At 41.1% G+C, this 72,089-nt stretch overlaps 1 protein-coding gene across 4 annotated transcripts; it reads right to left on the bottom strand.

The window, feature by feature from the left end:
• Nucleotides 1-11,458: 11,458 nt before the first annotated feature.
• LOC124863712 (serine/threonine-protein kinase N2-like) lies at nt 11,459-70,749 on the bottom strand. Of its 4 annotated transcripts, none has more exons than XM_047358163.1 (22): nt 70,351-70,749; nt 34,883-35,183; nt 34,195-34,340; nt 32,898-33,018; nt 26,714-26,859; nt 25,562-25,775; nt 25,278-25,472; nt 23,766-23,875; nt 23,484-23,627; nt 23,325-23,400; nt 20,577-20,718; nt 20,330-20,420; nt 18,491-18,582; nt 16,874-16,946; nt 16,529-16,620; nt 16,241-16,417; nt 16,069-16,131; nt 15,896-15,972; nt 15,310-15,452; nt 13,560-13,667; nt 12,896-12,976; nt 11,459-12,482 (listed from the first exon to the last, which is right to left on the bottom strand). In XM_047358163.1, the coding sequence occupies exons 1-22, from the start codon at nt 70,375-70,377 to the stop codon at nt 12,279-12,281; spliced, it is 2,823 nt and encodes a 940-aa protein (XP_047214119.1). In that variant the 5' UTR covers nt 70,378-70,749; the 3' UTR covers nt 11,459-12,278. The 4 variants fall into 4 exon arrangements, with proteins under 4 accessions (XP_047214119.1, XP_047214117.1, XP_047214116.1 ...); XM_047358161.1 differs by lacking the exon at nt 70,351-70,749 and adding an exon at nt 45,484-45,586; XM_047358160.1 differs by lacking the exon at nt 70,351-70,749 and adding an exon at nt 43,792-44,078.
• Between the last annotated feature and the right edge of the window lie 1,340 nt (nt 70,750-72,089).

The raw sequence follows: 72,089 nt of genomic DNA, 5'->3' as shown, positions 1-72,089 counted from the left end.
TCTAAACCACTGGCAGTAAAAGTTAGTGCACCCCTAAGTGAAAATGTGCAAATTGTGCCCAATTAACCATTTTCCTTCCCCTGTGTCATGTGACGTGTTAGTGTCAAAGGTCTCAAGTGTGAATGGGGAGCAGGTGTGTTACATTTGGTGTTATTGTTCTCTCATACTGGTCACTGGAAGTTCAACGTGGCACCTCGTGGCAAAGAAGGATCTAAAAAAAAGAAATTGTTGCTCTATATAAAGATGGCCGAGGCTACAAGAAAATTGCCGACAACCTGAAACTGAGCTGCACCATGGTGGCCAGGACAGGTTCCACTCACAGCAGGTCTAGCCATGGTTGACCAAAGAAGATGCCTGCACCTGCTCAATGTCATGTCCAGAGGTTGTCTTTTGAAACTAGACATATGAGTGCTGCCAGAATTACTGCAGAAGTGGTGCTGGGTCAACCTGTCAGTGCTCAGAGCATACAACACCCGCTGCATCACACTGGTCTGCATGGTTGTCGTCCTAGAAGGAAGCCTCTTCTAGAGATGATGCACCAGAAAGCCTGCAAGCAGTTTGATGAAGGCAAGCAGACTAAGGACATGGAATACTGGAACCATGTCCTGTGGTCTGATGAGACCAAGATAAAGTTATTTGGTTCAGATGGTCTCAAGCTGGCCAAGCATGACTCACAGATCTAATCCCTACTGTGCATCTGTGGGGCACCCACATGCTGAAGGTGGAGGAGCACAAGGTCTCTAACATACATCACCTCCATGATGTCGTCATGAAGAAGTGGAAGAGGATTCCACTGGCAACCTGTTAAGACCTAGTGAACTCCACATGCAAGAGAATTAAGGCTGTGCTGGGAAATAATGGTAAATACACAGTTTGAGCAAATTTATACATGTATACAGCTGTATACTGACTACTTTACATTGTATCAAAGTGTCATATTTCAATCCTATCCCATGAAGTGTGACATGCCTTTTTCAAACTACTTTTTAGGCTGGCAACAAACAATGAAATGGTTCATGTCATAGCATCTCCATTTGTTAAATTGACCTACTCAAAGTCCAGACCTACACAGAGTTAAAGATTTGTGCCGAGACTTGCAAACTGAAGTTCACAGATGCTCTCCATCCAGTTCGACTGAGTTTGAGCTATTTCAAAAATGAGGAAAATGTTTGTCTCTAGATGTGCAGAAACTGGTAGAGACATACTTTGAAAGACTTGCAGCTGTGTTTGCTGTTTCTACAAATTGTTGACCTAGAAAGGCTGAGTGCAAATAAAAATGCAAACCGCACTTTTCAAATTTTCTTTCCTCGTCACAATTATTCAGTGCTTTTGTTTAAATAATAAAAATCCAATAAATAACACAGAGGTTTGTTGTTGTAATATAACAAAATGTAACAAAACGTTTAAGAGGCATAAATGCTCCATGATGCATAAATGCTCTATGTTCAATACTGTTCTGTGGATAAAAACAACACAAATTAGTTTCAGGACGCACAATTTCTGTCCTATGTACTGATGCTTTGCTATACAAATCCACCAATTTGTCTCTAACACTCTGATTAAAGACAGAAGACACAGGAGAACATCCTATCAGACACATTATTCTTACCTTTCAGTCTTTCCCAGATGAAAACAAAGCAGAAAATCCACCACCCAAAGTTTGGCAGCGATGACATTGTGGATTCAGCGTCTGACAACAACCTATAGGTAATGTTACATTGAGGGCAGTCACATTCATACAATCAAAAAGTGTAGTTAAGTGATTGAATAAATCACCTTTAGCAGAAATTATAAGTTTTCCAATTATTTTCATCAAATTCATTGATTACTTGTAGATAAAGGAAAATGGATAAATATTCCAAAAATCCCCAAAGTAATACTTCAAAACTCTTTTAAAAGTTATTTATTTCATATACACTCTGGTCCAACAACTTTTATAGATTATATTTAAATATCAGTCTTATCAGGCCTTTTCTGGCTATCTGTTGATATTTTCTCTCATCAATGAAGATGAAACAATGCAAAATAAACTAACCTGGAAGAACAACCTTCGCCCATTGCATCAATTCCTGTTTACATTGCATGATTCCATTTATAATATCAAAGTTCTTCCCATTCATGTCTAGCAGAAATTTTTAGGCAACTATGAAAGATTTTAATCTATAATTGTTGCAATCAGTGAAGCTATCTGTCCTCAGTCGTGTTTAGAGTCAAGATGAAATGAAATGTCAGACTCACCTGTGGTTCTGCACAGAGGAAAAGGCTGGCTGATGATCCAAGTGTTGTTTGAAGCTGTGAGGACGCCTCTCCCAACTCTACGCACGCCCCCCTCAATTACTAAACACAACCACACACACACCATAAACTAGGCAAAAATATACTTTCCAATCTCAGCTGTGCTCCACTTGTGAGAAAAATGTACCAAAAGAAACTGATTACAAACACCCAGAAGGAGTAAAGTGGATGTAAAGACACATTTAAAGAGGCAATGGGAGGGCTTAGGGCATGGTGTGACAGTGGAGAGAGATATAGTAAGGAGAGGTATAATAGGCTTTGGAAATGTCTCCAAACCCTGATGGCAACAGGAAGGAGGACCAGAGAAGGAGAGAGGAGGGGAAAAGAGAGAGGAGGAGTTTGACTGAGAGAAAAGCACATATGAACAAAAACAAAATCTCAAATGTCTAAAGCAGTGAACACCTACTGGTGTTTACTGCAATTCTTCAATGACAGGCTTTTAGCCAATTATATTTTTTCCTGACTGAAGGATCAAGGATCCACTTTCTTGCAGATATTTTGTTTTTACTTTTTTACTACCCATATTGTTCCAGATTCTCAAACAAATTTTCATATGAAACAAAGATAAACTCAGTAAAACACAATGCAGTTTCCAAATGATAATTTCATTTATAAAGGGAAAAAGCTATTGAAACGTACCTGGCTGTGTGTGAAAATGTAATTCCCTCCTTGTTAAATCATGAATTACCAGATGAACCACGTTTTTGGTTCAACCTTCACTAGCCACACTCAGGCTGAGACTGAGAGATTACTGCTAGATGTGTAGAATCAAGAAACCACACATAAAAAACCTGTCTAGAAACTTTAAGTGGGCTAAACATTCTAAACAAATGGCAACACATCATGTCTCTATCTACAGAAATTCCTGGACCACAGTAAGAGCTTTTATCCACAAATTAAGAAAATATACCAGAGTTATAAAACTTCCCAGGAACATTTGGCCTAATAAATTTACTCCAAGAGCACATCAACAGCTCATCCAGGAGGTTACAAAGGAACCCAGAAAAAAGTCTAAAGTACTGAAGGCCTCGCTTTCTTCAGTTAAGGTCAGAGTTCAGGATTCAACTTAAAGAGACTGTGCAAAATGACATCAAAGAGAGAGCTCCAAGATGAAAAATCCATTGCTGACCAAAAAGAACACAGAGGCCCCTCTCACATTTGCCAGAAAATGGCTTGATCTCTGTGGCTTTAGGAAAAATATTCAGCGGACTGATGGGACAACAGTGAAACCTTTATGTAAGGTGTGTGTCCCCTTACATCATAAAACAATCATAAAACCAGTAGTTAAACAAGTTTGACTACTGGTGGTAGTAGAGTGCTGGTGCTTCAGGACCTGAACGACTTGCAGTGATTGATAGAACCATGAATTGTGCTCTCTCTGATCTCTGTGACCTTAATCTTAAGATGTCTGGGTTATGCAGCCTGGTAAATGATGCAAAGCATACCAGCAAACAGCTCTGAATAAAAAAATGAAGGTTTTAGAATGGCCTACTCAAAGTCCCTACTTAAATCTGATTGTGGCATGACCCTAAGTGCTGTTTGTGCTCAAAAGTCTTTCAATATGGCTGATTTAAAATTGTTTTACATAGAAGAGTTGGCCAAAATTTCTCCAGAGTGATCATTGCCAGCTGTTGCTGCTATGGGTGGCACAACCAGTTTTTAGGTTTAGGGATCAATTACTTTTTCACATAGGGTCATGCTGGTTTTGATAGCTTTTATCCCTAAGAAACAGGTTGACTTTGTCAAATATTTGTTTGATGACCTGAACCATTTCAGTGTGACAAACACTGTAAGCTGTTCATGATGTGATAAACGCTGATAGCTCATCTCTAACCTGAATTTTTCCTGTCCGGGTCCTCCCCCAGTTGACTGTGGTGGAATTCACCCACTGATTTTAAAGACTCCATTTATTGGGTTGAAATATTGTAGCTTTGGATACAGGATCACAGGAACCGTGTGCAAATCTGAAGGAGAGAAAGGTGAGTGAATGACTGAGATATGGCAGATTTGCACAATCTTGTTCAGATTGGGATTGACCAACCTGTCGGGGTTAATTCCAGATGTGAGGGGAAAACAACTCAGGGAAGACCCATGAGTAGATGAAACTCAGGAGCCTGTAGAGCAACCAATAAACTTTTGCAGATGAGGGCAGGCAGTGAGGAGCTATATGTCATCTGTATGAAGCTTCAGAAAATCTGGCACCTGTACTCTGACTGGAAGGAGATTTTGTCCTGGAGATACTGAGACAGGCACAGGAGAGCATAGTTAAGTGATTTAGTGCAGTGAGATAAGGAAAATCGTTCACAGAAACAGTCGAGTCTGGAAAACAGTCCAGAAACATGAATCATGGCACTCCTCTGCCCACTTTTTGATTTCAGATTTAATATCTGTCTCCAACATGACATAATATGACAATACACCAGATTTCCATATTTTTCTTTCTTTTGGGTTAGTGCTGAGTTTTTCCAAGGAGCCCATTGTGCTTCTCCAGGTCAACATTTTGAAAGCTCTGACTGAACCCTTCTCGGGGGCCCAAATTACTGCATGTGCCCCTGCTCCATAATTCCTGATATAAACGGTTTGATTTTCGTGTCTGGCTGCTCACTATGTTCAGGACTGAAGTGAAATGAGCAATTTTCAAACTGGTAAACACCTGAAAGCACGGAGGACACTGGACCTCATGGACCGGAACGTTCTGTCTGGTTTGAATGAAGAATGACGTCAATATGGATATATAAAACACCATAATGTGTGTTTCTATGTCCCCAGTGACACCCAGTACTGGCTTTTCTGTCGTAGCTGGAGTTTCTGTTTTATGTTTTTGTCTGTGTTTTTTGACTCCAAGTAAGCGCTAGTGCTCAGCAGTAGTAGAGACAGGTGTTTTCCATCTCGGTAATTGACTCCTGGAGTACTTAAGCAGGAAGCAGCCAGCATCTCGTCGCTCAAGTATTAGCCTCTGTGGTAGCTACTCAGCCAGCCTCGTATTAATTAAGTTTATGTGTACTTTGCCTTCGACAACGTTTAACTTGTTCTTTGTTCTTCTTAGTGAACTGAACGGGCGACTACCTGGAGGTTACCCAGGCTGGCCCTGGTGGCTTTGTTCAAACACTAACTACGTTTTCAAGGACCTTCCAAGGATTATACCGGCGACTACCTGGAGGTTACCCAGGCTGGCCCCGGTGGCTTCGTTTCGCACTAGCCTCGCTCCTAGGATCTCCCCAGGAAGGATCTTCCACACACACCTACCCAACGCCGAACTCTGGAACTTCCCCAGCTGGCTGCTTCCGGACCCAGATTCTCCAAAGACCATTCAACCCAACCTGTCCATCCTCCACCTCTCCCTCTGACACTTCGCCTGCACTCCAAGCTCTAACCCAAGTAACTGAGAAATCATCGGACTTACCTTTGTCTCCATATTCACTTCTTCTCCAGTCCGAATCCCTCTCCTCCTGGCGGATTGCCTACTCCCTCCTAGTAAGACATTTCACATTTAAGTACCGGTTTCGTTTACTGTGCCACTTACCTGTCGTTTTTCCTTACAGTTTTTCTGCGCACCATACTGATCCATTCTCCTTAAATAAACCTTTTTCAAACTTGTACCCATTTCCCTTGAGCGTGATTCTGCATGTGGGTCAGAGCCATACGTAACACTATGACATTTTCTTGTGTTCTTCTGTTTGGGTGACTGTGGTTGAGTTGAATTTGTTGTTATGTTGGTCATAGCATATTTAGGATCTTTAACTGCCTTGGTTCTTGGTTTCCATTTCACACTATTTTAGTTCTCAACTAGTTGTATGAACAATGTACAGTAATCATACAAAGCATGTATGACATAAAAAAAGCTTTAAAACAAACGTTTGGTTTAAGTATAAAATGAATTATTAAAAATTCATGTTTGGACTTTTTAAATTAGTGCATTTTTTGTTGATCCACATGACCAAATGTAGTATGGTCATTTGTGGCATTTGAAGACTTTAAAATGTACTACAGATGTTTGTACATTTAACCTGATTTAAAGATGGAAAGGAGCAAATACACTTATTACACTAGTATTGGGTCACCCCTTGACATGTTTAAAATAAGCTGTTCCAATCATTACCATGGCCACATGTGTTCAAACATCCAACATCTCGACATACAGACTGTTTCCACAAACAACTGGGAAATAATGGGTTGCTATCGGGAGCCCAGAGAATACCAGGGTACCATGATGGGATGCCACCCGTCCAGCTGAGAACACTAAATATTGCGTAGTCAGCTGTTTATTTTAACATAGTGATGTGTGGCAGTGGTGGCATCTTGTTTGGAGTGATAAATCATGCCTGGGTTTGGCAGACTGTGTTCTGTCAAGTGAAAAGTTTGGTGTAGATGCAGATTATGTTGTGGGGCTGTTCAGGAGTTACGTTTGGTCCCAAACTTACAGTGAAAGGAACTCTCAATGCTTGAGCACAACAAAACCGTTCGACCACTTTCATGCTCCCTAGCTTGTGGGAACAATTTGGGAATGACTCCTTCTTGTTCCAACATGGCTGCATACCAGCGCAATCTGACCCCTGAGATGATTAAGAGCAGATACTGCATGCCAGGCCTTCTCATCCAAAATCAGTGTCTGACCACACAAATGCTCTTTGGAATAATGGTCAGAAATTCCCATGATCCAAACGCAAAATACAGGCTGTGGATTAGGAATGGGATGTCACTGAAGCTCAAGTGTGTGTGTAAAGACGAGTGACCCAATGCTAATGAATGTCAATACAAAATTCTGGATGTATGTCAGCTACATGCATATCACACCAATATTCTCTAGCAGTACAGCAAAAGGTTAATTCAGCCTGAGTGAATTCGGTATTTTGTTCTTAATTGCTCTGTGGGATTATTTTTACAGTGTGTGTTTGTGTGTTAGTGTGTGTATGAACTTCTTCTATACTCGTTTTGATTTCTAATACTCCCAGGAATGTTCTTGGTCATGTTCTTTTCAGCACGCCATTAATAACAACAGCTGGGACCCTCGGTTGCATTGACATTTTTAGAGATTATTGCATTTTACCATCCTTCTTAGGTCCACAAAATCCATCCTGAGTTTTAGGGGGGTTTGGAGAATTGGTTATGGTGATTAATTGTTTGTGATGTCAGTTGGACCAGAAAAACAGACACCTTCGCAAACATGTTCAAACACCTTGAACTTCTTCTCATTTTGTTACAAAACAGCCACAACTTCAACATATTTATTAGGATTTTATGTTAGAACATCACTAAATAATGCACAATTATGAAGTGGAAGCAGAATGATAAATGTTTTATTTTTACATTTTTAGAAATAAAATATAAAGTGTGAGGTGTATTTGTAATTACAGCTGAGAGTATTTTGAGGTTTGCTTAGTCACTCTGGATGGTGAACCTTTAATTACATGTCTTGCCACAGATTCTCATTTGGATTAAGGTCTGGACTTTGACTGGGCCATTTTAACACATGATTATGCTTTGATCTAAACCAGGGGTCAGCAATCTTTAAAGTCTATAGGGCTGTTTTTTCCTCTTCTCCCGCTAGATGAAATCTGTCTAGAGCCGTAAAACCTACTGGGCCTGTGGAGAAGACATAACTCTACAGGCCCAATAAATAAATGTTATTTAATATTTATTTCCTATATGAAAATGTGTTTTTTTATTATGAGTATTAAAAAGCACATTTTGGTGGAAAGAATAGCTTGAAAGTTTTAAATTATCAGAACAAATGTTTTTTTGGTAAATCCTTTCATATTTACAAAAATGAATAAAAGTGTTACCAACCAAAGAAAATACATCATTTGTAGCCTATTGAAAGAGCTCAGGGAAAAAAACATAATCCTTGAACCCATAGTGTCAATCTGTTTTAAACAACCTAAGAAACTGCAGAAAAACAGATAACTGTTAAAAGCAGCCATCCTGTTGCATGTATATTTATAAGCATCAGTTGTAGTCATAGTCACCAAAAGGTATTATGAAGGGGCCAACGAGCAGAAGGTTGCAGAACCCTGATCTAAACCATCCTATTGTATCTCTAGCTGTATGTTTAGGGTTGTTATCCTGCTGGAAGGTGAACCTCTGCTCCAGTCTCAAGTCTTTCAAGGATTGCTCTGGAATAAGTTCCAAAGATCTTTCCATCAACTCTGACCAGCTTCCCTGCTCCAACTGAAGAATACCTTCTCCACATCATGATGCTGCCACCCCTTATTTTTATCATGGGGATAGTGTGTTCAGGGTGCAGTTTTTGTATTTTTGATAAAAGTTTGATCTCATCTGACCAGAGCACCTCCTTTCACCAGTTTCTTGCGTCCCATACAGTACATGATTTGTGGCAAACCCTTAACAAGACTTGTTTTCTATCAGTAGCGTCTTTGTCTGTGCCACACTTCCATTAAAACCAGTTTTATGAAGAGAATACTAACAGTAATTGAGCTGTGGATCTCTGCAGCTCATCCAGAATCCATATGGGCCTCTTGGCTGCACTCAGATAAATGCTTTCTTTATCTATTTTGATGTAGTAAATCAATGATAAAAAGCAAAAAGTGCTTTATCTGATAATACATTTTTCTTTTAGATAATAGAATTAAGAATAACGTCTGCAGTTCAAGGATTTTTCCATGCTCAATTTAGCCACTAGTTGAGTCACCCATTCCCTTAGGTTGCAGCAGTAATGACCTTATGGGATTCTTTATTAAAAAAATTTATTCTATTTAAAATATCATTGGCACCTTCCCGAACATGGTTACTTCATCCTCAGTAAGTGAGACAGCATTGGAGGTAACTGTATTAACTGATCTGTATTTGGACTGTTTTGATCTTTGAGCTTTCTGAGTCCCAACCAAATAATTTAAGGTGAAGTTTTCCTTTTGATTACCAGACCCATTCTAGATTTGATTAATCTATCCTTAGTAAATGGATATGTACCACAGTCTTTTAAGATAGCTGTAATTGAACCTTTACTTAAGAAACCTTCTCTTGATCAAGATGACTTAATACATCCCAGAACTATATTTAATCTTCATTTCCTATATAAAATCCTTGAGAAAATAGTTGCTAGTCAAGTGTGTGAAAATTTACACAATAATGATTCAGTTGAAGAGTTTCAGTCAGATTTCAGAGCTCATCATAGCACTAAAACTGGTGAAAGTCACTAATAATATTCTCATGGCCTCAGATAATGGACTTGTGTCTGTACTTGTCCTGATAGATCTCAGTGCTGCATTTGATACAGTCGATCACAATATTATCTTAGAAAGGCTGGAATATACTGTAGGGATCAGGGGAACAGCACCAGGCTGGTTTAAATCTTATTTGTCTGACAGATTCCAGTTTGTTCATATAAATGATAAATCATCTTTAAACTCCAGGGTTAATTGTGGAGTACCACAGGGTTCAGTACTTGGGCCAATTCTCTTTACTATATATATGCTTCCAATAGATAGAGTTATCAGGCAGCATAGGATAAATTTCCATCGCTATGCTGATGATACTCAGCCTTATTTATCTATAAATTCTACAGAATCCAACCAGTTAAGACTACAGGCAAGTCTTTAAGACATAAAAAACTGGATGACTTTAAACACACTTTTAAATACAGGCAAGATGGAAGTTGTCGTCTTTGGACCAGAGTCTTTAAAAAAGAAACTGCTTAGTCAATCACTTAACCTGGATGGCATTAAATTGACCTCCGGTAATAAAGTAAAAAACCTCGGTGTTATTTTTGACCAGGACATGTCATTTAAATCCCATATTAAACAGGTTTCTAGGATTTCCTTCTTTCATCTCCAAAATTAGAAATATCCTGTCCAGGAGTGACGCTAAAAAACTAGTCCATGCATTTGTTACTTCAAGGCTGGACTATTGTAATTCTTTCCTATCAGGATGTCCACAAAATGCAGTTAAAAGCCTTCAGCTGATTCAAAATGCTGCAGCAAGAGTTGTGATGAAAATTAAAAAGAGAGATCATATTTCTCCTATTTTAGCTTCCCTTCATTGGCTCCTTGTTAAGTCCAGAATAGAATTTAAAATTCTCCTCCTCACATATAAAGTCCTTAATGATCTAGCTCCATCATACATCAGAGATCTGATTGTTCCATATGTTCCTAACAGAGCACTTCGTTGACTGCAGGTTTACTGGTGGTTCCTAGAGTCTCTAGAAGTAGAATGGGAGGCAGATCTTTTAGTTATCAGGCTCCTCTCCTGTGGAACCAGCTCCCAGTTTTAGTCCGTGAGGCAGACACCCTGTCTACTTTTAAGGCTAGGCTTAAAACTTTCCTTTTTGATGAAGCTTATAGAGTGGCTCAGGTTATCCTGAGGTATCTTTGTCGTCATGATGCTTTAGATAATACACTTGGCCCTTTCATTCAGTGTTTAACCCGGTCTCTCCTAGACATAGCTACTGGCTGAACTTCCACTGTGACTAACTGTATGTGCTGTCTTTCATACTCTATAGATTTAAGACTCAGAATTTATCTGCTAGCTTTTTGATGAAGAGACTAAAGGAGCTACTACTCACATTACCTTTTACTATCTGTTCACATTACTTTTTGTTCACATTGGAAGTACTCCTGGATCAGTGCTTCTGTGTTCTTTTGTGTGTATGCTCTGTCTTCTCAAACCCCCCAGTCAGTCATGACCATTGACACGAGACTAGTTCTGCTGGAGGTTTCTTCCTGTTAAAGGCGAGTTTTCCTTTCTACTATTGCTACATGCATGCTCACAATGAGGGATTGCTGCAAAGTCAATGAGTAATGCGAGCGACTCTCCACTGTCACTACATTCTCACCCAGGAGGAGTGAATGCTGCAAGTCACCAAGTAACCAATTTGAATAATAAACTGAATTTGACTGCATTGTTTGGCAACTAGGATCAATTTGAATGTATGTACTTGATTTGGAATCAGTCTGCATGGTCTGATTAAATTTATTTTGTTGCCATGAGATGGCATGTTTTGTGAATTTGTGCTATATAAATAAACTGAATTGGATTTAGTTTAATCCATCACTATACAGAGTTGGAAAATGATATGAAATTTTTACTTCTCCAGACTGTGTATGAACCCGGAACTCCTGGCTGGGTGGATGGATGTTATCCATAAACAAAAATCAGAGAACTTTCCAAGCTCCCATCAGCCTACAAATTCCCCACACAGGAACATACATTCACAGTTGGTTTCACATCTTTACTGGATCACAGCTGCTACAAGTTATATCAGCAAATGACAAAGGAAGAAGAAACACAGACAGAGATAAATGTTTATCACAAAAAATAAAAAAAAACCTTCTGAGAAAAGCTACGCTTTAAAAAATCTGTTATGTACCGAAAAATAGCAGGAAGAAACGATTGTGAAGGAGGGTGATTAAGCAGACACGCAAATAGCAGCTCATCCCTTGAAAACTTCCACTTGTGGTTCCTTTCTTTGGCAAAACAAATCACCATAAAACAGCAATTTCTCTTTCTACTACGTCCTCTGACGCCCACAAGTGGCGGTTTACGGGTAGTGCATGACTGAGGCAGAGGGGCCACGGTTCACATTTAAACACGCAGTTACCAGCGACAAACAGCAGGGATAAAAACAAGAGCTTGGGGCAATTCCAGAGTGAAGACGAGGAAAAAATAGTTTCCTGTCTCATCAGGATCCATCAAAAGATTTGTCCATTTCTTACATAATCTGGATAAACGTCTGTTATCATCACAGCTTCCCTCCTCTTTGAAAGCCACATCTGGAAGCCCATCTGTGGCCCAGAACTTGTGCGTGACACGCTGTTGGGTTTGGTGTTCACACACATTCAGTTCAGCTGTCCTATTCATCTCACACACACTCACACAAAGAAAGAGGTCAGAGTTAAAAGGATCCTCTCCTCATTTCTCCGTCATGTTCTACGGTGCCTGTGCAGCACAGCAGTCAGCCTTCCCTTGTCAATCTCCTATCAGAGTCTATGGCTGATGGTGGGCAGATAACCCCTCCATGACTCCAGGCCCTAGCAGAGGTCGGAGACGTAATCGAATTCCTTGAAGTAGTCCTGCTCCTTCCGCGAGAGGGCGCGGGGCTCTCGGGGAGGTGTGAGCGCAGGAGCCTCGGCGGTGAACTCCATGTCGAAGTTGCTGACGTCTTCTTTCCCTGCAATGGTCGGGACGAAGGGAGGGGCGACTTTCCTCTGAAGAAGGGCATCCCAGTCCATGCTCTGAAAGGTTGTTTTTAATCAGTTAGTGAGGCAGCTACATTTTTCTTCTATACAGACAGAGTTCTAAGACTCATAAAACCTACACATTTCTGTTTAAGATCTTAAAAAGTCTGAAATCATTCAACATTAGTCCATTCCGTCTTGTAATATTTTTTTTTGAGACATTTGCTGGTGCCTTTACTTTGTTTAACTTGTTTTAGATGTGGATAAGGGATTCACAATGTAAAGTTGTTTTCAGGCTTTTAAAGCTTAGCATCATTTAGTATTTCTTTATTCTGTTATTTTATGTAATTCATGAAGGTCTTGAATTTAAATATTTAAAACGTCTAAAAGTGAACTCTGAGAAACTTGAAGAAACCTTGTTAGAAACATTCGACTATGTCTCAGAAAAGCTTCAGAAATCAGAGACTTACTCTGAAAAATGGTTGTTTCTTGACATCTTCTGCATCCTTCTCTCCAGAGCCCAGGCGCCTCTCAGGATTTCTTCTCAACAACTGATGAGGGAAACCAACAGAACTCTTAGTGACAACTTCCTTGAAACACAAGGATATACGGAGCGTTGCACAAGGATTCATACCCCTTTAACTGCTCTGTGTGCACATATATTCTGACTTAAAGAAAACATCAAATGGGACTTCTTATGGCTTTCTTATAACAATGCATTTCTTCTTCCTATTCTTTTATAAAGACCAGATGTTTGGCTAATAGTAATGTATAGCTGCAGGTTTGCAGTTCACAGAGATTCACAGAACAGCTTTATTTATTCTGACATCTGAAGGTCACTAGATTATATTTAGGTGTGCCAGAGTAAAGAGGTCTAAAGACATTTGTACTCCACACTTTTCAGATTAATATTTGAAAGAAAATTGTGCAAAACTATGGATGGTTTTAGACTGGTCTATCACATAACATTTAAATAAATTCCATTGAAATTTGTGGTTGTAAAGAAAAAACCCATAAAAAAGGGTCATGGATATGAATATTTTTGCAAGGCACTGTGTCTAATACTTCAGCTTTCTTCTTAAATATATGAAAAAAGCAAAGGAAACCAGCAGGAGAAAGTAATATCAGTCTAACCCTTCTCATGATGCCGATGGCCTCGGTGGAGAGGAAACGCGGGTAGCGCACCTCGTCATTCACTATACTGTCAAACACCTCCTCTTCATCATCACCTGGAAACGGAGACTGAACAAACAAGGGTGAAAAAAATGAGACACTTTTCATTTTGACCCTCTGTGATTCTCACTGGTCTGTTGTTTGAGAGTTAATTAGTTTTTCTCATTCAGTTGGGCAGAGATAAACATCCAGACCAATTATGTGTCTTTAAAAGAAAAATAAATACTTTTTAGATGTTTATCATGTAGTTTTGATCTCATGTCCTTACATTTCCTGTTTTCTTGTTGTTGGTTGATTGAAACTCAGACAGACATGGTCATGGCACTATTAGACCAGCAGATGGCAGTGTAAACAAGCTATGTGCCACAACGCTGACATCTGTATGCTAACATTTTGCCCAACGTCTTCCAACTCATAAACAGGCATACTAATAAAGCTTGTTTCATAAAACAAAATCAGTTTTATGAAAACTGATTTTGTTTTTTCTAGTAATCACTGCTACTAAAGAAGCTACTGAAGAATCATATTTACACATTGTGTCTGAAAACAACCTCGGGGTCTTGTTTGTGTTGTCTAAGGACCCTCAGTGGGGCCTCCACCCCAACTTTAGGAACCACTAATTTAAAACCGTTGCTGCTAATTTTTCGGCTGCGTTGATTTCGACGATCTTCAGCAACATTTGTTTTGGATTTTGAACTCCTAAATGCTTAAATGTGTGCAGCTGTCTATAGTCCTTCAGACACCCTCTCTTCTTTAAGTAAGGACAAATAAAAGTAAGGATTAGCCTAAGTCATGTTTAAATTACAAAGTTTTAACCCTTTCTTTTCCCCCTTAAAGGAACAGTAATCTTAATCCCAAATCATTCACTTCTTAATAGAGATATTAATCAGGTCCCACTGTAAAAATCCTGGGTCTTAAAAGTTTATAAATATTCATTATCAGCGTGAAATAATATTCATTTTGGGCTTTTAATGATTTATCTGAATTGCTGTTTTTCCAACAAGCTTCTGGCCAACTTTGATAGACTGAAATTTTAAGCAAAGTCCAAAAATATATACTGTGACTGTGGTCATTGGAGAAAGCTTAACGTAACCCTTCTGTGTCCATTCCAAAACCAGTTCTGGTGTGTTTTTTGGTCATAGTCCTGTTGGAAAATTCAAAGGAGTCCATCTTTCAACCATCTAACTATGGACTCGATGTAAAGTTGAAGGATTAGGAGGTACTCCTTTTCCTTCCCTTCACTTTCCTCTAAGTACCTACACCACTGGGAGTGAAACAGGCCCAAAGCATGACGCTGCCACCACCAGGGTTGATAGCTGGAGCCTAGAAATAGTTATACAGCTTTAAACACAACTTCAGTAGCAGAAAAGATACATAAAATGATACATCTTTTTTTTTCTGATTAGTCAGATTGAGATGAGCGCTGTCCAAATGTTCACTGTATTTCCAGCTTCTTGGTGGCTTTATTAACACCACAGTAAGCTTGTTAGAAGAACATGGCATATCAAAAGACTATACTACAAAAACTAAATTGATGAAGTTATTGATATTAGCTGTTTTATCTAGACAGCTACAGTATTATGTTCCGATGAGACACTAGTAGGCAAGATTTGACACAAACTTCTATTTAAGTTTTTGCATAATCCTTATGTTCCTCCCTGCAGATTCCACGGATCTCTCTGACACTGAAGAACAGCCCCAGTGTACTCACCTCGCCGACCAACATCTCATAGATGAGTACCCCGAGCCCCCACCAGTCGACTGCTCTGGTATACGACGTGTCCGTCAGAACCTCGGGGGCCAGAAACTCGGGAGTACCACAAAATGTACTGGTTCTGTCTCCATAACCCATGCCTTGGGAAGGAAAAACCGTTGTTAAAGGTGAGCAATAGGACATTAAAGAGGGGATAACAAAGAGGAGTATAAAGCTGCAGCAGGTGTAGTGTTGTGGATACAGTCGGTTTGAAAAGTATTCATCCCCCTGGATTTTTTTTCCACAGTTTGTCACCTAAAGTTTGAAGGAAGCATTGAAAAAGACACAGGTGACTTCTCAAGTCAGTTGTTTGCACAGTGTTTTTAGGGGTATCAGAGTAAAACGGGCAGGATGCATGCCACACCTCAGATTTTTATTTGATAAAAAGAAATCCATAAATAATTTTTCTTGTACATCACCTTTGTGCCTCTAGGTTGTGTTTGAGTAGAAAATAACATCCCAAGAAATTACACTAAAGGTTTCGGGTTGTAAAGTGACAAAGTGTGAAAACGTTAAAGGTGAAATATTGATCCTAAGCACCAACCTTCTTTACAGAGCCCAAAGTCAGCTATCTTCACAAAACCCTCCGTATCAAGGAGCAGATTGTCCAGTTTCAGATCCCTAATAAAGAGCAGGGAGTGGGATTATAGCTAGTGTTGATAAATCAGTAAACTCATATTACCACCAATGCAAGCAGTGTGTAAGCCAAGTACTCACCGATATACAATCTTATGGTCATGAAGGAACTGCAGACCCAGGACTACACAGGCTGAGTAGAACCTGTATATTAGACAAAGACAGGGAGAGCTTTGTAACCAAACCAAACCCAGCTACAGCATGAACCACTCCATTTAATTCTTCCACTTATCCAGCAAGAAGCAGAACTCACACAGCCCGTGGCTCGGAGAAGACGTCGGCGTGTATGTGCATCATGAGGTCTCCTCCGGCCGTGTACTCCATGACAAAACACACGTGTTCTGAGGTCTGGAAACACGCAAACAGGTTGACCAGGAAGGGGTGGTGGGAGCTGTTGACGGTCTCAAAGATCCGTTTCTCACACATCAGACTGGAGACGGACAGAGGTGTGGAGGGGGTGGAAGGCGAGGTGAATGGGGTGTGTTTATACAGCTGTAATACGGTGTGAGTCAAGTGCTTGAGTGTGGTAGAACATAGTTACCTCTCTACCTCGTCCCTAGCTACAATATCTCCTTTCTTCAGGGCTTTGATGGCGTACTGGCTGCCGGTCTTTTTATACTCTGACAGCAACACCTGAGAGTACATAAAGATAACTTTAATCAGATGCAGCATAAAAGAATTTAGTGTTGCACAAGGTTACATTTTAATAGGCTGCATTAGATTTTATTTAGGGGTATCAGAGTAAAAGGGGGAGAATACTACAGCTTTTTAACAAAAGTTAAAAAGGCCCTGTACATAATAAGTGGGTAGGTTTAGGTTTTAGAAGCTTCAGTGAGCTAAATAGTTGCACATTTTGAAGAAACAGATGTAGGATAGGGGGCCGAACCTTCCCAAAGTGGCCCCTGCCGAGAACTGCGATCAGTTTGAAGTCCTGCAGACACAGAGGACCTCTGCTGGCTCTGAGAGAAACACAACATGAAACAGAGTTAATCATGTTTACAGAAACTGTTCCCAGGGTTCTCACATATCTCACATCAAAAATCTGAACTAGGCCAGAGTAGTCAGACCCTTTATCCGATTTTTAAAGTAGGAACACTAAAGTTCCCTGTGAACTGGAAATTGTTCTGGAAATATAAAATCTGATAATTATATAAATACTTTTCCGTTCTCCATTTTAATCTACCACATTTAATCAGACCTGAAAAATACTGAAGTCTAATTTCCAGAGAAACGCTGTTTCACTCCTAAACAGATTACTTGGAGTTTAACAATAGATAGATGGAGAAAACCTTTAGAGAACTGGATAAGGAATAAAATCTGGAAATATTTTTCCTTGCTCCAATTTAATACTAAAATATATCCCTAAACCAATCTTCAGTGACTTTATTAAAGAGGGAAAATCTCATATTGCTGCATATTTTTCAGCAGTCACGCCCAGTTGCACACCCTGTTGCTTTAGCATAATAGCACAATGATGACAGATGCATCTCTGACTCATTAAACAGCATGATCTGTAAACAGGTTCAGTCTTTACTATAAGGGCGACATGCAGATGCATCTGGCTTAATAACCATGGCATCACTGTGCTGATTGGCCACAGCAGACTCACTGATCTGAACTTCATGGAGAATCTTTGCAGAGACACCAGAGATAATAATGCAGATAGGCTGAGGGTAGCTATCAAACCCATCCTTAACACCTCAGCACAGCACGCCACATTGATGCAGTAATTCATGCAAAACGAGCCCCATCCAATTACTGAGTGCATATACTGAACAATACATGGTCATAAGTTTCAGTAGGCCAACATTTCTGCATTAAAAATCTGTTTTTATCGGTCCTATGTAATGAAATTGTTTTGAAGAAAATGAATTTCAGAGTTTGCATCAGCTGTGTGGCATTATCAGTCAAATTGACTAATTAATTAATTCTTGAATTATATCTCTCTGTAGGTAAAGAGTCTACTTAATATATGAATTTGGCTTTTTAAAAAGGGATTCATAAAATAAATTCTATTTTTTATAATATTCTGATTTATTGATATGCACCTGAACGTTTCCAGCTCACGTCTCTTTTGCCTTTAAATCAATTTTGTGTCATAGAAGTACTTTTATAGAAGCAGAGGGGAAAAAACTTTCGGATTATCAACAGGTACAACACAGGTAGGACATAAACAGACTTTTGGGTTATTTTCTTGCTGCATACCTGCTGGAGACTCCAGCACCTTTTTGATTGGAAGTAAATGTCCTGCAAGGAGCTTCTGTTGTATAAATAATAAATTACTGCCCTGTCCGTAGGCAGTGGGCTGCAGCCCTACCTACTTATTAACAGGTGTTGCAGCCTAACACAGGCTCATACTGTGTAGGTGGGCGTTTTCCTGATCTCACATTGAGGCGGCCATATTGCGAAGTGTCATGAGGAGTGTGTTTGGATCATGTGTGCATTGTAGGTGAGAAAGACACAGGAAGAGAGGACGGTGGGAGGTCCTTTCGTGTCTCTGCACCTGCGTAAAGAGCTCTGGGACAGCGACCTGGTTTGCCGGTCCTGAGCGGGGACATCAGGCGTTGGCAGGGGCTCAATGACAGGCGTCTGCTCCTGTTCAGATGAAAAAGAGAGCAGGGTGAAAGTGAAACAAAGGTAAAATAAAGAAACAGACTGCATAGAGGAGAAACACAGCTTTCCCCCCTTCCTGTCCCCCCCACTCCTGGTTAATTATCAGTCTAAAAACATCAGCGTAATTAATGCCATAATGTTTCAGCCCCACTGAACGCACCATCTGTCACAGGCCCTCAGACTCTGCTTGAGCCCCTCTCATTCAGTCTCTCTGGTGTTTCAAATAAATGCAGTTTCTTCATTAGCAGAGGCCTAGGACTACCGTGTGTCCAAGCATACATGCTAGGACAATGTTAGAGTTTAGGAACAAAGTCAGTGAAAAGGAAAAGAAATTCATGCAAAGAATTTGATTTTATATTTAGATTGTTACTCACTAAAACGGTTTGTTTGCATCAGCTTCAGAAGAAGCAGGATCACAGTGAGAAATGATGGATTTTCTCTAGTCCTCACAGGATCAGAATATACATACAGCCTCAAGTATATTTATGAATATTTGGTTAGATGTCCTAAGAGAGGTACACCTCAAACATATGCTTTTTGTAGCCATCAAAAAAACTCTGGCATGATTATGGCTGGATATTTGATTACTCATCTTATTAGAAATGGTAGATCTTATTTTTGTTGGTTTCCTGGCAAGAACTTAGCTGGTAAAACTTATCCACTAATTTTCAATGTGTAAAGTTGGGGCCATTCCAGAAAGTTCAGCTAGCCTGATTTATTCATTCCAAATCGTTTTTGATGCGTGTTTGGGATCATCGTTCAGTTGGAAGACCTCATTGTATTACAACCATCTACAGTAGCTGCTGAGTTGAGGCCTGCTGCTTAAATATTCAACCCACTTGGTGCAATGCAACAGCAGAACTGGCAACAAAACAGACCCTCAGCATGATGCTGCCATCGCCTTGCTTCAAAGTTGTTACAGTATTAAGTTTAAAAAGCTCCAAAGGAAACATTCTTGTCAACAGCTCAATCTTTTTTTATCTGACAGTAAAACATTTATTCAGAAAAAGAAACTGGCTCATTCATCTTGGCGGCTACAAAGTTCAGTCGACCTTGAATGTGTTACGTTTTTCTCATTACAGAAAGTTATTAAATTTATTGTGTCAGATTTGTCAATTAGCCAGAAAGCCCCGATGTTCAGTTCTCATATCTGTGTGATTTTTCTTTGTTTAAAAAATAAAACATCTGACATCTGATTCTAAAATTTTCAAAAGTAATGTTTTTCCTTAAGTGAATAAAAAAGTTACAGAACATACATAGTATTCAACTTTGCTAACCTAAAATTGTTTTGTTAGGGATTTATTTTCTCACTTAAACAAATCTTAAGTGGTGGGTCTAGCATATTGCTGATTTATCTTTAAGTTTTAAACCTTTATGCTCTATCCCTACTTTAGTTTTTGTCTTTGTGCTTCTCCTCATGCTGAGTTCCTCATATGGAGGAACACAAATTGATTTGCACTTGATAAAATTAAACCCCTCTACAATCAGATTAACTCTGGCTAAAGGTGCCTCAGATTTCAACCCTCAGATATTCATCCTGTTCTGTCTCTTTCCTCTCTGGGCCTCTCTTAGGTTCCCTTGCAGCCTCTGTGACTGGAGCACTGTCTCCAGAACAAAGGTGGCAGGTTGGAGGTGAACAGCGAGGTAAGATGATACCCTTCAAGATGTCCCATGCCTGAAAATCCTAAGGCTGCTTCCTTTCATGCTTGTTGCCATTCGTATAACTCACCAAGGGTGCAGGGGCGTCCACCACGTCTTTCTGGGTCTCAGCTTTCGGAGGAGAATCACTGTCCAAATTCAACTTCTCCACAGAGATTTCTCTGCACAAAACAACAAAGAATATGGGTGTGGCACAGTTACTGTTACTTTTTGAAAGTCATACACAACAAATTTTTCAAGGGTTGTTAACTATTTTGACTTTGAATGTAACATTCTTCAGATTAACTGACCAATTTTCAGGTAAATCATTTTCATACCCCGTGGTGTGTGTGAGCGTATTGCTGGCGAAGCTGGGTGTATACGCGGGCGTGTTGCTTCCACTGGGGATGGCGTTTCTCAGCAGGCGGACCCAGGTGGCAATGTCTACATTCATCTGACGGGCACGTAGGAAAGCTTTGCCTGAAACACAACACAAAACTTGTCAAAAACAGGCAAATGTCATCAGCGTACAGTGAGATGGGCCTCTGGCAGCTTGAAAGAGGTGACGCCAGATAAGGCTGCTGTGTTTCCTGCATCTGCTTTTTTTTAGAAATGTTCATGATCTCTGAGAGAAAACACCCATAAAATGAAAATTTTATGAGTAAGGCAAGTTTATTTATATAGCACATTTCAGTAGCAAGACAATTCAAAGTGCTGTACATGAAAAAAAAGAAAAAGAGACATAATAGGAAAAGTACATTATAGTGGCATAAAGGTAATGAAATAATTAACTAACACAAATTATTAGGAGAATAAAAATTAATAATTAAAATGATTAAAAAAAGATTAAAATTATTGAAAAAGTATGATAAAATTATTGATAAGAAAATGGAAGGAAGGTTGGACTGAAAACTTAACTAATAATGTTTAGATGGCCCAGTCAAAGGCCCCTCTAAACAAATACGTTTTAATCTTGATTTAAAGCAACTTAGGGTTTCTGTGCTTTTACAGTTTTCTGGGAGTTTATTCCAGATTAGTGGAGCATAAGAACTAAAAGCTGCTTCTCCATGTTTAGTTCTGGTTTTGGGTATGCAGAGTAGATTTGAGCCAGAAAACCTGAGAGGTCTGGGTGGTTGATACACTGACAACAAGTCTGTAATGTATTTTGGTGCTAAGCCATTCAGTGATTTATAGACTAACAGAAGTATTTTAAACTCTATTCTCTGAGCTACATGGAGCCAGTGTAGGGACTTTAGAACCGGGGTGATGTGCTCCACTTTCTTAGTTCTAGTGAGGACGCGGGCAGCAGCGTTCTGGATCAACTGCAGCTGTCTGATTAACTTTTTAGGCAGACCTGTGAAGACACCGTTGCAGTAATCAATTTTGCTAAAGATTGTCTTTCGTCGTCGTCTTCCGCTTCATCCTGGACTGGGTCGCTGGGGCGGCAGACTCAGTAGAGACACCCAGACGTCCCTCACCCCAGACACCTCCTCCAGCTCCTCCGGGGGGTGCCCAAGGCGTTCCGAGAGACATAGTCCCCCGGGCCTCCTCCTGGTGGGATGTGCCTGGAACACCTCCCGAGGAAGGCGTCCAGGAGGCATCTGGTATAGATGCCTGAGCCACCTCAACTGGCTCCTCTCAATGTGGAGGAGCAGTGGCTCTACTCCGAGCCCCTCCCGGATGGCCGAGCTCCTCACTCTATCTCTAAGGGAGTGCCTCGCCACCCTACGGAGGAAGCTCATTTCAGCCGCTTGTATCCGGAATCTCGTTCTTTTGGTCATGACCCAAAGTTCATGGCCATAGATGAGAGTAGGAACGTAGATCGAGAGCTTCGATTTTCGGCTCAGCTCTCTCTTCACCACAACGGACCGGCACAGCGCCCCCATTACTGCGGCAGCCGCAATGATCCGTCGATCTCCTGCTCCATTCTCCCGTCACTCGTGAACAAGACCCAAGATACTTGAACTCCTCCACATGAGGCAGGAACTCCCCAAGTGGAGGAGTTCAAGTACAATCTACTAAAGATGAAGCCATAAATTAGTTTTTCAAGGTCCTGCTCAGACATTAGTCCTTTAATCCTGGAGATGATCTTTAGATAATAGGCCGACCTTTTTACTGTCTTTATGGGCCTCTGAAGGTCCAGGTCAGGTAGTGTTTTTACTCAGACCCTTCTGGACTATTAAACCTTTAAATTAAACAGAGCTGCTAACCAGCTCTACAGAAGACTGGACAGATTTAAAATAAAACTTGTAACAGATAACTTCATTTTCACCTGGACAATATAAGCTTTTGTTAGGCTTCTAACAAACTAGATTGTACTGATATGCCCATGAAAACTGGTCTTAAGGTCTGAACTTCCTGATTACTTATCATATTGATCATGCAAATCATATTTATATAATTCCAGATCCTTTCATGTGTACTAGTCATACTGTTATTATCACAGTGATAACAATAATGTTATAATATTCCTGTTGCAATTCTGACTCAGGCTGAACAAGTGATTGACGGCAGCTTGAACGTTAAAAAACACTTTAGAATAAAATGTGGGTTGTTTCTATCTGCCAGTACATTACAAATAAGTTAATAACTCATCACACTATCACCACTGTCTCCATGTTTTTTACACTCAAACTCAAATTACTGTAACAGCGCAACTGAAAAAAAAAATGAAACCTTTAATACTGAATCATATAAAGCCATCTTTGGGTTTCGGCTTATGCTTTCTGGCATTGTTTGTGACCTAAAACACATAATGAGGGTAATAAATAGATGTAGCCATAAATCATGTCTACATTAGGTCAAATGTGTATTTTCAAGGTTAAAGTCAGGTCTACTCCTCTGACTGTTGAATATTCATCTGGTTTGAGCCTGGTGCCACACTGCACACCAGAAGGTGAACTGTGTCCAGAACGAACAGGAGTGGAGTGGCTGCTGAAACCTAAAAAACACACCAGTCTGACTAGAATCAACTTGTTTAGTGGGAATCCTGGTGTTTTCTTCCACAGTAAGTCTATGGACCATTTCATTGTTCATGAGTGAAAACACTGTCAGTGAGCAGTTTGGATGTGCACACATGAACTCACCGTGCTGTTTAGAAAATACTTTCTTCTGTCTCTGCAGTCGTCGACCTCGCTCTATGACTGGGTTGAAGAAGGTAACCTGGAGACATTTACATATTTAAGCAAGTTAAACCCGATGTTGCTCCACAGTATTTGGTCATGTGATGCTGAGTTGAGCCACACCTCAGCCAGAAGCAGCCCCTGTGGCTCCAGTTCCAGCTGGACCTGGTGTCTCTGGTTGTCCAGGAACTCTTCCAGCTTCAGGTACTTCAGGGCGCACAGGGAGCGATAATCTCTCCAGTACACGGCTATCTCCATCTCCCGGGACTAAAGCCAGGACATGACACTGTGTAACTTTTTCTTTAATCACCTAGCAACAGCTTTAAAACAACTTATAATTACATATTTACAGCACATTTCTAATAAATTGTATTCTAAACACAACAAATGTTTGGAAAGTCTTACTCTCTCCAGTTCTACGATGAAGGTGTGGTCCCAGGCCTGCTCTCCCACTGTTCTCCAAGGAGTCTGTCCCACCACAGTGTTCTCCAGCTTCAGCACTGCGCTCACCTCCGCTGTAAATTTGTTTAATGGTTTAATCAAACACGTGTCCAAGTTAACACAACCTTTAAGAAGAGCTTATTTGAAATCTTATTTCATTTTTGGCAAATAGTGAAGATTCTGTCTCTTCAGTTTTTTTCAACTGTACTTGTTTCTTCCCAGCTGTACACACCTCTTTGTTACAGTGCTATTTATTGGTACCCCCTGGAATGATGGATAAAAAGCCTTAAAAAAAACTCACTGTAAAAATTTGAAAAATCCAACCTTTAGTTTGAGTACATTTATTTAATGGGGGGAAAAGCCCATGTTTTGAAATAATTGGTTTCAATAAATCACTGGCGGCCTGGTTTTCGGTATACCTATCAATCTCTTTAAAATAAATTTAGCATTTATACTTCATTTTTTAAAGTAGATTTTAAAGTGGATAAATAGGATCTTCTCATTAGTGATCAATACTTTCTGTTTTCCTGGGGAATCAATATGATGTGACAAAGAGGCCTGTTTGTTTTAGCCATTGGCGCTAAGCTGAACATAGACCCATATTTATCGGACCACCACGCACAGTGAGCAGAATGGTAAGGGAGTAATGCCAGGAAAAGCATTCTCTGTCCTACCATCACAATTTAAACATGTAGAGTTTGATCAATTCTGGGACTGTAACTGTGTGCTGTTGTCAGATGAGACTAGACTGAGAGTTTTACAGCAAACACTGGGCGGGTTTGGCATGAAACATAAATATGTTGAAAAACATGTCTCCTGTTCAGCATGATAGAGGATCTGTGATGGTCTGGGCCTGATTCTCTTCAAAAGGCCTTGAGAACTTTTCAAAATACAGGCAGATTTTAAATAAAAGTCTGTAAAACAAAAAGAAGAAAAAACAACAACAGTGAACTTAAAATAGGTCGTCATGGATATTACAGTACCCAGATCTAAATGTTACAGAAAAGCTGTGAGGTGAGCTGAAGAGAAGACAGTATTAGAGATGAATCTGGACCATGTGGAGTGATTGTGCGAACAGAAACGGTCAAAGATCCCTATTACTGTCATAGGAGAACATGTGCTTTTCTATTGGCAAAGGGAGGCTGTACAGAGAACTGACAACGGTGGTACCAGAAATTGTGACATCTGTAACTCTTACTAGGAACCTGGAACAAGAAACAACTGAATTTATTTCAGGGCTTTTTACACATCTTAACCAAAAGTGCCAATAAATGTAATTGTATGCTTTTCTGTCATCTATAGTTCTGGTTTTGTTTGATTAATGCCTGGTCATCTTACTTTAAAGTTACTTTTCTGCAAGTCTAAAGCTAAAGTTATCTTTATTTGTTGGGTTGTCCTATCTGTGTGTGCATATAAAGACCTGTTTGTACCTGAGCTAAAGCAAATCTAACAGTAAAGTAGAGTTGGGATCCTTACAGGAGAGCTCGTCATTCTTGCTGGGGAGCTTGAGGCTCATGCTGCTGGTGCTGCGGCTATAGAGGCCAATCAATTTAAATGAGGAGCGCCCATCGGTCTGAGAAAAAGAAGGAAGGACCACTTGGGTCCCCCTGATCCGTCCTGGAACAACGTCCAGCAGCCCCACACAGCCGAGAAGATGAACCTGAAGAGTGCCTGAAAAGAGAAGAACACTTCATAAACACCTCCACTTACAGAACATTAAGGCCCGAACCGAGACGTCTGTTAGTGTCTGCTGCATCTACCTGTGAGTGGCGACGGTTTGCTCAGCGTGCTATACTGGTTGTGCACATATGGGTTGCTATGCTGGGAGCTGAACGCTGAGGAAGAGGCCAGCACCAGCTCCTCCTTGATGAGACAGGCCTTGGGATGATCTTCTGGGAGCACCTGGAGCCGTTGCTCCAGGGAGCACCGGAGGAGGTCCAGACGCTGAGACGACTCGCTCAGACCACACTGGGCCTGCAGGGCACAGAGGGGCAAGAGATCAATCAGTAAAATGATCTCACTGTTTGACCTTGGAGGAGTAGTGCCAATAAACATAACGGTGAGCTGGTTCAAGTCTGTGGTTAGGATGACAAAGCCCAAACCATGATACCACCTCCACTTAATATCAATTCAACTCCTGGAACTAAATAACTGAATAAAAAGGCTCTCACATATATTGCCTTTAAAAAGTATTCACACCTCTGGGGACTTTTTATTATAACTACACACCTCAATGTATTTTATTAGGATTTTATTTGATAGACCAAAAGGAATAGCCCAGAACTGGGATGAGGAGAACTTTAACTCGGTCCTTTCTGGTTGCAACCACCGGGCCAAGGGTCGGTACTGGTAATTCAGTGATTAAATAACGTGCCAAGAAAAAAATCGATAAGTCGTTTTATTTCAGTTTTACTGACAACCGCAACTTAAAGATATTTTGTTCACAAAAAAAACGGATCCTCCTAATGACGTCTGTCCATATATTATTTTCCTCCCCTCAACATTAGGCACCACTTTGTGTCGGTCTATCACATGAAATTAGAGTAAAAACATCCTGAAGTTTGTGATTACTACATACTTTCACAAGGCACTTTAACCTTTTGAGTTTTCTTTGATAAACACATGGGAAAAGATAATTTTTTTTCCATTTTTGATTGTCTTTATGCATCTACTTTGAAGACAAAAGCAGCTCATTTAATTTACCCTGAACAATTCCTTATGTAGAAAAGGTTTTACTAACTGGCATTAGAAACTGAATTTATATAACTTTATTTCAATCTGTCACTATGATTGAATTGATTTCCATCCATAGTAATGTTTAGCTGTTTGTCTCGTAAAATCCCAAAAGTTATTTGTTCGACTGAACTGATCTTCACATTTAAAGCTGTCTCAGGCGGGCTTTGTTCTCTGACCTCAGCGATGGCCTTCTTATCCTGGACCTTTCCAGCACCCAGCAGTCTCAGCATGTTCTTGGCTCCCTCAGCCATGGCATGCTCCACGCGATAGTGATGCCAAAGTTCCTCCACACGCAGCTCCGCCCCACACAGGTCCGGCTTACCTGGGAGACAGGGGTTAGGGCATATGGTCAACATTACACACAGATACGTGCGGCCGGGAATCATGTCAGCAGAAACTGCAGAAATAGGAACTAAGAAGAAAAACATTTTGCTTCACACTTTAATTTAAATACTGAAGGTTTGCCGAAAAAAATGATAAAATGCATTTACTTGGTTGCAATTTGTATTTTTTGCAGCTAGATGACACTAATTTCTAGATTACTAACATAAGCGGCATTTTACAGTTAATATATCTGACATATTTTAAGCAACCAGCATTAATCTGACAAATACGAACAATTTTTGCAACATTTAAGCAAACGTCAAAAATCCATCACCAGTTCAACAAGCAGAAGGCATCTTTCACCAGCTTTGTGTCTGTGGGATGTGCCAGAGCAGGAAGATCTACTGATTGATCCCCAAAACAAGGATGGTATGTTGGAACAGGATAAAATTCAACACAAGCTATAAAGCTGTGCAGATCACCACGTCATGTTGCAAAAATATGAAAAAGGAACTTTTCAATGAAAAAATTATAAATACTGAATATGGCATAAATACAGCTTAGAAATCAGCTTTGCAAGATCCCAAGCACAAACTAAAAGAAGCATGTAACCAAATAAAAGTTTTAAAGACCAAGTAACTTTGTGTCTGGATAGATCAGAATTATATACAGGTCCTTCTCAAAATATTAGCATATTGTGATAAAGTTAATTATTTTCCATAATGTCATGATGAACATTTAACATTCATATATTTTAGATTCATTGCACAATAACTGAAATATTTCAGGTCTTTTATTGTCTTAATACGGATGATTTTGGCATACAGCTCATGAAAACCCAAAATTCCTATCTCACAAAATTAGCATATCATTAAAAGGGTCTCTAAACGAGCTATGAACCTAATCATCTGAATCAACGAGTTAACTCTAAACACCTGCAAAAGATTCCTGAGGCCTTTAAAACTCCCAGCCTGGTTCATCACTCAAAACCCTAATCATGGGTAAGACTGCCGACCTGACTGCTGTCCAGAAGGCCACTATTGACACCCTCAAGCAAGAGGGTAAGACACAGAAAGAAATTTCTGAACAAATAGGCTGTTCCCAGAGTGCTGTATCAAGGCACCTCAGTGGGAAGGAAAAAGTGTGGCAGAAAACGCTGCACAACGAGAAGAGGTGACCGGACCCTGAGGAAGATTGTGGAGAAGGGCCGATTCCAGACCTTTGGGGACCTGCGGAAGCAGTGGACTGAGTCTGGAGTAGAAACATCCAGAGCCACCGTGCACAGGCGTGTGCAGGAAATGGGCTACAGGTGCCGCATTCCCCAGGTCAAGCCACTTTTGAACCAGAAACAGCGGCAGAAGCACCTGACCTGGGCTACAGAGAAGCAGCACTGGACTGTTGCTCAGTGGTCCAAAGTACTTTTTTTGGATGAAAGCAAATTCTGCATGTCATTCGGAAATCAAGGTGCCAGAGTCTGGAGGAAGACTGGGGAGAAGGAAATGCCAAAATGCCAGAAGTCCAGTGTCAAGTACCCACAGTCAGTGATGGTCTGGGGTGCCGTGTCAGCTGCTGGTGTTGGTCCACTGTGTTTTATCAAGGGCAGGGTCAATGCAGCTAGCTATCAGGAGATTTTGGAGCACTTCATGCTTCCATCTGCTGAAAAGCTTAATGGAGATGAAGATTTCATTTTTCAGCACCACCTGGCACCTGCTCACAGTGCCAAAACCACTGGTAAATGGTTTACTGACCATGGTATCACTGTGCTCAATTGGCCTGCCAACTCTCCTGACCTGAACCCCATAGAGAATCTGTGGGATATTGTGAAGAGAACGTTGAGAGACTCAAGACCCAACACTCTGGATGAGCTAAAGGCCGCTATCGAAGCATCCTGGGCCTCCATAAGACCTCAGCAGTGCCACAGGCTGATTGCCTCCATGCCACGCCACATTGAAGCAGTTATTTCTGTAAAAGGATTCCCGACCAAGTATTGAGTGCATAACTGTACATGATTATTTGAAGGTTGACGTTTTTTGTGGCTGCACGGTGGCGCAGTTGGTAGCACTGTTGCCTTGCAGCAAGAAGGTCCTGGGTTCAATTCCCAACCTGGGGTCTTTCTGCATGGAGTTTGCATGTTCTCCCCGTGCATGCGTGGGTTCTCACCGGGTACTCCGGCTTCCTCCCAGTCCAAAGACATGCCTGATAGGTTAATTGGTAACTCTAAATTGCCCTTAGGTGTGTGCATGGTTGTATGTGTGTTGCCCTGCGATGGACTGGCGACCTGTCCAGGGTGTACCCTGCCTCTCGCCCATAGACTGCTGGAGATAGGCACCAGCTCCCCCGCAACCCACTATGGAATAAGCGGTAGAAAATGACTGACTGACTGACGTTTTTTGTATTAAAAACACTTTTCTTTTATTGGTCGGATGAAATATGCTAATTTTGTGAGATAGGAATTTTGGGTTTTCATGAGCTGTATGCCAAAATCATCCGTATTAAGACAATAAAAGACCTGAAATATTTCAGTTAGTGTGCAATGAATCTAAAATATATGAATGTTAAATTTTCATCATGACATTATGTAAAATACTGAACTTTATCACAATATGCTAATATTTTGAGAAGGACCTGTAAAAGGACTTGAAACATCCCCATGCATGATATTAGCAAAACATACAATTCCGATATAATTGCTGAATTTTGCGATGATGGCATTTACTTAAATGTCTTCCTTTATGGTCCTATCATGAGCTTTAAGGCATTTTTCACTTAAATTTATATCAGATTTAGTCAACAAGGACAGTGAACGTCAGGCCAGCTGGACAAATAAATTGTCAACATCCAGAGAGTGAATGCGTGGCATTTAAAACACAGAAGTTCACTAAATATTGCAGAACTTTATGATTGTAATAATTGAAGCTGATATTGCGAGGACAATTATGTACATGTCGTTTTTTGGAGCAGAAGTACAGTGGTTGGACAATGAAACTGAAACACCTGGTTTTAGACCACAATAATTCATTAGTATGGTTTAGGGCCTCCTTTTGCGGCCAATACAGCGTCAATTCGTCTTGGGAATGACATATACAAGTCCTGCACAATGGTCAGAGGGATTTTAAGCCATTCTTCTTGCAGGATAGTGGCCAGGTCACTATGTGATACTGGTGGAGGAAAACGTTTCCTGACTCGCTCCTCCAAAACACCCCAAAGTGGCTCAATAATATTTAGATCTGGTGACTGTGCAGGCCATGGAGATGTTCAACTTCACTTTCATGTTCATCAAACCAATCTTTCACCAGTCTTGCTGTGTGTATTGGTGCATTGTCAGCCTGATACACAGCACCACCTTCAGGATACAATGTTTGAACCATTGGATGCACATGGTCCTCAAGAATGGTTCGGTAGTCCTTGGCAGTGACGCGCCCATCTAGCACAAGTATTGGGCCAAGGGAATGCCATGATATGGCAGCCCAAACCATCACTGATCCACCCCCATGCTTCACTCTGGGCATGCAACAGTCTGGGTGGTACGCTTCTGTAGGGCTTCTCCACACCGTAACTCTCCTGGATGTGGGGAAAACAGTAAAGATGGACTCATCAGAGAACAATACATGTTTCACATTGTCCACAGCCCAAGATTTGCGCTCCTTGCACCATTGAAACCGACGTTTGGCATTGGCATGAGTGACCAAAGGTTTGGCTATAGCAGCCCAGCCGTGTATATTGACTCTGTGGAGCTCCCGACGGACAGTTCTGGTGGAAACAGGAGAGTTGAGGTGCACATTTAATTCTGCCGTGATTTGGGCAGCCGTGGTTTTATGTTTTTTGGATACAATCCGGGTTAGCACCCGAACATCCCTTTCAGACAGCTTCCTCTTGCGTCCACAGTTAATCCTGTTGGATGTGGTTCGTCCTTCTTGGTGGTATGCTGACATTACCCTGGATACCGTGGCTCTTGATACATCACAAAGACTTGCTGTCTTGGTCACAGATGCGCCAGCAAGACGTGGACCAACAATTTGTCCTCTTTTGAACTCTGGTATGTCACCCATAATGTTGTGTACATTTCAATATTTTGAGCAAAACTGTGCTCTTATCCTGCTAATTGAACCTTCACACTCTGCTCTTACTGGTGCAATGTGCAATCAATGAAGACTGGCTACCAGGCTGGTCCAATTTAGACATGAAACCTCCCACACTAAAATGACAAGTGTTTCAGTTTCATTGTCCAACCCCTGTAGATGTAAAAACTATTTCAGATTTCAAAGTTCACAAGTTTAGATGTTTTCTGAATGTAAATTTGATTTCCTGGGTATAAACTGAGAAATCATCTGGTGACCAGAACCGAACAATTTTAAATTGTTTGGTTCTGACCACAAAACCGGTTTGTTGAAAAAAATCCCCCCCCTCCACATCAATGAACACGCTCCTCGCAATGTTTCTACTGCTGAGAAACCGACAAACAGATGTTTTCAGTAATAACGAGGTGTTTAAAGCTGAAGTTAGAGGAAGCATAAACAAGGAAACTATATTTTCTATGAAGTGATGTCATTCAGGCTGCTACAGCAGAGAGCTAGATTTCAGCAGTTGCTGGTCATTTCATACCTGATCTGTTAAGGTATGAAATGGATCTGCCAGACATAATTCATACCTGGATGGGGATGCAGCGACAAAGAGACAAACTGAAACAGAAGCTCTTTCAACAGAGTCCAGAAAGGCTGGAGGGAGTAGTTGCTCTGTTTTTTTCTTTAAGTTTTAAACCCCGGTGTGTTCAAGAACATGCATCTACATTCTCTTGGGAACACACAGGGAGGCTGCCATTTACATTGAAGTAGTTTTAACCACACTATTAGTACATGAACTCCCTAATCATTGTGTTTCTGTTTGCAAGTAGTCTAGCCCTGTTTTACAGCGACTGCTCTCTCACACACAGTGTAACACATCGTTTGGTCCTGTTTTAATTGGAATTAATGAACGCCCACACTTTAAACCACTGGTATTTTAAAAGAGAAATCAGAATTTGCAACAACTTGGACCAGAAGGTCATTGCTTTACAGAAACTGGTTCGGAAATGTTGATCATTGCATCTCTAAGTTGATTTTTTCTCTTGTTTTGAAGGATTACCTGATATTTGCTCCATATTGCTTTGACTTTTCCACCATGTCTTCTACCAACAAGCTTTGTTTCTCTCACCCGTCCAATTTTAATCTTTGAACTGGTCCTATTTTGAAATCCATCACCAAACTGGTTCTGCACACCCCGTATTGAGATATCCACCAATGGGGCCATTTTTTTGGTTTCATCTCACAAATCTGGAGCCACAGTTCTTGTAGCTGGAAAAGTTTGCAAACATAACCTCATCTGCAGCTTTTGGAGAATGAAAGAACATATATTGAAAATGTAAATCCCAAAGCCACAACGTTAGACTGTTAAAACTGTTGTGAGTCATATCTGTATTCTGCATGAATATAACCTAAGGGGCTGCTGTCAGATGGCGCAAGCTTACTTCCTGAGATTGTTTCACAAATATATGTTCAAATGCTGGATGACATGCTGAAAATCCAAATATCCCACAATAACACTTTGAAAGTGCCTTCTCTGTTTCCTCTCTCCTTCATCCTTCTCTGCAGCCATCTGTGAGTCAGTCTCCCTTCCTGGCACCCTGCGTCTGCCCTGCCTCCTCTCTAACCTCAGCTAAATGAGGCATGGCTTTTAGTTGTTGGGCAACATCAAGGGGATGGAGGAACATCAATAAGGCTTTAACCTGAGAGGGATGTAATGGACAATGTGAATATATATATGTATATATATATATATATATATATATATACATACATACATACACAATATGTATGTATGTATGTGTGTGTGTGTGTGTGTGTGTTTTACACTGAACAATGTAAAGATCTGAAGCAAGGACTGATCGATTACCACTCGTGTCATAAAATATGCAGAGTTCCCGTGTCTAAAGGGTGACAGGTGGGATGAAAGAGAGGCTAAAGCTTAAAAGAGAATCTAAATAAAAACCAAAGCGGGTACTTTGGTTGTCGTCGGACTGCTCGGTGGCCTGCATGGCCTTTCGGATCTGCATGCGGATGATATCGATTTTTGTTTTGCTGTCCTGCAGCATCTGCTGAGCTGTCTGGAGAAGCTTCTTGTCCTGCAAAGGATCATAAAAACACCAGCACAGATTAGGTGTTAGAACAGCCAGGTGATTCTGATATACAGAGATGTGAAAAAGTATGTGCATCTATACAGATTTATTTTGCTCTTGCTTTTTTGTTACCAATAATCAAACTGAATTTTATATAGCAAATGCAGTTTCCAAATGATGATTTTATTTCATTTCATATCAAAAAGTTTTTCAACCCCTCTTGACCAGATGTGGAAAATTGGCTCCCTAAACCAACTGCCATCAAGTGTTTGCAGTAACTGGCGATGAGTCTTTTAAATAACTGCAGAGGAATCTTGGCTCACTCTGCTTTTTGCTTCAATTCAGCCACACTGGAGGGTTTAGAGCATGAGCGCCCACACCTTCTCAATCAGAAGTCCCACCTTGGACTAGACCACTCTAAAACCTTCTTCTTTGAGCCATCAGAGTTAGGCTTGCTGGTGTGCATCATTGTCCTGTTGCTTGACCTAAGTGCTCTTGAGTATAAGGTCACAAATTGATGGTCTAAGTTTCTCCCACAGGATTTTCTTGTGGAGCAGAATTTTTTCAATCAATCTCAGCAAGTTGTACAGGTCCTGACCCAGACCACCACGCTACCACCACCGTGTTTGTCTGGAACTGTTTTACCCCAGATATAACAGGCAAATGTGTTTTTTGACAAATATTAAATGGTTATTTGTGTTCTTTTGGTTCTGCAGTGGTTTTGACCCTTGGATCTCTCCCATAGAATAGATGTTTGATTAGGCCGGCCGTTCCCGGGAAGGTTTACCAGTGTACCATGTTTTCTCCATTTTGTTGATAGTTGCTCTCAATGTGGTTCTATGGACCCCAAAGCCTTAGAAATGGCTTTGTAACCTTTTCTTGTGTTTCTTTAGATCAGGGCACGACATGTTCCTTTTTAAGATCTTTGAGCCTACTTCATGCTGTCAGACAGGTTCTATTCAAGTGATTATCTACATCTGGCAAAAATCAGGCTAGTCGCAAGTGAAAATTATCATTTGAGAACAGCTTTTTGTATTTACTCAGCTCATTTTGTCTGATACTAAAAATTAAAACATGTAAGTTTAAAAAAAAAAGTAAAAACACAAGGAATTTGCGAGGAAAAATATATTTTCACAGCACTGTAGATGTGAAAATGGACAGAAGGTTAAGTCATGTGTGTACCTTGGTACCCCCACTGGCGTATATTGGGATCATGTTCTCTGCTCCCTGCTTGACCTTCAACTCAATATTTAGCTGCCGTTCCAAAGCTGCAATCCGGTGCTGATTGGTCGAGGTCCGGTTGACTGAGCCCGGAGAATTCGTGGTATCTGGGAAGAAGAACAGACACATGGTCAGGTTACTAGACCAGTTCAGGTTCTGATCTGTTACAGAAACTGGACTTAATGAATGGAATTTATGCATACTTGAGCTAATGAAAAATAATTAACATAATACCTACAACTTGAGTAAAAATAAAATTTTAACATTGATTTTCCCTCATAAAACAGTCACTTATGAATTCATATATTCAGTGTAAAATGTGAGGCCACAGCTAAATGGCCTTAAATGTGAGTACCTGTGATGACCAGCAGGGGCAACAATTACTACCTGCTGGGATAACCTGTTTGGCTTTTAATAGTTAGAAATGTGCTGAAAACAATGTCTTCCAAAAACACATTGAAAATAAAGTTAAATCATGCTTTTAAACCTATCTGGTAAAGTTAAAGGAAAAGATAGATCTAGAGGAGCATGTGATGGATTCTTTTTTATAATACTTAGCAGTACTTTCAGTAAATACAGAATCTAATAACAAAGTGAGTCACAGGTGTTGTGTCAGCCCACAGTGGGATCGCCCTGGTATTTACTGCACCTTTGTTGTCATCTGGGCCCTTGACAACAATGTGTGCATCCAGCTCCTGCAGCTGAGCCTGGAGGGTCTCCAGCTTGCGCTTGGAGCTGCGGAGCTGCGAGTCCACCTGCTGGGCTTTTTTCTTGTCCGTGATGGCCCTGCGCAGATTCTCCCCGCCCTCCTTGATCTTCAGCTCCTTGCGGATTTCCCTACGGATCCTCTCGCGGTGCTCATCCAGGCACTGCTGCACGCTGGTGTCCGAGAAGTCCGATTTTTGGTCCAGGCCGAGCTGCTGGAGCACCGACAGGCCATCTGGGTCGGTCTGGAGAAGAATGAAACAATGGCATGAAGATGCTGGAGCTGAAGCACAAAATTTTGCCACACCATCAACACCATGTATGAGGGCAATTTTTCAATTTGAAAAAAAGTACAAATTAGTTCAAAGGAGAACATCTCCAGCTGATAGATGGTGGACTGAGGATGAGTCGGGCTAAGCTGGTAACCGTGCATGTTCTTACACACTGAAACAGTGAGCTGAAAGGAAGGGGAAAACAGAAACTCTGTGAGTGAATTGTCATCCTGTGAAACCTACAAAGCTGACACTTTGGGGCAGTATCAAAGCTGAGGTCCCATTTAAGTGCATAAAGAGCTGAGTGCTCACATCAGCTGTCCTGGTGACCAGCCCTAACACGATTACAGCAGATTAGAACAGCATTAATACAGAGCAGAATCAATTAGGATCCCCGTCTGCCTCTGCTTGGGTCATACTGGAAGCATATACAGGGGTTGGACAATGAAACTGAAACACCTGTCATTTTAGTGTGGGACGTTTCATGGCTAACTCATGGATTAACTGTGGACGCAAGAGGAAGCTGTCTGAAAGGGATGTTCGGGTTCTAACCCGGATTGTATCCAAAAAACATAAAACCACGGCTGCCCAAATCACGGCAGAATTAAATGTGCACCTCAACTCTCCTGTTTCCACCAGAACTGTCCGTCGGGAGCTCCACAGGGTCAATATACACGGCCGGGCTGCTATAGCCAAACCTTTGGTCACTCATGCCAATGCCAAACGTCGGTTTCAATGGTGCAAGGAGCACAAATCTCGGGCTGTGGACAATGTGAAACATGTATTGTTCTCTGATGAGTCCACCTTTACTGTTTTCCCCACATCCAGGAGAGTTACGGTGTGGAGAAGCCCCAAAGAAGCGTACCACCCAGACTGTTGCATGCCCAGAGTGAAGCATGGGGGTGGATCAATGATGGTTTGGGCTGCCATATCATGGCATTCTCTTGGCCCAATACTTGTGCTAGATGGGCGCGTCACTGCCAAGGACTACCGAACCATTCTTGAGGACCATGTGCATCCAATGGTTCAAACATTGTATCCTGAAGACGGTGCCGTGTATCAGGATGACAATGCACCAATACACACAGCAAGACTGGTGAAAGATTGGTTTGATGAACATGAAAGTGAAGTTGAACATCTCCCATGGCCTGCACAATCACCAGATCTAAATATTATTGAGTCACTTTGGGGTGTTTTGGAGGAGCGAGTCAAGAAACGTTTTCCTCCACCAGTATCACATAGTGACCTGGCCACTATCCTGCAAGAAGAATGGCTTAAAATCCCTCTGACCACTGTGCAGGACTTGTATATGTCATTCCCAAGACGAATTGACGCTGTATTGGCCGCAAAAGGAGGCCCTACACCATACTAATAAATTATTGTGGTCTAAAACCAGGTGTTTCAGTTTCATTGTCCAACCCCTGTATGTGTAAATATAATATAAACTGAATAAAAAAAGATAACAACACTATTCATTGACATAAATATGTCTCAATACTGCCTGTACAGAGAGTATAAACCCAAGATTGTTAGTTAATATCTACAGCAACCAGTGCCGAAGTTAACTCTCTCAACACAACATGGCAAGTCAGAAACTACTTCCTTTCTTACTTCAAAATAAGAGTCGGACACTTGGAGACAACAGAGTATCATATCTCATTGCACTCCTAAGTAGAGTTCCTATATTTCATTTGATTTTGTTCTAACTTTGTCTTGTTTGGGGTAAATCAAACTTTTTTTGAGATATTGGCATCATCAAAAGAAAAGAGTCATGAACTCCAATTATCATTATGTTTGCCATCAGGCAGTAACAGTGAAAATAACCTCTGACTGTCTTAACTTCACAGAACAAGATTGTTACATCCTGCGGGTAAAACACTGAACAGCCCTAGCTTCTCACAAGAACCCCCTTTTCAAAAACAAAAAAAATACTTTGCAATGTCACAGTAAACAGAAAAATGTACATCCCCTGTACTTACTATACTAATTAATATATCCTTGTTTAAAATAAAAGAACTTTTAAGATAAATGCTTTATGAATCTAACTTTGTAAATTACTGAATGATTATTATGTACTAAAAACCATAATCACGAAAAAGGCCCAAACTCATCTTTGGGTTTACAAATGATCCAGTTGAGTCAGTATTTTGCAAATTAAACTACCCATATGTTGGCTGGTTACTGGTTTCAACAATTTTTTTCATTTTGTTAAGGTTTTTGTGGCAGTAGTGGCCTTTATTTGCAGTATTCTGAAAGGAATTGAGCGGACCGAAAGGGAGAAGACATACAGCAAAAGTCCCAAGGTAAGGAATCAAACCCGAGACGGGTGCGTCAAGGACTAATAGCTTCTGTATATTGGGCGCATGCTCTGCCTCGGTACCACACGCCACCCCATAATTTAAAAACCTTAAACATGTTCCATCACACCATTCCAACAGTTCTTTTCTGGAGATGCCGCAAAAAATGTCTGGAGTTATCTGTGCTTGTATGGAGTAGAGGAGCACAGCGCTTTCCCCCTCCAACCTGTTTGCTGCACACTGACGTTCAGCTGGCCAAAAAAAGCCTTCCACACTGTCCAGGAACTCACATAAAGGAGAAATTAGGCTGTTTGTGAATAATTCTGGTTAAGAATAACACAAATACTCCAGGTGTGGATATTAAAGGAACCACTGACCATCCACATCATTAACATAATTATGTTTTAAAAGTACAGTTGGCAGACTGTGAGATGCATATCTGTATAAACAGCTAATATCATTTTATCATACCCCAGGTACTCTATTAAGAACATAACAGCAACAAGGTATAATACTCTGCAGAATATGTTTACTTGAAAACCTTTAAAACATTCAGCATGTGTAATCACAGTTAAGTATGAACCCACATAACAAATGTAGGATCAAGATAACATTGTTTAAACTGTAACTATTGATGTTAGATTCTTTTTACAGCAGAAGGGATATTTATTACCTTTCTATTTCAAATAAAAGCGTTAAGATCAACAGTGTCCAAAGGGTGGCCCGTGGGCACTTTTTGGTCTTCTGAAAGATTTTGTGCGTCCAGTAATCGTAGTTTTAGAATGTTAACAACTTTGAACCTCTAACACAGGTGCTTGATTCAGATTGACACCCCTTTAAAGGGTTTTTTACCTATATCCAGTAGCTGAGAAAAGACTAAAATGTCTTTCAAACCAAGAAAATAGAAAACAATCTACCTAAAAAATAAAATACAGAACCATGTTCTACAACAAATTAGGCTATGATATTTCTCGTACTTGTACTTTCAACTTCCCAAATTTGGTCTGCATGGAGGAAAAGTTCAGACACCACTGCTTTAGATCATCTTATACATCTTTAATTTGTTTTGTTTAAATGCCATGATACTGGGAAGCTTTGCTACTTTTACTGAAGGTTATCATACAGTGAGAATTTCATGCAAGTCCATGTCGAGTAGAGAACTGCATTATTATGTCATCCAACTACGAAGAGCTTTAAAAAGGAGATCAACATTCGTCCACCACACAGGGCTCATCAGATCTGTCTCAAACACATGTTCAGATATTTAGACATTGTCCCCTCCCCTCTGCTAGAAAATAATGGCAGGGTGCTCTGGGCAATTCAACGTACAGCCATCCTGCTTAGGGGATCTGATTACAACTCCTTTGGCTTTCTGTGACCATCCAACTACACGCAGCCCGTGGCTATGGCTCTCTGCTCATTAAAGCTGTAATCCATCTGCTTCCACAATGCACTACAACAGTCATGCACAGGCCGGGGGAAGCATCAACCACAAAGTGCTTACAGGATTTTTAACTGCAGCTTTAATGCATAACTTAAGTGCACAACTATGTTTCATATACTGGCAGCAAATGGAGATTATCAGGAGGGATATTGCTGCAGACAGGAGAAAAACAGCAAATTTAAATAGAGATGCACCAAGAAATGGTCAGTGGAACTGTATGATTTTCAGCTCAACCGGCCCTGACTGGTGAACAGACGGTTGGAAACTAAAAAAAACTCATCTTTTTTCCGTTAATGAACGCATCATATCTAAGTGCTATCAGGTCTCCCCATCATAAACACGCTTCTATGATTGCGTGATGAAGAAGTGACATATTTGACATGAAGTCACAGGAAGCACTGAGATGTAATAATCTTTTTAAAAGGAAACAGAATTTTCTACCACGTCATTCGTTCTGTAAAGCCCAGAGAGAAAGCAACGGATTCGACCTCTGGCTGTCACGGAACATTCAGGATTTAAGATAAGTTAAGAATCTATGTTCTTCAGAACATGATCACAGAGACCGCTGTTTTAGTAATGATAGCTGAACTAACTACACTCAATACTCTCATAAGATACGAAGACAGCTTAATATATCACCTGTGTGATTATACCGTCTTTATTTTAAAACAGTAAAAGCCAGTTTTCCAACCGCACTGTTGCCTTGCAGCAAGAAGGTCCTGGGTTTGAATCCCAGCCTGGAGTCTTTTTCCACTGAGTTTGCATGTTCTCCCTGAGCATGCGTGGGTTTTCTCCAGGTACTCCAGCTTCCTCCCACAGCCAAAAAACATGACTGTGAGCTTAATTTGTCATTCTTAATTGCCCTTGGGTGTAAGGGAGTGTGTGAGTGGTAGTTTGCCCTGGACGTCTCTGTGCTATCCTGTAATGGTTGTGTCCAGCACGAACCCTTCTACTCACTTGAAATGGGCACCAGTCAACCAGGCTAGAGGGTGGCGTGGAGGGGCTGCAGCGTGTGGGGTGGGGAGGTTGTGTCCTCTTCTTGGATGTGGGGTCCCTGGCATTTGGGTTGGCTGAGCAGCGATGGTAGAGCTGAGCCGGATAATGTTTCTCCCTGGGCTATCGTTGCAGTGGTGGTGATGTGGTGTGTTTGTGTGGTTGCGGAGGGTGTGGTGGGAGAGTGGTTGCTTGCTGATGGCCGGGGACCGGGGGAGTTTGTCCCGTCTTGGTGTGGGGTTGAGGGTTCTGCTGTGGGCGCGGTGCTCGGTTGCGTCTGCTCTGTTGCACGTGTGGGCGGAGGCTGGGGTGGCGTTGCGCGGGGCCCTTGCCGTCGCAGCACGCTGTGTGGTGGGGGGCAGGATGCGCCGGGGGTGCATGGAACGGGGCTGTGTGTGGAGCTTGTACTGTGTGGCTTCATCGGGTTTTCGGGGACAGAGCTCACCTGTGGGTGTGTGCCCCAGTGGGGAGGGGATTCATGGCACTTGGGTTCAGGGGCATGTGTTCGATATATGTGTGCCATGTTTCATTGGGGAGTTGGGACTGTTTCATCCTGTGGCGGGTCTGGTTGGCAGGCTTGTTTGGTCTGGGTAGACGCCTCTTTTGTACATGGCCCCCTCTCCGGATGAGGATGGAGGTTGTTGGGGACTGGGGTCGGGGTGGGGGGTCGGGGTCCAGGCCGGGGTTGCTCGAGTTCGGGCAGTGCCGGCACTAGTCTGGGCTGGGGCGCTGGTCTGCCTGTCTCCACTCCCGCAGGGAAAGGGGCTACCTCCTGGGTCCGGTGGCCCCTATGGGGTATCGGCACCTAGACCTGGGAGTATAGAGTATGTATGGGGAGTGTGAGTAAGTGTACGACGTCCATTGTTGTTTGTCTTTACATTGGGTGCATGAGAATGAGGGTGGGAATGTGTGATCGTGACTATGTGTGCCTGTTTTTTTGTGTCAGGTGGTCAGGTGGTTGGTGTCTCTGCCCGTTGGTGTACTTGTTCTTGGTGTCCGGGGCTGGGTGCTTTGTTGTGTGTCGGCCCAGTTCTAGTGGCTGCTTGTCAGGGCCTGGACCCCTGGGCTCTGTTGGGCCTCTGCTTGGGAAGTTATATGTCTCTGGGTCCATGGCTGGATCTGTTCTGGCGTTGACGGCTACCGCCGGGGCTTGTGGACTCATTGCTGCAGCTCCCTGGGGCTTCTGCACAGTGGCTGCTGGCTGGTTCCCCTGGCACTCTCCGCTGCTCTTCTCTGTGGGGGTTGCAGTAGTCCCGGCGATGGTCCTTCTAGGGTTCCTGTGCTCTGGGGGGCCTTTGGATGTCAGTGGCTAGGATATCCTCTGTATCTATCCCAGGTCGAGGGGGGCGGGTCTGTGGGTCCTCACACTCGCTATTGCATATTTGTATGGAGAAACACTGTATACACAAGCGCGCTCACCCTCAGACCCACAGGTGTTTAGATTTAGGAGTTAACAGATACACAAATGTTCTATATTGAGCCGCCCACATTTACCACTAAATACATCTTGCATTCATAAGTACCGTACACTTTTCGGTAAAAAAGCTGTTATTATGTATGATTCTGGAGGTGTCGAAGCCAGCAGGGTGTTATCTTATATTCTCTTCATCCTTCTTTCTTTCCTCCATTCTTTTCTCCTTCTCTCCCTTTTTCCCCCGCCTCTCTCTCTTTCGTGCTTCTTATTTTTTCCTTTTTGTTTCTGTCTCCGTGTCCATAATAACTGAAAAAGTCCCAAAGCAGTTTCTAATGAAGTTTCTTTTATAAATATCAAGCAGAGCTTTAAAGTATTAGCTGTAATGCCCAGCTTGTGAAAGTAAATCTGTTGGTGTTCTTCTTGGCACTCAGACAATTCTGAGCGGTACTCTGCCGGACAGGACACGGTTAAAAAAAAAGAAAAAGGAAATGGGCACCAGTCCACAAGTGACCCTACAGGGACAAGCTGGAATAGACAGTGGATGGATGTTTTATAGAGAGTACTCAGTCTTAAACACACTGAACTTTCCTCTACTTCTAACAGTTTTTAAGTAAAAATTAGGGAAATGTCAATCAAGAAATGTTTAAAATTTGACATCCAATCACATTTTTTTATACGTGGAAAAGAAAGACATTTAACTGTTGGTAAACAAATAAATCAACCATGTTTTACTCATTAAATGAAAGATAACAAAAATTTGTTTTCTAGGATTTTCAAACCAAAAATGCAGAAATCAATTCTTACTATTATAGTAAAAAAAAAAATTAAACATGTTTAAGTTAAATCTGAATTGAAATGTAGATCACTTGTAACTAAATAGAGTTAAATTGCTGATGTTTCTAAATATATTTAGCAAAAAACAAAAACTGTAAAACATGGCCATGAAACAGCTAATTCTCATTTTAAACAGACTGTTCTCTTACTTCAGATATGTGAGGATTTATGTACCTAAAATCAAAGATAACAATGAATAAATGTCATAAACATTATAAAAATTGAAATAATCAACATATAGTATAGTATTTAATCCTGCTTTGGCTTTATATAAAGGCAACTAAATTATGTCATATATTTGGTAGTTTTTGTCTTTATTTGTGAAAATGTGGTTTACTTATTCTTTTGCCAACCACGACACTTCCACCTCTATGCTTCACAGATGTTATGAGAAGGTTTGCTGAAATGCAGTTTTGGTTTATACCAAACATGTCCGTGTTCTGTTCTCCCAATAATTCAATCTCAGAATTGTCTGTCCCAAATACATTATTTAGCAACATCTAGCCGTTGTCTACGTTTCTATGGCAGACTTGGGCCTGTGTTTTTTCCAGAGTAAAATTTCCTCCTCAAACACCTCCTGCTTGTGCAGCATATTTCTGGTTGTACAGGGATGCACTTTGATATCAACAGAGCCTGCTGTCCATCCTCTCATGACCTTTTAAAGGTTTTTGGAGACTTCTTTTAGCATCTTGTAGTTCCTTTAGGGGAAGCACGTTGGCAATTGTTTTGATTATCCTCCACTTGTCAACTATTTTCCACACAGTCAAATAGGTGATTTAAAATTCTTTGAGACCTCTTTAAATCCCTTACCTGGTAAAATGTCCTTTCTGAAGGCCCTTCAACCACTCTTTGTTTACGTTCACTTCAACGGTCATACATATAAATATATATATATATATATATATATATATACATATATATATATATATTGTTTTATTTATTTTTTAAAATCTATTGTTAAAAGTATATATTAAATATTCACAATAGAGAAACATACAGGCAAATTTTTTCCACAACTGTAAACCATTCATGGTGAATCAAAACAGAAAGGCTAAAAGATGCGTTTCTTGTATTTTCTTTTGGCTCTTAAAGAGAAATTGGAAATGTCTACATTTGGTATTGATGGGTCAAAAAAATGGGTAAAATGTTGACAAAAACCATAGATCTGCCACAGAACTCTGATCGGTGGATCTCTAATTTCATAAAAATATAATTTTGGCACACTTCAGTCCTGATGAGGTAGGCAAAAAACAGCTCAGCGTTAGCTTGCAAGCCGCTCATGGCAGCAGAGAAAGCGAAGCCAGCAGCAGACAACGAACAACAGGAAGGGAGAGTTTTTGTTGCTCTGACTCACTTCTGTTCTGCACAATACAACTTAATCCCTGGTGTTTTCCAACAAAAACGTTCTGGAGCGAGCTGGGAGACAACTCACCCAGCACAAAAGCATGAAATATCACAAATGATTTGCAGTCGGAGAGCAGATGTTTTGACAGGAAGTGAATGAGGAAGCTGACAGAAAAGACGGCCATAGCTGTGGATGGTAAGAAGGCGCAGAGAGGGTGGCAGCGTTAAGGCCCTGCTCTGGCCGCAGTTGCCTACCGAAGACTCTGCGTCACTGTGGTCAGCGGGTACCGGCAAGTCAGTCAGCTGATCCCCCACGAGGTCCTCTAATAAGGCCTCACTGGCCATCGTTGGCCTACCTCTGGCCTCACTTGCGCACTCACTCACACACTAAGCACTGACAGCAACACCAATCAGGCAAACTTAGAGTGCTATTCCTGTCTCTTCAAAATCCTGGATGTCCTTTCCGCCATGAATCAAAAATCCAAGCTAAATCTGGAACGAGGAATTGAGATGGAGAAGAGGAAGAAAGAACAGCAGAGACGGTGCCACACCTCACTGCTTCCTGTTCTGCTCTTTGCCAAATAGAAAGCGAGGCGTCGTGCACTCTGTGCACACACACTCAGCTGGGTTTTGTAAGTGAGAGAGATCACAGTCACTCTGTTTCCTGCTACCGGGTCTCCAAAGCTGAGAGACAGGCTGTTGTGACAGAACAACGCTCATGTTGTATCGACCATCAGAGGCCGTACTTGTGGATATTAACGTGTGTGTGTGTGAGAGAGCGAGAGATAGAGAAGTACAGATTATTCACACTAAGTCAGTACCTGCGTGCATTAGAGTCAAAAGAGAACCAAATCAAGAAGTTAATCCCTCTGACTGATGGGGTCAAATGGCGCAGCAGACCAGTGTTACAAAAGCTGTTTAGGAGAAACAGGGGAGGAAAGTTCAACTTAAAATTGCAAAACATAAATAAAACATTCAAACATTTGAGATACAATTTTCACTACAACCTCTTGGGGGGCGATAATGAACACATTTCAACACTGGAGGAGAAGAAGAAAAGGTCTAAATAAAGTGATTTCTCAGAGAGAGATATTATCCACGCCAGGAAAAACAATGATCTCTCCTCACTGTATTAAAAACAGTGCAAATGGTCTTCTTTTTCTACTCATGATACGACCTGTTGTTTTCTTTATCAATTGTTTGTTTGGCGCCACCCTCTGACAGGAGTGTTAGAAGCAATGCATACAACAGCATACGACACGCATCAAACAAATAGGCCCCTACTATTTTCTATAAAACAACTCACACTGCCAGGGTCTGGATGGTGGCTGACTCTCCCAGTTGTGGTGCCCAGCGATCTTTTTAGAACCTCTTCTATTCAGAGGCTTCAAGACTTCAATAACATCTCCTCTCTCAAAGCATTTTAGCTTTTAATGTGTATCAAAGCCATCCAAAGAAAATTTTTTAATTTTCTCTCCCTCCTGGGACACACATCCAATACAGTCGCAAACATCTGAGGTGCTATCTGGAGAAAGTCCTAGTCTACTGGTACAGATGACTAAATTAATTAGAATTATTAAATTGTTTAATGCCTGCAGGCAGCCACTTTTTTCTCTGATTTCTGTTCTTGTCCTATCAGCCAGGGACGAGCAGATCTAGAGTTCATCTGACTCAGACACTGAGCAGTGCAGGATCACAGGCCCTTCAAGTCCACGCTGAATATTTTACCTTAAATAATGCAGAGTCAGAGAGAAGACGAGACAAAGAGGCAAAGAGCACACCAGTTCTCTGTTACTCTGCTGTGGGGGAAATAGGAAGTGATATTACATGAAGTTGAGCCAATTTATTCAAAACATGGGCGATGGCTCGGGTTTACAGTTGCTAGATTGCACACATTCATGCTCCTTGGCACACATGTATGAACAGGCATTCAAATAAAGTTCTTACCGAGCAGCTGGACCTCCGGCGGCCTGCTGTGTACCTTGGGCTGGTGGCTGCAGAGATAGCAGCCCCCATGCATCCATACTGCCCCTCACTCCTTACACAAACATCTGAGCTCTCCTTATCACAGCCTCAATGCTCATACTGGAAAGTTAAACCTTTGCAACTGTTGAAGACTTGCTTTGATGCCTGTAGACCTAAATTGAAACACAGGCAGTAGCTAAAAGTGTGCTGACCACAGTACCAGGAACTAAGATCACATCACTTTACAGTCACAACTCTTAAAGTTACAGTCTGACAGAAGTTATATTTTATTATTTTTCCAAAAGTATTTCCCTGTCTACTTTTACATGAACTTTGATGACATTCTATTCTTAATCCATAAGGTCCAATTTGTTGATGGACCCACCTTCCCAGCAATAGCAACTATTGTGAGAAATTTTCCACAAGGTTTGTTCATAGTTAGATGAGTAAACCAGAATTGCAGCCTCCACTCTAATTCATCCCAAAGGTGTTTAGGAAGTTTGAGGTCAGAACTCTGTGCTGGTCAGTCAAGTTTCTCCACACCAAACTGTATACATCTGTGCATATGCACCCTTATTATTATTTATTTTTTATTATTATTATTTTATCTTTGTTGTTTGATTTTCTGTATCATTGTAATGTTTTTCCTTGAGTACAGCGCCTTGAGTGCCTTGTTGCTGAAAAGCGCTATATAAATAATGACTTGCAGCCATGGGAGTGATTAGAACACCAGAATTCAGTGATTTGGTGATGGGACCCAATATGTTTGGCAATATAGTTTATATATAAAGTGTATCACCAAAGTGAGTACACCCTTCACATTCCTGCAGATATTTAAGTTTATGTTTTTACGGGACAACGCCGACAAAATGACACTTTGACACAATGAGTCGTTTGTTGAGTCGTTTGACACAAGTAGCTTATATAACAGTGTAAATTTATTCTTCCCTCAAAATAACTGAAGATACAGCCTTTAATGTCTGAACCCGCAACAGAAGTGAGAATGCTTTTCCACTCCTCCATGACCGCATCACGGAGCTGGCGGATATTTGAGACTTTCCGCTCCTCCAACTTACGCTTGAAGATGCCCCAAAGATGTTATATTGGGTTTAGGTCTGGAGACATGCTTGACCAGTCCATCACCTTTACCCTCAGCCTCTTCAATAAAGCAGTGGTCGTCTTAGAGGTGTGTTTGGGGTCATTATCATGCTGGAACACTGCCATGCGGCCCAGTTTCTGGAGGGAGGGGATCATGCTCTGCTTCAGTATTTCACAGTACATATTGGAGTTCATGTGTCCCTCAATGAAATGTAACTCCCCAACATCTGCTGCACTCATGCAGCCCCAGACCATGGCATTCCCACCACCATGCTTGACAGTAGGCAACACACACTTATCTTTGTACTCTCAACTGATTGCCGCCACACATGCTTGAGACCATCTGAACCAGACAAATTAATCATCAGACCATAGGACATGGTTCCAGCAAACTGTTTGCGGGCTTTCTTGTGGACAGACTTCAGAAGAGGCTTTCTTCTGGGATGACGGCCATGCAGACCAATTTCATGTAGTGTGGAGCGTATGGTCTGAGCACGGACAAGCTGACCCCCCACCTCTTCAATCTCTGCAGCAATGCTGACAGCACTCCTGCACCTATCTTTCAAAGACAGCATTTGGATGTGACGCTGAGCACGTGCACTCAGCTTCTTTGGACGACCAACGTGAGGTCTGTTCTGAGTGGAGCCTGCTCTTTTAAAACGCTGGATGATCTTGGCCACTGTGGTACAGCTCAGTTTCAGGATGTTGGCAATCCTCTTGTAGCCTTGGCCATCTTCATGTAACGCAACAATTCGTCTTTTCAGATCCTCAGAGTTCTTTGCCATGAGGTGCCATGTTGGAACTTTCAGTGACCAGTATGAGAGAGTGCGAGAGATGTACTACAAAATTAAACACACCTGCTCCCTATGCACAGCTGAGACCTAGTAACACTAACGAGTCACATGACATTTTGGAGGGAAAATGACAAAAATACTCAATATGGATGTAGTCTCTTAGGGGTGTACTCACTTTCGTTGCCGGTGGTTCAGACATTAATGGCTGTATCTTGAGTTATTTTGAGGGAAGAATAAATTTACACTTTTATATAAGCTGCACACAGTCTACATTTCATTGTGTCAAAGTGTCATTTTGTCAGCGTTGTATAGGTAATAGACTGCAGACAGACTTAATGGCTGGCTTCTTGGTAAGTCAGTGAAAAATGTTTTTTGTAAATCCCCCCTTAGAAGAGGAATTTCAACATGGAGCACAGCTCCATGAGGATATCATGCAACACTTAGGACAACAAGGTTCACTTTTTAACAAGTTCTTTTAATGTGTTTGACATGTCAGATGTCAAAACATTGTAATGGAAATTCTTTTATTTAGTGCTCTAAAGTGTTCCAAAGTGCTGTGAACTTCCATTTACCTCTCTCCTCAGTGTTTTGTTACCCTAGAGGAGTTGGTCTGTAAATCCATTATCAGAAGTTTATGGTTAACACTCCCTGAAGGGTTATGTCCCAAGGAAGGGCAGATGAGTGCCCTCATAAATAACCTTGTTACCACTGACCCTAGGTGGGGTCTAGAGGACAATATCTCCAAACTCTTAAGTTGAGGTAACACGCACATACTCTTTAAATACTGTGTGTAAATGTTGATCGGGGGCTCTGCTTCACTGACCAAGCTCAGTGACAGGGTCTTCAAACGCTGCATGCCTTTTGAATAAATTTATAAAGACAAAGTCCGGTCTTTCTCTTTTAATGAGTTAATTTCTCTCCCACTTTGATAAGAAAATCCACAACAACATCACACAAGTTACTCAATACTGTTCTAATTTCTTTCAATTCATCAGTTGTTTCTCTCAGAACAGCATTCATCAGCACCCATCATCCTCCAGACACACCATGCGCTTGCGGTGCACCGGTTCTCGGGATAGCCATACTCTCGGTGCCCATTTGCTCTTTGCCCAGGACTCTCCTCACTCAGACCCTCCTCGACACCTGTCGTCTCAAGAGGACCTGAGACCACATAGGCAACATTATAGCTCACTGTGCTTTTACCTCTGATTTACACATTTAAAACAAATTAAACGGTGCTTTACCAGGAGGCCATCCTTTTCTGAAAAGGTTCGGGTATGCCCTTACCCCCACTGGTGGCGGACATGCTCTGGCGCTGGCGTGACAGTCGCTTTTTCGCCTCCACCTTCAAATCTGATCACTTCTTCTTCACCTCAGCCTTGGTCCTCTCTGTCCCACAATATGTTGCCACTCACAACACCACTACTGTGGCTACCAATCATGTTTTCCACTCTCCTCCTCATTCACCAACACATCAATTTCTGACTCGGTGAAATTGCGTCCCACTGAGCAACATTCCCACCAGCCTTTGGAAATGATCACATATCTAAACATAATTTTTTCAATAATTGCCAAGAGCAGTGGACAACTTACTGCTGAGTCCCTTGTGGAAACCTTTCATATGATTTTTTGGGCAAGGGTCTTCAACTTCTAATCAGCAAATAAACAATCTCTGTGAGTTTGAGGTCTGTTTTCAAAAAATGCCTGCTCCATTTTTTGTCTTTTGCTTTTATTTCCTTTTGCATTTTGATGCTTAATTTTCAGACTGGTGACTATCCATCTATCCATCGTCTATACCTGCTTGTCCTTGAAGAGCCATGATGGGCTAGTGCTTATATCCAGCAGTCATTGGGGGAGAGGTCTATCAAAAAGAGCCTAAAGGCCGATCCCAGAAAATATTCTGTCGACTGACGAGACAAAAGTGGAACTCTTTGGTAGATGTGAGTCATGTAACATTTAACCTAAAACTAACACAATGGTTCAGAACCAGACCATTTTATTGACAGTCAAAACATGGTGGTGGTAGTGAGATGGTCTCCTCAAGACCTAGAAGACTTACCAAGATTGATAGTCATGAATGTTGCTCTCTAGCAGGACATCCTGCAGGACAATGTCCAACACTACAGGACCTTAAGCTCAATCACAGGACAATGATCCAAAACACAATAGCAAGGCCAGTTAAGTTTAGATTCCCTCAGCAGGAAATACAAAATGTTTAATACCCAAAACTGAAGTAAATACATGGAGGAGGAAGCAATATAATGTGATTAAAGTTTTTTTTGTTCCCTGAATAAAAATTGTTCTTCCTTAAAAAAAATTGTAGAAGTGATAGAAGTAAATGTGATTTCAAACCTGCATCTCTCTGGCTAGGGATGAGATGCCAGGTGGGATGTTAAGTGTCTAACCCAAACAGGTAACACGAGTAACCATGATGTCTGAGGCATCTAAACTGCCATGGTCTGGTCTAACCTAACGGCTCTGCACCTTCGACAATTAATTGGTCCTAATCACAGCCAGGCCAGGTTCACGTCCTAGCCTATGGATTTGTTGCTTATTGTCCTCCACTTCACCCGGGTCACCTTTATGAAAATACACTAGTACCCCCCAAAATAGAAATCAAGCATCAATAAAAGAATAATTAGGGCAAAGGTTAAAAAATATGCGAAATACTTCACTTCACTTAGTTATGGACTATTGACTATGTAATATTTGTCTCACTTAAAAGAAAACATAACGTCCATCTAACGTTCATGATTTCCTAAAACAATTTGTAATGTGGCCTCATCAGACCACAGCTCACATTTACAGATTCTCTTAATCTTTCAATGATAGAATGAACTGTAGATGATTACATGCCTAATTTCTTTGCAAGTGTACGTTGAGAAACGTTGCTCCTAAACTGTTGGGACTATTTGCTCATACAGTTGTTCACACAGTGGTGAACCATGCCCCATCTTCCCCTTTCGGGCATGCTCCTTTTATACCCAATCATGACACTAACCAATTTCCAATTAACCTGTTCACCTGTGAAATGTTCTAAACTAGTGTCTTCTTAGCATTCCTCAATATTCCCAGTCTTTTGTTGCCCCTGTCCCAACTTTACTGGAACAATAATTGAATATTTGCAAAAAAACAATAAAGTTTATCAGTTTGACCATGAAATATCTTGTCTATGTAGTGTATTAATTTGCATATATGTTGAAGAGGGATTGCAAATCATTGTTTTCTGTTTTTATTTGCATTTTACACAACTTTCCAACTTGATTGGAATCGGGGTTGCAGAAAATTCAGTGTCAGAAAATAAGAATATTGTGGAAAACTGAAAGGTTGGAAATTCCTGGTTTCACACTCTTATTAGATAATTGACTCAAAACAACTGCAAAGGTTTCCTGAACCTCTAAATTGTCTTTCACTCTGTGTCAGTAGATTAAACAATCAGAGGGAAGACTGTTGATTTAATTTTCCAGCAGTACCTGGCACCTTCCCACATTGCTAAAGGTACAAACAGCTAGTTCAATGACCATGGTGTTACTGTACTTGATTGGCCAGCAAACTGACCTGACCTGAACCCTCATAAAGAATCTATGGAGTAATGTTAAGAGGAAGATGAGAGACACCAGACCCAACAGTGCAGATGACCTGAAGGCTGCTGTCAAAGCAAGCTGGGCTTCCATGCGATGCTGCATTGATGCAGTAATTCATGCAAAACAAGGCCCAACCAAGTACTGACTACATAGAAATTAGCATACTAGAAGCCTGACATTTTTGTTTAAAATATATATATATATATATATATATATTTTTTTTTTATATTTATCTTATATAATATTTAAATTTTCTGAGACAATACATTTTGGGTTTTCATTTTCTGTAAGCCATAATAATCAAAATGGCAATGAATCAAGGCTGAAATATTTCACTCTATGTGTAATGAACCTACAGGTCCTTCTCAAAATATTAGCATATTGTGATAAAGTTCATTATTTTCCATAATGTCATGATGAAAATTTAACATTCATATATTTTAGATTCATTGCACACTAACTGAAATATTTCAGGTCTTTTATTGTCTTAATACGGATGATTTTGGCATACAGCTCATGAAAACCCAAAATTCCTATCTCACAAAATTAGCATATTTCATCCGACCAATAAAAGAAAAGTGTTTTTAATACAAAAAACGTCAACCTTCAAATAATCATGTACAGTTATGCACTCAATACTTGGTCGGGAATCCTTTTGCAGAAATGACTGCTTCAATGCGGCGTGGCATGGAGGCAATCAGCCTGTGGCACTGCTGAGGTCTTATGGAGGCCCAGGATGCTTCGATAGCGGCCTTTAGCTCATCCAGAGTGTTGGATCTTGAGTCTCTCAACGTTCTCTTCACAATATCCCACAGATTCTCTATGGGGTTCAGGTCAGGAGAGTTGGCAGGCCAATTGAGCACAGTGATACCATGGTCAGTAAACCATTTACCAGTGGTTTAGGCACTGTGAGCAGGTGCCAGGTCGTGCTGAAAAATGAAATCTTCATCTCCATAAAGCTTTTCAGCAAATGGAAGCATGAAGTGCTCCAAAATCTCCTGATAGCTAGCTGCATTGACCCTGCCCTTGATAAAACACAGTGGACCAACACCAGCAGCTGACACGGCACCCCAGACCATCACTGACTGTGGGTACTTGACACTGGACTTCTGGCATTTTGGCATTTCCTTCTCCCCAGTCTTCCTCCAGACTCTGGCACCTTGATTTCCGAATAACATGCAGAATTTGCTTTCATCCGAAAAAAGTACTTTGGACCACTGAGCAAAAGTCCAGTGCTGCTTCTCTGTAGCCCAGGTCAGGCGCTTCTGCCGCTGTTTCTGGTTCAAAAGTGGCTTGACCTGGGGAATGCGGCACCTGTAGCCCATTTCCTGCACACGCCTGTGCACGGTGGCTCTGGATGTTTCTACTCCAGACTCAGTCCACTGCTTCTGCAGGTCCCCCAAGGTCTGGAATCGGCCCTTCTCCACAATCTTCCTCAGGGTCCGGTCACCTCTTCTCGTTGTGCAGCGTTTTCTGCCACACTTTTTCCTTCCCACAGACTTCCCACTGAGGTGCCTTGATACAGCACTCTGGGAACAGCCTATTCATTCAGAAATGTCTTTCTGTGTCTTACCCTCTTGCTTGAGGGTATCAATAGTGGCCTTCTGGACAGCAGTCAGGTCGGCAGTCTTACCCATGATTGGGGTTTTGAGTGATGAACCAGGCTGGGAGTTTTAAAGGCCTCAGGAATCTTTTGCAGGTGTTTAGAGTTAACTCGTTGATTCAGATGATTAGGTTCATAGCTCGTTTAGAGACCCTTTTAATGATATGCTAATTTTGTGAAATAGGAATTTTGGATTTTCATGAGCTGTATGCCAAAATCATCTGTATTAAGACAATAAAAGACCTGAAATATTTCAGTTAGTGTGCAATGAATCTAAAATATATGAATGTTAAATTTTCATCATGACATTATGGAAAATAATTAACTTTATCACAATATGCTAATATTTTGAGAAGGACCAGTATATAATATACAAGTTTCACAATCTGAAATAAGAAAAACAAAATATTAAACTTTTTTACATTATTCAAATGTTTTAGATGTACCTGTACTATTATATAATATAATAACCTTTATCATATAACAAATGTACCCTGAGCCATGTGTCACATGGAGATGTGTGTTTGAGAGTGATAAATACATTACTGGGAAGATGGTGAACCTTGATCTTAATGTTGACTGTTATTGAGTGAATAAAATGGAAACTTAATTTCTTGTCAAATGTTGATGTCTGGACACAGCCTCATTCACGGATTTGGCTTAAGAGGGGGTGAGGGGATTTGTTTGGAGGCTCATGTTTGCATGTGGCGGGAGGGGTCAGTTAATCTCCACACACACACACACACACACACACACACACACACACACACACACACACACGCGTGCGCACACACACACACACACTCTTGTTTTGCTATATGTAGTGAGGACCATGTGTTGACTCCCATTGACTTCCATTGATTTTCAGTCATTTTCAACCCTTTCTATGCCCTAACCCTGACAATAACCCTAAACCTAACCATTACCAGTGCATGCCTAACCCTAACCTTAACCTAAAGTCAATTCATACCTTTGTCCTAAACCTAACCGTTAGCAAAATAGGTCGTGAGGACCAGCAAAATGTCCTCACTTTGGTACAAACGGTCCTCAATTTGAAGGTGAAATCAGGAAAATGGTTCTCACTGTGATGCCAAGACAGGAACACACACACACACACTCACGCGCACACACACACACACTCTTCTCATGAAATAAAGTGACAGATACTACAGAAAATTCATACATAACACACAAAGGGGAGGAAAGATTTGAGCATCGAGCATTAACACTCATACAAACTCCACAAACAAAGCAGCCTAATGTTTTGTAACCTGCTGGTAATGAATAAAACAGCAATGTGAGGCAGCCTGAGCTTCATGTTGAGAGTACCAACAGGAAGAAATGTCATTATGTCAACACAGTGGGTCAAACTACACTTCAGGACACTCAGGAGAAGCTGTCATATGTGGGCCAGATCACTGCTGAACACCCAAACATGTTTGATGCAACATCTTTTGGAAGAATATGTTCAGTAATTCTCTATAAGCCTCCAGCTAAAGCAGCAGTTTGGCCTTTAGAGAAATGGCTTAATTGTTTTGTTGTTTGGTCTTTGATGAGAGGACTGATACCTCTCACACAGCTGAATGTGAGGTTAGTCCCTAGAAACAGCCTTATAAATTCATGCCGCTTGAACATTTTCATATTTGGTTACATGACAACCACAAACTTCAACATATTTTATTTGGATGCTATGTAACAAAACTGTGAAGTGAAAGAAAAAAGATGGCAGTGTTTTAAACCTTTCACGGCAACTACAGCTGCAACTCTGTTGGGATAAGTCTCTAGCAGTCTCTATCTTTGCACATTCTCATTTGCAAAACAGTTAGAGCTCATTCAGATTGGATGGAGAGCAATTTTTAAGTCTTTCCTTAGATTCTTTATTGGATTTAGGTCAGGACTTTAACTAGGCCATATGAACACATTAATATATTTCAATCTTGACAGTTCCACTGTAGCTAAAGCTGTATTTGTTTGGTTACTGTCCCTCTTGATGGAGAATCTCCACCCCAGTCTCCAGCCTTCCTCTGCCTCTAACATTTTTTCCCCCGGATTTCCCTGAATTTAGCTCCATCCATCTATAGGTCAACCAGCTTCCTTTTTTCTGTTTTCATCCCCACAGCATGAAGCTGCCATCACCATGATTCATGGTGTGTTCAGAGTGATGTCTGGTCTTCCTTTTTCTCCATAGTACTTTGCATGCAGGCTGAAACGTGACATATCGGTCTCATCCGATTAGAGCACTTTGTTGCACATGTCTGTTGTGTCCCCCTACATGACTTGTGGCACACTGCAATTGGGACTATTTATATGCCTTTCATTCAACAATAGCTTTCACCTTGCCACTCTTCGACAAAGGCCATATTTGTGAAAGCACAATCAAAAGTTAATTTGTCAATAGAGTTTCCCACCCGAGCTACGGCTCGAAGCAGCTCCTCCACAGCTAACTCTGGGTCTGGCTGCTTCCAGGCAAGGAGATTAATTATGTCCTTATCTGGCCTGACCATTTAGGTGGATGCCCATGCCTTGGTAGATTTTGAGTGATGACTAATAATGCTTTGTTGCAATTTTAATGTAGTATTTTCCGCACTATAAGGCGCACCGGATTATAAGGCGCACCTTCAATGAATGGTCTATTTTAGAACTGTTTTCATATATAGGGCGCACCGGATTATAAGGCGCATAGAATAGAAGCTACTGCAGTCAAACGTTTGACTGGGGTTGCGTTATGCATCCACTAGATGGAGCTGTGCTAAAGAGAATGTCAACAAAACAGTCAGATAAGTCAGTCAGTCAAACTTTATTAATACACTACAAACCAGCGTTCTGATAACTCCATTCACTCTCATGGTAAGGTCTCCTCTACATAGAATTCTATTGAATAGAACCAACCGCACGTTAGGAATGCATTGGAGTCTATGAAGTTGAAGTTGAAATCAAACGTTAGTTAAAACGTGAAAGGGAACTTTTCCCTGATTCAGTAAACACGTAAAAGAAACAGTTTGATGCACTAAATCAAACGTTAGTACTGTTAACCTTTCCTGTTTCTGTCCCCTGACCGTAGTCTGATGACACAGGGGAGACGCTTTCTCCAGGGCCGAAGTTACTAGTTTCCTCGGGGTTAACTCCCTCACTCATACGTTGCTGAGTTGAGCATGAAGAAACAGCATCAAAACACTGAGTTGTTGACGAGATTCGGGGTTCTTTTTAATGACTTTGCAGCACGTAAAAACACAGGGCTTACAGACTCATACACCGCTGCTCCGGTCGCCGTCTCTACCCACCCCACACACACAATAATACCGACGTCACTCCTTCACTCTTGATTCTCAGCTACGGCAGCACACAGCGCCACCTCTGTCCGGAGGAGTAATGTCAACATCTTCCATACACACACACGAAACATACACCCCACACACTGAGCTTCTAATCACATATAGTTCAGGCAATTCCTGCAACAGTACATTCAAACGTTATACACACACAAGTGGTGTTGGACTAGGAGTAAGCACAGTACAGGTGTTTACCACTATTACTTCGGCGACACCCCTGACTACGGTAGCCGTAATGCTGCAAGCGGTGCGGCTTTGTAGTTTACTAGTCGTACTGAAACATTTTGACAGAGCGCCGTGTACAACCAGTATGGATCAACCAATTAACCAATTGATCCATATATAAGGTGCTCCGGATTACAAGGCGCACTGTCATTTTTTTTTTAAATTAAAGGTTTTTAAGTGCGCCTTATAGTGCGGAAAATACGGTACATTAAAATTTAAATGACACACAGGTATACTTTACTTACCAATGAGGTTACTTCTATAGGCAAGTGGTTGCACTTGATATTATATTGGGGCATCAGAGTAAAAAGAGGCCTAAAACATCGACACTTTTAAAAGAAATGCTGAAAACGATGTGCCATTTTCCTTCTTCCTGAGGTTAAACTATACACACACTGACTATTTACAAAGTAGGTGATACTTTGTCTGATACCTCTTTATTTAAGAGGTATCAGAATAAACGGGGCTGAATACGTATGTACATCACATGTAGTTTTATTTCTAGTTTAAAAACATCTATGATCTTACTTCCACTTCACAGTTATAGTCATTCTATGCTGGGTTGGGTTATGGTATTAAAATCCAACAAACAGATTGAAGTTTGTGTTTGCAAGAAAAGAAAATGTGAAAAAGTATTTTAACACTTTTGCAAGGCGCTGTTTACTGGAATCTCAATGGCAAATATTATGGACCGTTATTGAATAATGGACCCTGAGGTCAGAAGACTTGGTAAACGTTGTGTCAACTGGATCAATGTTGAGTATTTTCTCTTAATCCATTATTTGAATCTCTGCAGCCAGGACCACAAAGGCAAATATAAAAAGCCATCTTATGCATTCAGTATTTTGATAAAACCGTCCTCTCAGTGAATGAGTTAACAGCTTGCATAATTTACCTTGGAATGTGTGTCTGCTGCCCGTTAATCATCCAAATCCCTCATATTCCAGATAAATTCTGTCGCCAAATCTCCTTTTGCTGTTTTACAACATGTAGCGTTGCTTTATGCACATGCGCTGCCCCCAAAGGATCCTGACAAAGGTGTCACATGAGTCAAGTCAAAGTGGTCCCGGACGTTTGGTGAGAACAAGGGTCTTGAAAGTCCCCGAGTGCACATCTGTCTGCCACTTCTGTGAGCACGCGGCGACCAGCGTCTGCTCCACTGATGGTGGAGCGGGTGGACATGAATGGTGTCTTTTGTGAAAGACTATCTTCTCACGAGGCCTCACCAAGCGGTAGCATGTTTGTGTTCTGTTGTGGAGTCCGAGGAATAAGTCAACATAAAGCCTCAATGAGAAACTCTCTGCAGCACACCTTCTTAATCTGCCTCTGTCAGGCACGTAGCAGCAGCTTCCATGACTGGTCCAGTGGGCCCTGCCTGCTTGGATTTAAACAAAGTTGTCGGCCAATGTACTCAAATGGTATGAATGAAAAACTAGTATTAATTTAGTCCCCTAAAACATGTCCAGTTTTTAATTAATCATATTTTTTGCTTTTCACGAGAATTAACCCTGTGCATTCAGGTGTTGCTGCGGTATCAGAAATGGTATTGAGAATTGAGTATTTTTTTTAGTATCTGTATCTGGTTTGAAATTTTGGTATTGTGAAAACACTATGAAAAGGTCATTTACTTTGTTCTAAATTACGTTACACTAACTTTACCTTAATTAGCGGCTAAGGGCTACCCAGTGCTTAAAAATCTCGTGTCTTAAATGTCAGTTTTTTTAAAGAGAGTTCCCAAACTTTTTCCCCCAATCAATTTAAAAGTGTTTTAAGTTTCTTCAACACAAATCTCGTCAGCCAGCTTGAGACGTCTTAAAAAGTTGACTCCGTCAACACAGCAGGGCATCTCAAAAACTACTTCCTCCCTTATTTCAAAGTAAGAGTCTCAAATAAAGACACAGGGTGTGAGGATTAAACAATTTAGCTTCATAGCTATCATAAACGCAAGCGAGCTAACCACTAGACTACCACTCCCCACTTCCTCATGATATTAGCATGAGAGTAGCATAGACTAACATCACAGGACAGTCACATGATGACGGTAACTGGATAAGTGTTAGAATGACAGACATCACTTTGACGAGAAATATCGTGAAGTTTTCATTTGGTGATGTCTTGTGGCATGGGATCGCTTTAAATCTCTAAAAATATTGCTTTACTGTGATGAAATAAAGGGAAACTGAAACAGAAAGGTCTGCAAATTAGCTTGAGCTCATGAAAAACAAACTAAAATGTCAAGCAAAGTCCAACGGACGGCGTAACTAATCCAAAATTATTTAGGAATGGTTTACAAGCACCAAAATGAAGCTTATGAAAACGCTGACTCATAGTACTGTGAGGTCCACACAAAGAAGCCTGCATTAATACAAGAGCCCCAGAATAATTATCTGTAGGTACTGCTACAGAGAAAATCTATTACTACTCTACAACTGGTCCCAGAAGAAGAATCGTACAGGAAGGTAATTCGTAATACAAACTAATTACACAGTTTGACCTACTCAACTTCACTTTAAGCTGCTTTTTTAAAGTTTATTAAAATATTTTGTCAGGAACATCAAAGTTGGTTGGTCATACATGCATTGTTTCACAGATTCTCCAGACTTTACACTGCAGCTTTAAATGCCCAGTGCTAACCGCGTTGTGGGTGACAACTTCCCAATATTATGAAACTTGGAATGTACCCGATCAGCAGAAAAAATAAAGCATTCTTCATAGGTGACTCTTTAAACATAAATAAAAAAATTTTCTCCTTGTAGTTTAGGTTGCATAACAACAGGAAACTGTCATGACGTACGTACATCATGAAGTTAGCAAACTTAGATTTCAGATTAATTAAACCCCCGGCTGCAAAATTGCCTCAAACCACCATCTAGTTATGATGGTGTTTGTAAACCATTAATGCCTGTTGATGCATATTCAACGTATACCAACACTTTACTGCGATCTAGCGGTCACAGTCATGCTAAATTTTGCCTAATTTGCATACAAAATACCCAAATTTATATCTATTTTATCTTTAGTCAAAATCTACTTAACTTACAGCAAATACAGATAACCTATTTTTCTGCTTAACTGTAAATAAATCATTAAGGTGACCTGCTTACTTATCTCAATTTATTTTTAGTATGTGGCACACATACTGTTCCCAGTAACAAGGAGGAACTTTCCAGCAGAGTGGTTAAATGAGTTTCAGTTTAGTGTTCCTTCATTAATGTTTCATAACTCGACATCTTACAAACCTCAAATCTCAGGATGAAGTGCTGGAAGTGAATGAGCGTCTTCTGGACCTGATCCATTACTACATCCCTAACTCCTTGGGATGAATCCAAACACAGATGTTGTGTAAATCACTTAGGATTTCCAGCGGATGATCAAACTGTGGTTATCAAAATGTCAACTGGGGTCTTTCTGCACTCTCTGATGAGTCGATGACATACTTTATAACCGCACTTAATACTACAACAATATTTCGGTAGGTCACAGGTAATGGCTGGTGTTGGGAGACAGGGAACGGAAAGGGCCCCAATGTGTAATGGAATGGTCTTTCAGACACGACAGTAATGGACATAGAAGATTAAAAATGATTATGGCAGCAGGATTGAGTAGGATAAGAGGTCCATTCTGTAATGTAGATGATTATTTCCCTTTACTGATGCCGGTGATTACGACGGTGCTCAGAAAGAGAGAAAAAGAGCAACAAGAGTCTGCAGTTTGTTGGACAAGTTCACGTTTTTCAGACATGACTGAAGGTGAATCCTGTGTCCTTTATTGGCTGTAGCAGCAGGGTACCATAGATTTAACTAAAACCTTTTAAAATACAACAGTTTGCACAACAAACCATGGTCATTGGTTTGAATGGTTCTTGTTTTGTAGATGTAATTAATCAAAAGGGTTACCAATTGAAAAACATTCCAGAGATATGAAGGAAATCTTTCTGTAATCTAGTTTTGTAGGTCAGAGTAAACCACAACTCTCCCTTTTGGCTCATATCAGGCTTGTCCGTCAGAAACTGAATTTCTGTTTCCATCTCACACCCCCCAGCAGCTATCATCATATTCTGTGTAATGTTGTAACAAGCAGTCTAATAATCCCACTGTCCAAGCGAATCACCGTCAGAGACATAAATATCAAAATAGGAGGTTCGCAGTGAGTTTCAAAGTATTCATTTCCCTGGAACCTTTTTTGCATTTTGTCACATTAAAACCAGAAACTTCCAGGTAACTTCTTAGGATTTTATATGATATACCAACACACAACAAATAATGCATGGTGAGAATAGAAAGGAAAATAATACTTGGTTTTCAAAATATTGGTGCTGCAATTGTATTCACCCCTCTTTAACTCTCACCCTAGATACAATCCAAAGGGTAGCCATTGCCTTCAGATGATGCCTGATTAGTAACAGAGAACAAACAGCACCTGGAAAACCAAGGACCACAGCAGATAGGTCAGAGAGAAAGCTGTGGAGATGCTTAAACATCTCATGGAGCACTGTTCAAACCAGGGGTGCCAAACACCAGTACTCCAGAGCTACTATCCTGAACTTTTGGATGAATCCCACCTCCAACAGCCCTGAATCAAACGCTGATTACCAGGCCCCTGTAGACCTGAAGGACATGCTGATTAGGGAAATCTGTCATTTGATTAGGGAGGGCTGTAGCAGGGACTGGACTCTTGAGGACTGGACTTCAGGTTAGGGCACCCCTGACCCAAACTGTCAGGTCAGGCAAGGAGAGTATTAATTGGAGAAATAGAAAAGATGCCTACCCAGAATTGGTTGTCAGGACAACTATTAGTTGTGCAATCCACAAATCTGGACTTGGAGTGAAATAAGTAAAGTTGTTGTTGAAAGAAGTCCCATATGCAGTTTGCTAAATCGGTGGAAGACGATGCTCTAGTCACATTGGAGGAAACTGGAACCTTTTGACCTATATGGAGAGTGCTATGTGGAAAACTAAAAATACCCACCAGCCTAAACAAACCATCCTCAATGTGAAATACGGTGGCCGCTGTTGGGATGTTTTTCTTCAACAGGGACAGAGAAGCTGGGCCGAGCCAATGGGAAGATGGAATAAATCAGACAAATGGCCCTAAGCATATAGCCAGAGCTAAACTGGAATGGTTTCGATGAAAATATATTTATGTGCTAGATGGTCAAGTCAAAGTCCAGAACTAAATCCAACTGGGAAATTGATGCAGGACGTGAAAAATCGATGACCACAGGCGCTGTCCATCTGATCTGACTGTGCATGAGCTAAGGTTTTAGCTTGTACATATGCAAAGCTGGTAGAGACAGACCCACAAAGACTTACAGCTGTAATATAACATAAGGTGATTCTAGAAAGTACTGTCTCAAAGAGCCTAAATAGAGATGAATGCCACAGTTTTCTGGTTTTTATTTGTGAAAAATGTTAAAAGCCTTGGATCACTTTTCTTCTGCTTTAAAGTGATGCACCACCGAGTGTTGGTCTATCACCTACAATCTCAGTTTGTGGTAGTAACATGACAAAATGTGAAACAGTTTAAGGGGAATGACTACAGGGGTTGGACAATGAAACTGAAACACCTGGTTTTAGACCACAATAATTTATTAGTATGGTGTAGGGCCTCCTTTTGAGCAAAACTGTGCTCTTACCCTGCTAATTGAACCTTCACACTCTGCTCTTACTGGTGCAATGTGCAATCAATGAAGACTGGCTACCAGGCTGGTCCAATTTAGCCATGAAACCTCCCACACTAAAATGACAGGTGTTTCAGTTTCATTGTCCAACCCCTGTACTTTGCAAGGCACTGTAAGTGACATTGTGAAGAGCTTCCTCATCCCTGTTCTAACCTGCAACTGTCCCTTTCTCTTCAATCTACAATAACAGATTGTTATCACTGTTATCATCCTGTCTCTCTTTTATGGCCTCATGACTGTTGGGACAGGAAGTGTCGAGGGCGGCATCATGGTCCAGTGCACTTCAGTTCCCATAAAGGCTCACTTCTGCACTCTTCTCAACCCCAAACTACCTCTGAAGCATAACACATGGCCTCTAAGTGGTGGCTGAGTAGCTCATCTTAATGTCCCAAGTTACCACAATGAGCTCACAGGCAAGGTTTCCCTCTTTTGTCTCAGTGAATGGGTGACATGGTAATCTTTACCTGGCCTACCTCACCAGTGACTGCAGCCTTCAAAGTAACCATAACCAACATACATTTTCAACACATGCCTTTTGACCAAGTACTGTTTAAAAAAAGAGGGAGGTTACATTTTACATGGCTGCCTTGCGACATAATCCAGGTGTGTTCAGATCAGAAACTGAACCACGGTGTGAAACAACAATGGGGGGCTTTCAAATACAAAACATTACTTAAAACACTTCTTTCAATGAGAATTAGAAAATCCAACTAAACAAAGTCCTCAGCCAACAGTTTCAATGGGAAGGACACCGAATACTTTGAGGAACGACACACATGGACAAAATTGTTGTTGCCCCTCGGTTAATGAAAGAAAAACCCACAATGGTCACAGAAATAACTTGAATCTGACAAAGGTAATAATGAATAAAAATTCTATGAAACTGAACAAATGAACGTCAGACATTTCTTTTCAAACATGCTTCAACAGAATTATTAAAAAAAATAAACTCATGAAACAGGCCTGGACAAAAATGATGGTACCCATAGCTTAATATTTTGTTGCACAACCTTTTGAGGCAACCACTGCAGTCAAACGATTCCTATAACTGTCAATGAGACTCCTGCACCTCTCAGCAGGTATTTTGGCCCACTCCTCATGAGCAAACTGCTCCAGTTGGCCCAGGTTTGAAGGATGCCTTTTCAAGACGGCATGTTTCAGCTCCTTCCAAAGATGCTCCATAGGATTTAGGTCAGGGCTCATAGAAGGCCACTTCAGAATAGTCCAATGTTTTCCTCTTAGCCATTCTAGGGTGTTTTTAGATGTGTGTTTTGGGTCATTATCCTGTTGCAAGACCCATGACCTGCGACTGAGACCAATCTTTCTAACACTGGGCAGCACATTTCTCTCTAGAATCCCTTGATAGTCTTGAGATTTCATTATACCCTGCACAGATTCAAGACACCCTGTGCCAGATGTAGCAAAGCAGCCCCAGAACATAACAGAGCCTCCTCCATGTTTCACAGTAGGAACAATGTTCTTTTCTTCATATGCTTCATTTTTCCATCTGTGAACATAGAGCTGATGTGCCTTGCCAAAAAGTTCAATTTTTGTCTCATCTGTCCATAGGACATTCTCCCAGAAGCTTCGTGGGTTGTCAACATGTAGTTTGGCAAATTCCAGTCTGGCTTTTTTATGATTTGTTTTCAACAATGGTCTCCTTGGTCGTCTCCCATTAAGTCCACTTTGCCTCAAACAACGTTGAATGGTGTGATCTGACACTGATGTTCCTTGAGCTTGAAGTTCACCTTTAATCTCTTTAGAAGTTTTTCTGGGCTCTTTTGTTACTGTTCGTATTATCCGTCTCTTTGTTTTGTCATCAATTTTCCTCCTGCGGCCACGTCCAGGGAGGTTGGCTACAGTCCCATGGATCGTAAATGTCTGAATAATATGTGCAACTGTAGTCACAGGAACATCAAGCTGCTTGGAGGTGATCTTATAACCTTTACCTTTAACATGCTTGTCTATCATTTTCTTTCTAATCTTCTGAGACAACTGATTCCTTGGCTTCCTCTGGTCCATGTTGAGTGTGGTACACACCATGTCACCAAACAGTACAGTGACTACCTGTAGCCCTATATATAGGCCCACTGACTGATTACAAGAATGTAGACACGTGTGATGCTAATTAATGGACACCTTGATTTAACAGGTCCCTTTGGCTACATTATTTTCAGGGGTACCATCATTTTTGTCCAGCCCTGTTTCATGAGTTTATTTTTTTAAATAATTCTGTTGAAGCATGTTTGAAAAGCAATGTCTGAATTACATTTGTTCATTTTCATAGAATTTTTATTCATTATTACCTTTGTCAGATTCAAGTTATTTATGTGACTATTGTGGGTTTTTCCTTCATTAACCAACAATTTTGAACAATTTTGTTCACGTGTGTAGATGGTTTCGCTGTCAGGTCAGCCAAATCATGGTCAATGAAAAAAGAAAAATGCATCGACACTAACAATACTGTTATTTATTTAATTTATCATCTATAGGTTCTAAATACATTTATATAATATAATATATATAGTATATTTTATCATTAATAAACTTCTGTTTTCTTCAGGCCAAATGTGAACAGCTACATGGCTTCCTTGCTTTGTGCTTTTCTATTTCTGAGTAATAACATCAAAAATAGAAGCGGGAGAGAAAATGCAGCTCCATAATTGTCAATATAATCTCTTAGAAATGGGCAACAAACATCAAAATATAAATAAACATAAGTAACCAACATGCAGTTTTTTGCCAAAGTATTTAAAACCCCCTGACCTTTATTGACATTTTGTCATGTGGCAACCACAAACTCTTATAGGATGTATTCTTATTAGGATGTTATGCCGTAGATCAATCCAGCCAAGCTCGGTCAGATGTGATGGGAGACGTATGTAAACATCAGTTTTCTAATGGATTTAGACCTGGACCATCCTAAATGGAATACGCTTTGATGTAAGCCCTTCTATTGTAGCTCTGCTTTATGTTTAGGGTCTTTGTGCTGCTGAAAAGAGAAGCTCTGCCTCACTCTCAAGTTTTCTGCAGCTTGTATCAGCTCTTCTTCCTGGATTGCCATCCTTCCATCTTCCCATTAACAGCTTCTCTGTCTCTGATGAAGACTTGGGTCACCATGGGGATGGTGGGTTCAGGATGATATACAGTCCTGGTTTTTCTGCCAAACAGAATTTTCCACATAGGCCAAAAAGTTAACTTTTGATGCCATCTGACCAGAGCACTTTCTCCCACATGTCTGCAGTGTCCCCTACATGGCTTGTGGCAAGGTACAGACAATACACCGCATGGTTCTCTTCTTGTTACTCTTCTATTAAGGACAGATGTTGGTCTAACACATGAAACCCGATTAATGCACATTGCAGTTTGTTGCTGTAATGAGTCAAAATGTGAAAAAGTTTAAAAAGGTATCGATTGTTTTGCAAAATACTGTAACCAACTGAATCAGAATTAGCTTTATTCGCTACGTTTGCGCATACAAAAAAGGAATTTGACTTAGGTTCCCCTTTTACTCTCAATGAAGACATTTTAAATATTTTACAGGGAAATAAAAGTAATTTTTTTTTAAAGTTGAATTAATGCAAATATGCATGGTATCTGAATGTTAAGTGTTTATCAGAGAGACAGTCTGGGAAAAAAACTGTCTCTGTGGAGGCTGTTTTTTGCAAATAGAGCTCTTTAGCGTGGACCTGAAGGTAAAAGTTTGCTTCCAGGATGTGCAGGTTCTGCAGAGCTTTTAGTTGCCCTTCTCCTGACCCTACACCTTTACAAGTCCTTCATGAAGAGAATTTCAGCCCTAATGATCCTCTTGGTTGTAGTTCAGCAGTGTCTTTATGTTATTTGTTTCTTCTTCCATATTTCAGCTTTGCATCAGTGAGAAGTAATCCCCTGAGGGGATGCTTGATGTAACAGCTGGTGTCTGGACTGGTCAGCTGAACAAAACTGGGCCTGATGAATGGAGTCATTTAACTAAACGCAATGAGACCTGGGTTCACTGTGAATGCTGGACAGGAGAGAGAGAGCGAGAAAAAGAAAGAAAGAAACAAACAAACAAACAAACAAAGATGTCCCACACATGCATGAAAGCTGCAGTTCCAGCAGTCAGAAGCTCCTCACTCTGTGAGACAGACAGATTTGTGCATCTACATGGTAATCCTGGACTTGGCCAGGAGGCAGTGGGTGGGATGTTTGAGCGTGAGCATGGGAGGGCGACTGCAACCCCTAATGCTGAGATGGAGTGAAGTCCAGTCTTTTAATCCTATTATCCATAGCTGTGGTAGCTGGAGACAGCAGCATGTATATTCTAACACACGTGACCTGAGGCCATCAGCCCGCCCAGGTTGCCTCCACTGTGAGGATCAATAAAAAAGTCATTTGGAGTCTCTGCTTCTTAAAACACACAGAGAAGAGGCATCAGCAACTCGTCTAACTTGCCTCTTCCAGACATTAACTGCAGGAAAACAACAGGAATAAAGAATTCATGAGAGGACGGCCGTGGAGAATAGGGCTTCCTCAAAGTGTGTGTGGAATCAGATCAGAGCCTGCATCCTCAGCGGCAGCCCTGATTTACTTCCCTTACAGCCGAGGCCGGCCAAAACATAAACAGGCTCCGAATCGATAGACCCGGGAGTGCTGACAAGATGGCAGAGATACCCGGGCACTCCAGCTGTGTTTTACACTGATAGTCTCAGGTATAGTGGGTTTTTAACAGATGGAGAGGGGGATGGAAGGAAAAGGAAGAGAACTGGGTCATTTCAGTAATTTTCCTTCAAACGAACAATAGTCACGACCTGCAGGAAGACGGGACTGGACATCAATTCAGCCTTGGCAATGCGTCGAGGGAAAAAAAGTGGAAGAGGGCACAATTGAGCAGGTGCAATCATCACAAGGAGGTGTTGAGGGCCAGTCTGACAGCTACAGCCTATCATCATTACAACAGTGGCCCCTTGATCCCAATCAGCCCATCTGCAGAGATGATAACTGAGGGAGGCTAAATTTATCATTTCAAGCACAAAACAGTTCAATTTAAGCTCAAGCTACCAACAAATATTTTTATATAGGTTCACTCCTCAAGAAAAGCTAAGAAATCTATTTCTCCACCCATTATCCTGCATGGTTTAGCTGTTTGTCTGCTCTAACATACCTGATTGAAAGGAATGATTTACCTAAACAGCATGCCGCTAATTTCTGCAACTTAAACTGGAAGTGTTGAAGCAGGGCACATCTAAAACTTGGAGGACGGTGTTGACGTTGGTGGAAACCACCAAACAATAAACTCATATATGGTACAAGAAGGAAAGGTTTGAATAATAAATGGGGACAAGACAGGTACAAAAATAGGTCCCAGAAATCTAGAGAAATTAATTGGGGAAGTGAAATCAGTCTCACAATGCCTTGCGGCACTATTAATTAAACCTTTCCCCATCTTGTCACACTACAACCACAAACTTCAATACATTGTACCGGGATTTTATGAGGATATGACTCCTGCAGCCCAGCTTTGAACATCTAAGGACTGAAACTGTTGCAACGCCATGCAGTAGGGATGTAAAGTTCTCCCACCTGAGCTGTGGATCTTTGCAGCTCCTGAAGATGCCACAGGTCTCTTAAGGTCTTCTTTGAAAAAATGCTCTCCTTGCTGTGCAAAACGTTTTAGGTCTTGTCACAGATTCTCAAGTGGACTTAGTTCTGCACTTTGACTGCGCCATTCTAATACAAGAATCTGCCTTTGTCTAAGCCCATTTTATTGCCGCTTTATCCGTCTTGTTGGAAGGTGAACCTCGTCCCGTCTCAAGACTTTTGCAGCCTCAAACAGGTTGTCTTTCCTTTGCAGCATGACGCTGTCACCACCATGCTTTAGCAGGTGGTTTAGCGGTGTTAGTTTTCCATCACACTTCGTGTTTTGGATGTAGTCCGAAAAGTTTAATTTCTGTGTTGGTAGTTGGCAATTGGTTGAGTTTTTTTTTAGGGATTTCAAAATAAAGGGGTTATGAATACAAATGCATGGCACATTTCTCCTGTTTCTAATTGCATTAAATGTTGAAAACAATGCATCATTTTCCTTCCCTTCCACATTTTTTCACTTTTTGTTGCTCTATCATATCCCCATAAAATACAGAAAAGACACTTGTGGTTTTAACATTAAAACCATGGTTCAAAGGGTACGCATGTATTTGTGAAACACTGTAAATCTATTAATCTTTGCTTTACAGGGACACGGAAAATTAATTGAGTTTAGTGCCCAGCTGATAACATTCACACTCTGTATGGTCAGTGGAATGATATTGCAGTCAGTTTTTTTAATAGTCGCTGTAAGCTAAAACATTTCCTGCTCGGTAGAAAATGATAATCAGTGCATTTTAGGACTTGAAGGCTCACTGCAGCCCACATCAGCATGTTAATGTTCATCCACATGCCCACATATGCAGTGCAGCTTTCCAGGAAACAATGCAAGCACCTTCTCCATTCAGGGAAGAATTGATCTGTCACTCAAACTGATCCCTGACCAGTCAGAGCTGGGAACCTATTTGACAGCTCCCTTTATCTTCATATCCAGCATCTTCACACTGGCTTCTTGGTGGTTTGAAATATTACAATGTGAAGGGTGAAAAACCAAACACATACAGATAGAAACAGGAAATATGAAACATGGTTTGTGGTTGTAAAACTTGCCGTCTCACAGCAATCACAGGCAGCTACAGTTCAAGTCAAGAAGGACTATTAGACAAACTAAGCTCATCACAGAGCTCGGTAAAACATCTCGCTGCCTTTAATTTTTTAACATTCACCTCCTCCTATGCCTCCTGAGCTGATCTGACACCAGGGTAACTGGAAGCTCTAACTTAGACACCACCAGAAGTCACACGACTCCACCTGTGGACAAGCACTGTGCCTCAGATGGGAAAATCCAATTGGGCAAATCTGATCTCTCCTGAGAAGGTTGGTAGTGACAGTTTTTGTCTGCCCAACACATTTGCTGGTGCAGAAGTGCTGAGGAGTCACAATCATAATGTGAGCTCAGCGGTTTTCCCCCTGAAATTTCCTCATTTAAAGACTTTTCTAGCACTGGCTGTTTATATGTATATGCTAATGACATTGCAATACTAAATGCATTTATATTTAGCCCCCTTTTACTGTAACGCCCTAAATAAAATCAATGCCTGTAGAAATCATCCTAAAAGTATTAAAAATGCTGTTCTGTAAAGGCATTAAAGGTTTGTTAAGACAACATTTGTGAACAAACAGCATCATGAAGACCAAGGAACACAGCAGACAAGTCAGGGTGAACATTATAAAGACATTCAAAGCAGGGTTAGGTTTTAAGATCCCAAGCTTTGATCATCTCACAGAAATCCATCATCTAAAAATGGAAAGAGTATGGTACAACTGCAAATCTTGCAAGACTTGGCCGTCCACCTAAGCTGACAGGCCAAGCAAGAAGAGCCTTTTTAAGAAATGGAGTCAAGACACCCAAGGTGCCTCTAGAGGAGCTGCAGAGATCCACAGCTGCAGTGGGAGACTCTATGGACAGGATAATTATTAGTCGTGAACTTCACAAATTTGTCCTGCATAGAAGAATGGCAAATAGAAAGGCACAGTTGAAAGAAATCCCATAAGAAGGCAAGCTTGCCGCCTGCCAAAAAGCCATGTAGGGCTGTGCTTCGAAATCCGAGTCCTCAGGGCTCACAGTTCTTCAAGTTTTATTTGGGTTTCTATTACAGCTCACCTGATTTAAACAATTGCATTACCTCCTCACCATGCCACTAAATCCTTCAGAAGGCTGTCAATACTCCATACATTTAAGTCAAGTGTGTGACGGAAGGGAAACACCTAAAACATGCAGGACAATGAGCCCCGAGAAACATGGTTGAGAAACCCTGTACGGGACACAGCAAATGTGGAAGAAGGTTGAAGAAATTGAACATTTTGGCCCAGGATGGAAACACTATGTGTGGTGGAAAACTACTACTACTGAAGCATGGTGGTGGCAGAATAATGCTACAGGGACACTTTTCTACTGCAGGGCCAGGGAAGCTGGTTTGAGTTGTTAGAAAGATGGATGGAGTTAAATACAGGGCAATCCTGGAAGAAAACCTTAGAGGTTCAAATCACCCCAAAAAAATAACATCTCCACAGCGAAACATGGTGGTAGCAGAATCATGGTGTGGGATGTATATCTCCGGCAGGGACAGGAAAATCAGCCAGAGTTGATGGTAAGATGGATAGAGATGAACCCTTAAAGAAATCTACGGTTGCAAAAAGCTGGGGCGAAGGTTCACCTTCCAGCAGGACAACAACTCTAAACATGCAACAAGAGCTACAGTGAAATGGTTAAGATCAAAGCATAATCATCTGTGTTTGGAAACCCCTAGATTATTTTCATTTCACATAAAAACACTGAAAATGTGAGAACAGTTCAAAGAGTATGAACACTTTTGAAAGGCACTTTACAATGCTAAAATACAAAACTTTAACTCATTGGATTCTCACATAAGAACAGCAGCTTCAGAATACCATAAAAAGTTGCAAAACTAACCTGTAGCTCGTTGTTATTGGCCATCATGCGCTCCAGCTATTATATGACTTTAATGATCTTTAGCGCAGGTCACGGCCGTCGGGTCATAGTAGATATTTCCGCTTAAGTCCGTCAGATCTCCTTATTCTTACGATATTATTATGACAAAATAGCTGAAATAACCTGCCAGTCTCGACACGTGTTTAGATCCTAAACGTCTCAAACGCAGCGGCAGATTTAGCAGAGGGGGCGAAGGCACCATCACCTCCAAGCGCCAGGATGTCAACTCTTGGACGGGGGGGTCTGCATCACGCAGTGCGGGGCGTTCGGGAATGTAGAAAGCGAGGGCTGCCTTCGGGGCTTCCTGCTCATCGTCGGAGAGGACAGGAGCCGGACCGCCGCCGGGACTCACCGGGGCTCTCCGCGTTGCGGCTACCCGAAGCCATGTTCTCCCTCCCGTAGACGGTGCGCGACAACTCGGATCTACGGTGAGCTGGGAGCCGGTGATGCTGCTAGGGAGTAAAGACAAGGGGGAGGGGTCAAATATGCAAGTAGCCCTTCCGGATTGGACCTTCAGCATAAAAGTCGCATGATTGGTGAGCTGTCAAATACAGTAGGGTGACACGATTAAGTCAATTGTTTTACTCATTTAACATACGTAGCACTAGGTAAAGTTAATGAAATAAATATTCAAAAATAATAAAGAAGTAAAAACCTATAATAAGCGCACACGCGCTTTTATTTTGAATTTCACACAGTTTGCTCATGTTGTGATCCCAGGTTTCTTCACTCAGCTTGATGCAGCCGGAAACCCTCACTGCGGCGGCCGAGCGCCCTCTGCTGCAACCTGTTGGTCACATTAAACGCAGATGTCAGGAACACCTTTACGAGAAACGTCAGCGCAGCTGGTCTGTGGTGTTCATAACCGTTTTTAAAAGCAAGATTATGAAAAAAAATATATATATCAGAGTTGCCAATTTTTAAACATCTATTTTTCTTTTATTTAAAATTCAAGATTGTTTAAAATGTAAAAGAATCGCCTTGGCGTTCCAGAGTATGACGAAACTAAAGCGAAAATATAGAAAAAAAACTATCCCTGAAATTCATCTAGTAGTTATGGTGTTTATTGAGCAGATTATATATTTTTAGCACTGCATGGTCAGTTATAGTTTCATAATTGTTACCTAATGCGGTGATGGGAGGCATTGTTTAGTTTCCACACCATGACGGTTTATGTCTACGGCACTTAGAAATATCAAACCGCCAAATTTGTCTGTCTTGAACTACTAACCTTATTTCAACCAGCTGACAGACAGTCTAACCCAGTAACAGGTGGGGGAGGAGCAGTGCTGCACTTCTGTCATCCATACAGACACAGAAAAACCCAGCCACTGTAACACTTTCTCTGTCATCTCATTAAAAGCAATGACACAGAAAATCTGAGCAGTTTCGAAGCCATGACTTTTTAAAACGTTGGTACACTATGACACCGGGCCAGAACTGGCAACTATACAGTTAACCCCAAAATTATCCATACCCCTGATTTAGGTTTAAAGTAATCTTTTAATTTTAACAGCTAGAGTCCAGACTTGAATATGAAAATTTGTGAAGGGAGCTAAAGATTAGGGTGGTGGCAAAGAGACTTCCCAATCTGAAAGACTTGGTGCTCATCATCAAATATAAATGATCAAAATACCAGTGGACACATGCACAAAGCTGATCAGCAATTATAGGAAGGGTTTGATTGCTATTATGCCAAT

Source organism: Girardinichthys multiradiatus, chromosome Y (assembly GCF_021462225.1).
Source record: "Girardinichthys multiradiatus isolate DD_20200921_A chromosome Y, DD_fGirMul_XY1, whole genome shotgun sequence".
Classification (NCBI taxonomy): Eukaryota; Metazoa; Chordata; class Actinopteri; order Cyprinodontiformes; family Goodeidae; genus Girardinichthys; species Girardinichthys multiradiatus.
This window is presented reverse-complemented; position numbering and strand designations above follow the sequence as displayed.

Coding starts and splice junctions, on each gene's coding strand:
- LOC124863712 (XM_047358160.1), bottom strand. CDS start 43,881: ATGGCCAGTGAGGCCTTATTAGAGGACCTCGTGGGGGATCAGCTGACT. Junction 20,719..23,324: donor AGTATTTTCTAAACAGCACG/GTGAGTTCATGT, acceptor GTTGTGTTTCAG/GCAAAGCTTTCCTACGTGCC. Junction 16,418..16,528: donor GCTAGGGACGAGGTAGAGAG/GTAACTATGTTC, acceptor GTCCGTCTCCAG/TCTGATGTGTGAGAAACGGA.